This window comes from Hemiscyllium ocellatum, chromosome 16, assembly GCF_020745735.1.
Source record: "Hemiscyllium ocellatum isolate sHemOce1 chromosome 16, sHemOce1.pat.X.cur, whole genome shotgun sequence".
Taxonomy (NCBI): Eukaryota; Metazoa; Chordata; class Chondrichthyes; order Orectolobiformes; family Hemiscylliidae; genus Hemiscyllium; species Hemiscyllium ocellatum.
The window spans coordinates 42,803,024-42,875,112 of record NC_083416.1 but is presented as its reverse complement, the minus strand read 5'-3'; the positions used below and the strand labels follow the sequence as shown (position 1 = coordinate 42,875,112).

Below are 72,089 nucleotides of genomic sequence, written 5' to 3'. Positions count from 1 at the left end.
CTTATGCACTTAAATGGTAAGGTCCTTGGGAGTGGTATTGAACAAAGACCTTGGAGTGCAAGTTCATAGCTCCTTGAAAGAGTCACAGGTAGATAGGATCGTCCTTGATCCTATCCACCAAAGACATCTCCTATTCTCTCCTGGCTCTTCTTAGCTCTCTCTTTAAGTCTTTCCTACCTAACTTGTAACTCTAAAGTGCCATAACTGAGCCTTCACTTCTCATCTTTACATTAGCCACCTTCTTCCTCTTGACAAGAAATTCAACTTCTTTAGTAAACCACAGTTCCCTCGCTCGAACACTTCCTCCCTGCCGGACAGGTACATACTTATCAAGGACAAGAGGTAGCTGTTCCTTGAACAAGCTTCACACTTCTATTGTGCCTATCCCCTGCAGTTTTCTTCCCCATCATATGCATCCTAAATCTTGCTTAATCATATAATTGCCTTTCCCCAGTTATAACTCTTGCCCTGTGATATATACTTATCCTTTTCATCGCTAAAGTAAAAGGTAGCTAAATTGTGGTCACTGTCACCAATGTGCTCACCTACCTCCAAATCTAACACCCGGCCTGATTCATTACCCAATACCAAATCCAATGTGGCTTTGCCTCCTGTTGCTCTATCTGTATTTCAGAAACTCTCCTGCACACGTTGGACAAAAACTAACCCATCTAAAGTATTCAAACCAAAACTTTTCAAATAATGACTGGAAATGCTAAAGCCCCATAACAACTACACTATTACTTTCACTTCTATCAGAATCATCTTTGTCATCCTTTCCTTTACATGCCTGAAACTTTTCGGAGGCATATTAAAAAAAAATTCCCAACAGGGTGATCTCTACTTTCCTGTTTCTTACCTCAGTAGACAAGTCCTCATAAATGTCTTTTCTTCCACTATAACACTGTCCTTGACTAACAATGCCACACCTCCCCCTCTTTTACCACCTTCCCTGTTCTTAATGAAACATCTAAACCCTGGAACCTGCAACAAGCATTCCTGTCCCTGCCATAACAAAGTCCCAGGTACCAAACCATGCTGCAAAGTTCACCCACTTATTCAGGATGCTCCTGGCATTGAAGTAGACACACTTCAAACCACCTTCATGCCTGCTGGTACACTCTTGCAACCTTAAACTTTATTTATAGCCTCACTATGTTCAACCTCCTGTACAATGGAGCAACAATTCAGTTCCTGTCCCCCCTGCTGAATTAGTTTTAAACCATCCTGAAGAGCATTAGCAAATTCCACGTCTCACACCCACCCGCCGCCCCCCCCCCCCCCCACCCCCCCAAAGGATATTGGTACCCCTCTGGTTCAGGTGTAAACATCCCATTTGTAGAGGTCCCAACTACCCCAGAATGAGCTCCAATTATCCAGGAATCTGAAACCCTCCCTCCCCCTCTCCTTCACCATCCCTGATTCCAGCAATACAGAGAAGACCATCTTCCGTAATTACACCGGCACCACTCTCCACCTCTTCCTCCGCTACATTGATGACTGCATTGGCGCTACCTCATGCTCCCGTGAGGAGGTTGAGCAATTCATCAATTTCACCAACACATTCAACCCTGACCTTAAATTCATCTGGACCATCTCTGACACCTCCCTCCCCTTCCTGAACCTCTCCATCTCCATTAATGACGACCAACTTGACGCCGACATTTTTTACAAACCCACCAACTCCCATCCTACCTCCTGCAAAAATGCCATCCTGTATTCCCAATTCCTCCACCTTCACCGCATCTGCTCCCAGGACGACCAGTTCCACCACAGAACACACCAGATGGCCTCCTTCTTTAGAGACCACAATTTCTGTTCCCATGTGGTTAAAGATGCCCTCCAATGCATCTCATCCACGTCCCATACCTCTGCCCTCAGACCCCACCCCTCCAACCGTAACAAGGACAGAACCTCCTTGGTGCTCACCTTCCACCCTACCAACCTTCACATAAACCAAATCATCCAACGACATTTCTGCCACCTCCAAAACGGAACCAACCACCAGGGATATATTTCCCTCCCCATGCCTTTCCACCTTCTGCAAAGACCGTTCCCTCCGTGACTACCTGGTCAGGTTTATGCCCCCCAACAACCCACCCTTCTGTCCTGGCACTTTCCCCTGCCACCGCAGGAATTGCAAATCCTGCGCCCACACCTCCTCCCTCACCTCCATCCAAGGTCCCAAAGGAGTCTTCCACATCCATCAAAGTTTTAACTGCACATCCACCAATATCATTTATTGTATCCCAATGCGGTCTCCTCTACATTAGGGAGACTGGACGCTTCCTTGCAGAGCGCTTTAGGGAACATCTCCGGGACACCCGCACCTATCAACCTCACTACCCTGTGGTCTAACATTAACTCCTCCTCCCACTCAGCCAATGACATGGAGGTCCTGGGCCTCCTTCACTGCTGCTCCCTCACCACCCGACGCCTGGAGGAAGAACGCCTTATCTTCCGCCTCGGAACACTTCAACCCCAGGACACCAATGTGGACTTCATCAGTTTCATTTTCTCTTCCCCCACCTCATCCCAGTTCCAAACTTCCAGCTCAGCACTGTCCCCATGTCTTGTCCTACCTGGCTATCTTCCTTTCCACCTATCCACTCCACCCTCCTCTCTGGCCTATCGCCTTTCATCCCCACCCCCATTCACCTATTGTATTCTATGCTACTTTCTCCCCACCCCCACCCTCCCCTCATTTATCCCTCCACCCTTCAGGCACTGTACCACTATTCCTGATGAAGGGCTTTTGCCTGAAACGTCAATTTTCCTGCTCCTCGAAGGCTGCCTGAACTGCTGTGCTTTTCCAGCACCACTCTAATCTAGAATCTGGTTTCCAGCATCTGCAGTCCTTGTTTTTACCTAATCCTGAGAAGATCACTACAAAAGCTTCTACTATCTCTCTTCAGCTATCTCCTTCAGAACTCTAGGGTGTAGCCCATCTGATCCAGTTTATTTATCCACTTTCTTACTTTTTAGTTTTTCCAGCACCTTCTCTTTGGTGATGGCCACTATGCACATCTCAGCCCTGCCGACTCCTTTGAACTTTTGGGATATCACTCGTGTCTTCCATCATGGAGGCAAATGAAAAGTATTTATTCAATTCCTCAGCCATTTCTCTGTTCCCCATTTCTACTTCTATAGCATAATTTTCTAGTTGCCAAATGTCCACTTTTACGACTGTTGCCCTTTATACATCTAAAGAGACGCTTGCAGTATTTTTTAATATTACTAGCTAGCTTACCCTCATTTAATCTTCTCCCTTCTTATTTCTTTTGTCATTGTCTTTTGTTGGTCTTTGTAGACTTCTCAATCTCAATGCCCTTTGCCATATTATATGCTTTCTCTTTTGCTTTTATGTTGTTCCTGACTTCCCTGGTCAGTCATGGTTGCCTCATCCTCCCTTTCCTTCAGATGAAATGTTGCTGTGTCTCCCAAATTACCCCCAGAAACTGTCATTGCTATTCTACTTTCTTTCCTGTTGGGATCCTCTCCTAGTCAATTCTGGTCAACTCCTCCCTCATGCCTCTATAGTTGCCTTTATTCAACTGCAATATTGTTACATCTGATTCCACCTTATGGTCACCCTCTCCTAGGGGTTCCTTCACCTTAAGCTCCCTTCCCTCCTTGCACAACACTTAATCCAATATTGCCTGTTCCCTGGTGGGCTCCATCACAAGATGCCCCAAAAAACCATCTAGCAGACACTCCACAAATTCCTTTTTGTGATCCATTACCAACCTGATTTTCCCAGTCCACCTGCATTTCAGATCCCCCATGATCACTACAACCTTGCCTTTCTTACACGCTTTTTCTATCTCTTGGTGTATCTTATTGCCCCAAATCCTGACTACTGTTCGGAGGCCTGTAGATAACTCTTATTACAATTTTTTTTAACCTTTGTGGTTCTTCAACTCTACCCACACAGTAAGGTAAGGTGATGTAGAATCTATGTTTATTGCTATCAATTTCATTTTTTTTTAACTAACCAGGCATGGGGACTGTTTGAACTTGGCACTGAATATAAATGGCTCTGTTGCATGTGAGTTCCCCACATGTGGGAGGCACATCCTGTCTGTGTTCCCCATGGACTAAAATGGTTTCTGTGGGATCTAGGTCCATCTGCCATTTTCCACATGACATGGAGACTCCATGACTCCAAGAAAATCCAGACTAAAGTTGGTCCATTGTGAACTCAAATTATTCTCTCCATCTTGCAAATAAAATGAACAACTTACAACTTCACCCCATTAACACAGTTTCCTTTCAAATTAAAGAAATGTTCCAAAAATGACTTCAGCTTTATAAGATTGTAGCAAGATTGAAAACATCGTGCACCCTCCTTGAAGTATGTATCGATGCATATTATTCTCTGTCAGTGATTGAAGATTATTTGCTTGATGATGGATAAATATTCCATTCTGATTTAGGAATGCCACAGGATTGTTGATTTGGTGAATGAATCATGCAATCATTAATATCTTGTATTTAATTGAAATATCTCAATTACACCTTTTATTTTGTGGCTTAAGAAAGTGATTCTGTTGTGCTTTAACACAGGAATGGATAGCTTAATTATTGACTTCTGTACTATCATCTTGGATGTTGGATGGTTCCCTCCGGCATAAAAATTAACAGCAGTGGTGACCTTCACTAGATTATTCACTGAGATAGTTTGCTCTTCTTACAGGTTGCACAGACAGTGTACACCTGTGTCACTGCCTCCAAGCTTCTATGAACCACTGCTCCTCCATTAGTCTCCGGTGTGGGACATCTACTCCTTATAGCAGCTCATCCATGAACTTTTTTCCTCCTCTTCCTAACTAGAGAGTGAATTAGGGGATTTGTTTAGAAATGTACAAATGTCCTTCCTGGTCTGCTGACATCATGGTACCTCTACCATGTACACTGGGAGCAGCCATTTTATAAGCACTTCAATAAGGACAGTACATTTTTCCTACGAACTCAGAACATGGAACTGAGATTAAATGTTAAAGAACTACATAAAAACACTGCTTCTAAAAGTGGAACACAAGAATGCAGCTTGCACTGACAAAAAGGACACTGAAACCCAAATGGGGAAAAAAACAAAATTAAGTCACAACTGAAACATTGGATGAACTAACAATGGCTGCAACATTTCCTCCTCCAACTCTGGCCAAAATGAAAGATGATCTGAAGCAGAATTGGCTTTGTTTTTACTGTGCAGAACAGACAGATCGTGATAGATTTAATTAATAAGCTTGAGCAGCTAAGCACAGCACACTTGTATCACATTAGGAAGAGTCTGCTTCAACATGTATTCTATCCTAAGTCGCACTGAAAAGTACGTATTACAGAAATTTTGAAAGCTATCTATGTCATTTTGAACTCCAAATGAATGTATAAGTTCCAATATTAAAGCTCAATGTGAAAAAGTGCCTGATGATAGATATCTAATTGCATTAACATGGCTTGAAGAAACACATGAATTCAGACAAATGAAAGCTGATTTAATCAAAAATAGAATTATTTTAGTCATAAGAGATTTTATTATGACAATGCTACTCATGAGAAAAGGATCTGACTATCAAAGAAGTTGAGTATGCAGAAGCTCCCTGCTTGCAACTTAATAGCTATGGCACAGACATAAGGCTGACAACATTATGGAGAAGCAGTTCAAATGTATGCACTGTTTTTGATAAGCAGTTTGGAGATGTCCTCTTCAAAACCGCAGCCTAGACTTTCCAAACAAGAAGAAAAAAAAACAAAAGTCCAGAGCAAGGCCAATAGAAAGATTAGGGTTTAACAACAAGTGTCAAATATTTGAAGGTGATCAAATAGAATAAAGGAAAGCATGCCCAGAATGGGGAAAACTGAGAAGTGGAAACAATTTGTGTACTTATCGAAGAACCAGAACAAAAATCTTCAAAAAGATTGAGTCATTTCGAAGAGATGATGTTTGACAATTCAGACAAATGAAGAATAGGTACTAGAGTGTTCTAGGATGAAAATCCAAATGATTTACTCCATACATGACAGCAGGTTGGCTACATCAAGTCTAAAACAGGAAAATGATTGTAACTATTACAATGAGTACAGCAGAATGTTAGCACCAAACAAACAAAGTGTCAGGGGGTCACTGGTACTTCCTGCAATATTATGAACTTTGCCTCAGACATCTCTGAACTCTTCATTCAGAATAGCACCACTTGACACACCAGGGAAAGAATAGGAATACTGTAGGACAGGGAGAAATGTTGTCAGCAGAACCCATTGCCCTGTATACATTTTGCTTATCTTGCTTCCACATGTAGTTGACAAACATTGATCCATGCTACATCCCATGTAGACATGACATTAGGCATCATGCTGGAAGCTACATGTGGGGCTACATAGAGATCTTTTTAAAAAGTTGCTGGCTGGCCAGAATTTATTGCCTATTCCTCGTTGCCTTTGTGGGAAGCTGCCTTTTTAAACCTCTGGAGTCCTCCTGCTGTAGATTGATCAACAACACCATTAGGGAGGCAATTTCAGGATTTTGACGTAACAACTCAGATAAACGTGTTTAGGGCCAAAATGATTACTTTTATAGAAACATGAGAATTTATACCCAATGCAATTTCACCTATACCACCAAACTGACCTAAATAGTTTTTTTTTCCTGCTTCCTCTCTCTTCCATCAAAGTGTAGACAATAGTTTTGTAGCTGATGTAGAGGGAGCCTGCACAATGGTGGAGCCATAGCCTGGGGGTTGGTCATGCAAACCTGGGGCATTTGTGTCTGAGATCCTTTTGCCAGAACCTAGTGGACCATCATTGGCTTCAAGTTCCATAGGTCAGAGGGGGGCAAGTAAACTCTGGAGTATCCCAAGAGACTTCTAAAGGGCCTGTGTGTAGTTCTTCTACCAACTGGGTGTCACATGGCAATGCCCTGTATACTTATGAGGAAGGGACACCTGACGTGTATGCCACATTGCCTATTGACCTTTTCCCATGTTTTGGTCCAGAGGACCAATGCTGTAGCAATGGTGAGCCCGTGAGGTAGTACACTGTGGTCTTTTAATATGGTGCAGGAATCAGAGGCAACTTGCCAATCGATCAGCATTCTTCTCTCATGCAGTGTAAATGTTATTTTCCCTTTACATAGGTATTCTTGTGAATTGTCCTGATAAATATAAAATGTAAAGTTTCAACAAATGTGTTTTGTTTTATTTATCATATTTTTTTTCCAGAAGTAGACCCAAGAAGGTGTTACACCTTTTGCTGGGTTGGAACAATGAATCCTTGAAGTTTGTGTGTACAGACACGAAAAACTGAATGGTTACAGAATAAATGAAACCAATCGATGATATTCAGATTTTATGTGGTTAAATGTCACACATTCACGTCATCGCAGTCAAAATGTCACATGATCAGACCTGCAGGAATGCCAGCGACCATGTTGACAATTCTAGATTACTCCTTGGCTTAGGATTGTGCAACTAATACTCTGTTAAAAAGCTTCAAGAGGGTCTGATCCACAAAGCAAATGATTACTCGGAAATACAGTATCACAAACTAATACTGCTTTCTCTCTGCTTGTCAGAATTCAGTCTGAATGACATTGCCCTGAGGAGTCACACGATAAAGGTCGCATCAATGTGAAGCTGAAATTGACTTCTGCCAGCACAAATTGTGTAATATAATTGGTGTGCCAAACTGGCACTTGACTGGATGCTGTGAGTGGGATAGTGATCACTGATTTCTTTTGCAACATTTCATGTTTCAGAGATAATTTAATGAGACTGGTGAACAGGACAAGCATGCTGACATGTCCTCTTCAGATCAGCTCAGATATTAGAAAATGCTATAAAGCCATTCCTCCTTTCATTGTCTTGATGCTAAATTCTTTTTTTTCCACTGATCTCCTACTTCACAAAGTTAAACCTCTCCGCAAATCTTGGATTTACATTATCATTCACACTAAGATTTTTGTCACCTATCTACACTGGTTTCTGCATCCTGGCAAAATGACTCTGATTATTGTTCCTGTCAAACTGTTCTACAGTCTTCATGAGAATCCAGAGAGTATGGAAACAGGCCATTCAGTCCAACAAGTCCATACTTACTCAGAGTATCACACCCAGACCCATCCCCTGTAACTGTACATTACCTGCATAGCACACCTAACCTACACATCCCTTAACACCAGGAGCAATTTAGCATGGTCAATCCACCTAACCTGCACATCTTTGGACTGTGGGAGGAAACCTGAGCACCCGACAGAAACCAATGCAGACACAGGGCAAATGTGCAAACTCCACACAAACAATTGCCCGAGGGTGAAATTGAACCTGGGTTTCTGGTGCTGTAAGGCAGCATGCTAACCACTGAGCCACCATGCCATCCCTCTAAGCCATCATAACATTCTTTAGTGCACCTTCCTGTCTGCCTTTTTACTACTTTGATAGTCACTTCTCGAACTCACTACTCAGCACTGGACTTTTCTTACACTCAGCTATTACCCGTTGTAGTGCTCTTCTAAAATCATTCATTTTGCCAGTTCCTTTCCTGCATTCAAAAGCAAGCAGAACACTTGATTTTGAATATGCCATTGACATTGGGAACCTTGTTTTTCTCCCTTTCCTGTCTCTCATAACTTGCCAATCTTTGGAAGCTACCTCATAATGAAAATGCCCTCACAATTGATAAATTTTTTTGTAAATGGTTACTATTGTGATTTGGAAATGCTGGTGTTGGACTCGGGTGTACAAAGTTAAAAATCATTCGACACCAGGTTATAGTCCAACAGGTTTAATTGGAAGCACTGCTCCTTCAAGTGGTTGTGGAGTACACGATTGTAAGACACAATTTATAGCAAAAGTCTACAGTGTGATGTAACTGAAATTATACATTGAAAAATACTTTGATTGTTTGTTAAGTGTCTCAGCCGGCCTTGGGTTCCTGTCACACTACAGGTGACCACCATTGCACTATATGTACACACACATGCATGCACCTATACACAGACACACTCAGGCACACTCCTACAGACACACACACTCCCACAATCATGCATGCACCTCTCGCAGACTTAGACCACTTAACACTCACACTCTCTCTCTCACTCAACCCCCTACCCCCCAGCGCCCCCCCACCTACACATACACTCCCACACTCTCACCTGCACCGTCTCAGACTTAGAGCCCTTTACGCCCGCACGCACACATACATACATACATTTGTGGGGTGAATTTGTACATGCAGAGTTACATTGTATTTTGCTCAAAAACTGCATAAATCCATGTAAGACTCCATTAACTCATTTTTTAGATTAGAATCAGTCTAAACATTATGGCACAGACAACAGAACACAGGGGGCTGACACTTTCAACATCTTAACAGGCCTACACCAATTGCTACAGTTAACCTGAGAATGTAATTTTATCAAAAAAGTTTTGTGATTTACATAAAAATGAAGTGAAACTATTGTGGTCATTCTAACAGATGGCAGACTTAAACAATCAAAGTATTTTTCAATGTATAATTTCAGTTACATCACATTGTAAACTTTTGCTATAGATTGTGTCTTACAATTGTATACTCCACAACCACCCAAAGGAGCAGCGCTCCGAAAGCTAGTGCTTCCAGTTAAACCTATTGGACTATAACCTGGTGTTGGGATTTTTAACTTTGTTACTATTGTAGTTAGTCATTAAATATACCCAGACAAGGTCGTCAGTATTCTTTTAACACAAGAACACAAGTTTGTTCCAAAAAAATATATATATTATGTGTAAGTAAGTCAATTTGCAAAGATCATAATCAGTAACAAAGATTAAATCTTTTCCCCAGTAATATCCCTTTCCAGATACTCAGTCCAGGAGAAACATTAACTCTTTAAATTCCTACTTAACTGACTCCTGTCTGTTTTCCTTTCCATGCTGCTGAAACAGTTTTAAGACTTAAAGTTTAAATATCCTGGATTCCTTTTCAGATTTGATATTCAAGAGATTTCTACAAATCCCCAATCTGGAGATTCTGTAATCCTAACAAACTACCCTCCAAACTTCTCTCCTGAACTTAAACACTGATTATTCTGGTAGGAAGAAACTTGAAACGGATCCTTCTGAACTGATCTGAAACTGAACTACCAATGTCCCCAGTAATTTGCTTTTTTGTATAACATAAATTCAAACAAGTAAATATTTCATCAATTAACAAATTCATAGGATTTGACTAGGCACTTACTGAGTCACTTTCTTAGACATTATGTCTTTAGGTTACTTTTCTAAATGGCTTTGTGGACTCAAAAAAAGTTACATTTACAGATCTGAAAACAAAATCTATCTGCTTCGGTTTTCACAATCCAAATTCCCAAATGATAATAACATGTAGTACACACCTGACTTTTGTTGAGAACATTGCTGTACTTCAACAGGCTCTCCAACGCTCAACTCTAGCAATTAGTTCACAGGTTAGTCAAAGCGAAATATGGCTTCTTATTTCACATTGACTTTGTCACTCAGAACTGTTGTTACTTCTTGCTTCAACAGTATTGCTTTTGCTATTGGGAGAACAGTTTGTGTGCACTGCAAATGTATTACTTCCACACCTTCAGTAGATTATTTTTCCACTCAAGGAATGCCTTGTACAAATCTCTGCTGGACATACTGGATCTCTGACAATTTCACAGCTGCCTCTGCCTTCCCATTTGAAGGGGACTATAGGGATGACCATTCCTTTTCACTTGTGAATTTTAGGACATTTCCACTCATTACAATATGTGGAATGACAATGACTGAAGTGAGCTTTGAGGCATTCGACATTCTCACTAGCAATCATTGATATTAACTGGTCTAACTCGCAGCAGTCAGATAGCAGTCAGCAGTAACGAGATAATCAATTCCTGTAAGAGTGACAAGGTCTACTCCAAGCTTCATCAATGGTCTACCTGGGGTGCCCTATGTTTTAAGCAGCTCTTTAATCTGCTTGACTGTATTCATTAGAAGCACTGCAGTGAGTCATGTGAGCCTTCATCTCCTTGCTCTGTTTGGCCAGTGGAGCACTTCTGTTGCCTTCCTCAAATTAGACTCAATTCTTCGATTGGCTTCCAGGGATGTATTTCAGCTTTTCTTCCCCCTTTTCTCATCTTCTTATAGATTTTGGCTCTAATTAATTTGCACAATGCACCACCTTGGGCATCTACTTCATTTCTTTATGCCCCAAACTCTGTTCTAACAACAGGTGTGTCCTTGGTGCTTTCAGGCCATATTTTGACACCAACTCCTGTAGAATTTGCAGAGTTATATCTTATTGCATGGTTGGCTTGATTTGAGCAAGATACTCACCTTTCAGATGGAACCTTCCTGCTGTATTAATGAACATGCTGAGCCGCTGCATTTCATTGAATCTGGTTTAAGGCGCACTCTGGTCTTAGCATCCTCAACTTGCTTCAAGGGGAATACTGCTCTGACAGCATGTCAGCAAAGTACCTCTGTTTCCCTGCTCATTTGTTAGGTCCAGCTGATACCTCCGAATATGAACCTTTTGCAGTTCTCTAGGAGCAGATAGAAGTGGATTGAAAGTGGTGCTTTGAAGTGATTGTGGTCTGACTGTACTGACATTTTATCTCTCCCAAACAGGTATTGATTACATGCTCATGTGCAAAGACAATAGACAGGCCCTTTTTTTCTATCTGAGTGTAGTGTCGTTTGGCTGTATAAATGCCCTGGATACATATGCAAATTGTTTTTCCTGCCGCACAACAGTTGCTCAAACATTCTATATTGCTAGCACTATACTACAAGGTGACTTGCCCATTGACTTAATACTTCAACACTGGTGTTATTGTCACTAGTTGTTTGAATCTAGTGAAGGCTACTTATTCCCTGCCCCAATACAATGCATAATCTTGATAGTTAGTTTACATAGCATTTCATACTTTGATAACAAATTATACAAAAGCTTTGCCAAGTAGTTCAAAAGTCCAACAAGTCATGACACTGCTTTCAAGTCAGTTGCTTTCCACAACTCGGCTACATCTTGCTATTTGTCAAGGTCTAGGCAACGTACATGACTAGGCACCTGAGTGCAGGCATCGTCTATTGCATTTTTATCTTGTTTAGATTTAGGTTCATCTGGTGAGTTCTTTCCATTCATTTCCTGGATTCTGATGCAGTGGCTACTTCCATTATGTTTCCACATCTATAGATTAGCAGATCATCCATAACAGTAAGGAGAAAGTGAAGACTACAGATGCTGGAAAAGCACAGCAGGTTGGGCAGCATCCAAGGAGCAGGAGAGTCGAGGAATGGAATAAGCCCTGATGAAGGACTAAAAAGGCCTGAAATGTTGACTCTCCTGCTCCTCAGATGCTGCTTGACCAGCTGTGCTTTTCCAGCACCACACTTTTGGACATCCATAACAGTAAGCAATCCAAGAAGATCACTGACTATTTGTACCACCTGCATTGACACTCTTCTGGAAAAGGAGAAATAAAAAATGATATTCTCAATCATCTTAATCTCCCAAATGGCATCCAGAATATAGTTAAAAGCTGCTGCTTTCATCCAGCTTAGCTTGCCAATAACTTTTTCAAGCTAAGGGTAATGAAAGCCTTTTAAATTGGCAAGTTGCGGCAAAAATTCTTCAATGGGAGTTACCATGAGATTTCATAGTTTAACAGTAATAGAAGGAGGAGTAGGCCATTTGGCCCATCAGACCTGCTCTGTCATTCAGTAAGATCACGACTGATCAATACATCATCTTAACTCCTCCTACCTGCATTATCCCCATAACTCTTAATTCCCCTACCATGCAGTGTATGTCCAGCAGTCTCTTAAAATGTCCCTAATGACTGCTTCCACCACCACCACTGGCAACAGATTCCATGCATTCACAATTCTCTGCGTAAAGAACCTATCTCTGACATCCCCTCTACACTTTCCTCCTAATATCTTCAAACTATGACCCCTCATGCCAATAAATTCTGCCCTGGGTAAAAGTCTCTGGCTATCGACTCTATCCATTCCTCTCATTACCTTGTATACCTCGATCAGGTCACCTCTCTCCTCCTCTCCAGACAGAAAAGTCCGAGCTTAATCAACCTCTCTTCGTAAGACAAGCCTTCCAGTCCAGACAGCATCCTGGCAAACCTTGTTTGCACCCTCTCCAAAGTCTCCCTATCTTTCCTATTGTGTCCAGAACTGGACACAATATTCCAAGTGTGGTCTCACAAGGAACTTGTAGAGCTGCTGCAAAACCTCGCGGCTCTTAATCTCGATCCCCCATTAATGAAAGCCAAAACACCATATGCTTTCTTAACAACCCTATCCACTTGGATGGCAACTTTGATGGATCTATGCACTTGAATATCAAGATCCCTCTGTTCCTCCACACTGCCAAGAATCCTGTCTTTAATCCTGTATTCAGCATTCAAGTTCGACCTTCCAAAATGCATCACTTTGCATTTATCCAGGGTGAGCTCCATCTGCCATTTCTCAGCCCAGCTCTGCATCCTGTCAATGTCACGCTGCAGCCTGCAATAGCCCTCAATACTATCAATGGCACCTCTAACCTTTGTGTCATTGGCAAATTTAATAACCCGTCCTCAGCCTCCACATCCAAGTCATTTATAAAAACTAAAGAGCAGAAGCCCAAGAACAGAGCCCTGCGGGACACCACTCACCACTGACCTCCAGGCAAAGTACTTTCCATCTACAACCATTCTCTGCCTTCCATAAGCCAACCAGTTCTGAATAGAGATAGATAAATCTCCCTGTAATCCATACCTCCTGACTTTATGAATGAGCCTACCATGGGGAATCTTATCAAATGCCTTGCTGAAGTCCAGATACACCACATCCACTGCTCTACCATCGACCTGTCTCATCACCTCCTCAAAGTATTCAATAAGATTTGTGAGGCATGATCTGCCCCTCACAAAGCCATGCTGACTACCATTAATCACACTATACTTTTCCAAATAGTCAAAAACCCTATCCCTTAATTCCTTCCAAAACCTTGCTGACCACAGATGTAAGTTTGACTGGTCTGTAATTGCCAGGAATTTCCCTATTCACTTTCTTGAAAAGAGGAACAACATTCGCCTCCCTCCAAAACTTCTGGTATGTCTCCCGTTGAGAGTGAGGAAGCAAAGATCTTCGCCAGTGGCTTAGCAACCTAGGATAAATCTGGTCTGGTCCAGGGGACTTATCAATCTTAATGTTTGCCCAACCTTCCAGCACATCAACTTCATTAATCTTGATCTGTTCAAGCCTGTTTCCCAGTTCCTCAAGTTCTCATTCACAAGGTCCCTTTCCATAATGAAAACCAAAGCAAAAAACTCATTTAGGCCTTCCCCTATCTGCTCAGACTTAGATTAGATTACTTACAGTGTGGAAACAGGCCCTTTGGCCCAACAAGTCCACACCGACCCGCCGAAGCGCAATCCACCTATACCCCTACATATACCTCTTACCTAACACTACGGGCAATTTAGCATGGCCAATTCACCTGACCCGCACATCTTTGGACTGTGGGAGGAAACCGGAGCACCCGGAGGAAACCCAGGCAGACACGGGGAGAACGTGCAAACTCCACACAGTCAGTCGCCTGAGGCGGGAATTGAACCCAGGTCCCTGGCGCTGTGAGGCAGCAGTGCTAACCACACACAAGTTGGCTATGCTACCCCTGACCATCTCTACCTTCTCCCTGATCATTCTCTTATTCCTCGCGTATGAGTAAAATGCCTTTGGGTTCTCCCTAATCCTTCCTGCCAAGCCTTTTTCATGCCCCCTCCTTGCTCTCCACAGTCCATTTCTGAGCTCCTTTCTAGTAAGCCTGTAATCCTTTAAAGCTGTGCTAGATCCTTCCTTCCTCCACTTTACATAAGCTGCCGCCTTCTTTTTGAAGAGAAACTCCTCCGTTCTCATCATCCAAGGCTCCTTAATCTTACCTTTCTTGCCTGTCTCAGAGGAATAAATTTGTGCATCACTCGCAACAACTGCTCCTTAAACAAACAAGTCTCCACATGTCTGCGGTGCCCTTTCTGTGGAACAATTGTTCCCAATCTGTACTTCCCAACTCCTGTCTGATAGCGTCATAATTTCCTTCTCCACAATTAAATATCTTCCCTTGCTAACTTCTCCTTTCCGTCTTTAAGGTGATGGTAAATGTGAGGCAGTTGTTGTCACTGTCACCAAAGTGTTCTCCCACCGCGAAATCTGACACTTGTCCTGGCTCATGGCCGAGCACCAAATCCAAAATGACATCGCCCCTCGTCAGCCTACCTACATACTGAGTAAGTAAACCCTCTTGAACACACCTGACAAAAATGGCTCCATCCAAACCATCTGCACTAAAGAGGTTCCAGTTAATATTGGGGAAGTTGAAATCATCTATGACAACAACCTTGTTACATCTGCATTTTTCAAAAATCTGCCTGCCTATGAGTTCTTCAACCTCCCTACTGCTATTAGGGGGTCTGTAGAAAACCCCCCAATGAGGTGGCTGTTCCTAACTTCCACCCATACTGACTCAATAGACAAACCTTCAACAATCTTCATTTCTGTAGTTGTGACACACTCTCTGATTAGCAATGCTATATCCCCTCTTTTTCCACCCACCCTATTCTTTTTAAATATTCTAAACCCTGGAACATCTAGCAACCATTCTTGCCCCAGTGAAAACCCATGGCCACAACATCATAGTCCCAAGTACTGGTCCATGCTCTAAGTTCATCACTCTTATTTCTGACACTCCTTGCGTTAAAGTAGATACACTTTAACCAATCCCTTTGTTCCATCACATGAAGAACCTTCCCAATAGATTCACTACATTCTGTCACTGCCCCATATGTAACTACCCCAGCTCAGATATGTAGCTCTGGTTCCCACCTCCCTGCCAAACTAGGTTAATCCCTCCTGAACCACATAAGCAAATCTCCCACCCAGGACATTTGTGCCACTCCAATTCGGGTGCTACCCATTCTTCATGCATAGGCCTCAAATTCCCCAGAATTGGATGCCTTCCTTTATTTCCTTGCTTATCCAAGGTTGGCTCTTATTACCTTGTTATCCTAATTTTTGACCGGAATATCCTTTCCTTGAGCACTGTGAAAAATTTCTTTGAAAGTCCATTGTTCCCAACTATTCCACCATGTAACTTGTGTTCCCAGTCTAATTTAGCCAACTCCCTCCTCATCCCATTATAGTCTCCCTCATTTAAACATAACACCCCGGTTTTAAATGGTACTATTTCACCCTCTATTTGTATCTGAAATTCAATCATACTGTGATCACTCTTTCCAAGAGGATCCTTAACTTTACCGGTCTCATTACACGGGACTAGATCTAAGATTTCACACTCCCTTGTAGGTTCGGTAACATGCTGTTCAAGAAAGTTATCATGGCTGGGTTTGATGAATTCCACTTCAAAATTGCCTCTACCGCCTCAATTCATCCGATCAATGTGCATGTTAGAGGCCCCCATGATTACTGCCGTTCCATTCTTACATGCATCAGATATTTCTAGATTGATTGCCTGTGCCGCTGTAGCGTTACTATTGGGTGGCCTCTAGATTACTTGCACAGTGACTTCTTCCTCTTCCTATTCCTGATCTTCAGCCAAATTGATTCAACATTTTGCTCCTTAGATCAATATATTGTCTTTTCCTATCATCTTAATCTCATCCTTAATTAAGGAATGTGACCCCACTTCCCTTATCTTCCCGCCTAATTACTTGATACCCTAGGATTGTAAGATCTCCTTATTGAGATCATTTTGATCTATACATATCTCCACATGCTTTTCACAGCTACCATACTGTTCATTCAGTTTGTAGGAGTTGCCACTATCTTGATTACTCCCTTCTTTTCCAGCTCTTCTATATTATTTTTCAGGCTAGTCCTGACGGCAGCTGGAATTCTCCCCAGCAGGTGTCAAGTAGAATGCATAGTTGATATACTTCCAGATGATATTCACCAGTAAAACATCCAGCAAAGGTATCTTTGTAATCTTCCAAGATCTATTCAACAGTTAATGATGTAATGGAAATGCAAATCTTTTCTTGCAAATCTAGGGTTGCTAGTTCAGGTTTTAGACTTGCTTCAGCTGAGATTAGTGGATTTTGCCTAACGTCGTCCCCTCGCATTTGGCTCTCAGCTTAATTCACCCTCTTGGTTTGAGTATTGTTCCATCAATAGCCTCAATCTTATTTTTGATGGTTTTGTTTGTGAGTTGACAGGTTGAGCCACTTCACCGAGGCCTGCAACACTCATGATGCAGCAGTGTCTATCTGATACTTTATGTTCTCTTAATGTTCTCCTTCTGCTATCATTGCTTGAACAGTCACAGACCATTTTTCACCTTTAGACATGATGATATCAATCTGTTGCATAGTTTAAAGTGAATCATCATCTAATATCTCTCCAGAAGCCATATTTATAGGCTTGTTTTGCTTCTTTCCAGCTAAACACTTCTGAGCAATGTAATGCAGCTTCTTGTATTTAGAGCACTGATTTCTCCATGCTAGCCAGACTACCTTTTACTTTTGTGTGTTACTGTTCAAAATACTTATATCTTATCCGCTGACCTTGGTTATTCTGCTGGATTTTCTGTAGAAATGTCTTCCTTTCTTTCAGTCTGTTGTTCTCATTAACCTGAAATTGTTAAAAATGTGTTTCATATCTCCTTTCAATTCTACAGCAACATGGAATGGAAAATGTATGACTATTTTGATTCACCCAAAACTGCAGAATATTGTTTTGTTTCTTTACTTTCTCCTTGCTGTTTCTTTCAATAACTTTCTCTGTTGCAGCTCTGAAGATCCAAATATTTTCAGCTATACCACTTTGACACCATAATACAAGTGAAGTGCATCTGTGTCGACTACACACAAAGGCAACTATGGTAGAGATAGTCAGGTGGCCACAGCCAACTAGTGTACTGTACTAAATACAATTTTAATTCTCTAAAGGTCTTGTAATACATATGTTGGTAGATATTCAACTATGATGGGACCGCAGACTGTATAAAGCCAGACAGTTCAACACAAGACCAGAAGACCAAAATATTTGGAGCAGAAGTAGGCTATTTGGTCCATCAACACTGCTCTGCTACTCCAACAAGGTCATGGCTGATCTGATAATCCTAAACTCCACTTTCCTGCCTTTACCCTATAAATCATTCCCTCACTGATTAAAAATCTATGTCTTGAATATTCTTAACACCCAAACAGCTGTGGTAAAGATACAGACCCTCCAAGAAAGCAATGATCACTGGACAAAATGTAAGACAGCAAGGTGATGTTAGGACAGTGCAACTAGTGCAATTCTGTAAGAGCCTGTCTGGATCCCACAAATACTTAGTAAAATATATAGAGCCTCAACCTTAACCGTAATGGGGACACGGATAAGGCTTGGAGTTTGCTTTGAGTATAAATGTGCTATATACAGTTCCCATAATAGACAATTATCAGGAAAGGTTTCAGTACAATGACAGAAATATTTCACACATTCCTGGTCAAGAATTCCGTTAACAAAACTAATCAGATCCTAGTTGCACGGTGGCTAGTAGCCCTAAGGAAATTCAGAGCATTTCACAATGAAAAGACAATGCACTAAATCATTCTGACAGGCCTGTCAAAACTATCTTAGCAATAAACTGAGACAAATGTAGTGAAGAAAGCTGTTCTCACAACAGGAACACATTTACTAGTGGACAGAATGGTGTTCAATAAAGAAAATCTACTTTTTAAAATAAGGTCAAAAAATATGGAACCAAGCAAATAGGTCAAAATCTGGTACAGTATATGCATAATACCTTCAAAGTCAAAAGTGATATTTCTCAACAATAATACCAAGTAGTTTTGCACAAAACTCATTCGGATGCAAGGGAGACCTGGGCAGGATAACTTTTTGCTTCAGGTCAGGTCTCGCCGTTGGGGACTAATGCTAGTCCCAACTACAGACAATATCAGAAGTAATACGTCAATATTGCTGTTTGATAAATCACTGGTGAGAAGGCCACTCATCATTCAATGAGGTGGTTCCCCCATACTGAAAGTCCAGTTGTTGCAAATTCCAATTTGAGGCATCATCTCAGCATATGGTTGTAACATAAAATTAGCCACACAACAAGTGCTCTTGCGGTGCAGTGGTAGTGTCCCTACCCCTAGACTAGAAGGCTCCAGGTTCAAGTGCCGGAGGTGTGTAATAACATTGCTGAAAAGGTTGATGAGAAAAATAGGTATTTTTTTAAGTTAAAATGGGCCGTACCTGCCAAACCACTGAAATGGAAGGGAGATATTTGCTGGGTGACTGGTGGCCACAGCTACAGTTAGGTAAGAGATCCTGGAATATGGACCCATCTCCCATACCCAAGGTCTGCCTCCATATTGGCACCTCAAAACAGCTGTTGCAGTTTGGACACAGCACAGATCCTGCAGTTAAAAGTGGAAAATTCCACTTGGCCTCTAATCAATTACCTTCATTGACTTTCACAAATTGGCAGCTGCCATGCCTCTCCAACTCTGGGAAATGGTTGACAGTGTGGACCACAGCAAGGAACCAGCTGCCAATCAAAGCATCCAGAAATTTCACATCACTCAACCTCCATTTCCGACCTTGTATTAGTTCCAACAGAATTCATAATTTGGGTCTCAATTAAATCCCACCAGCTGAAATCTTGTCCATTCTAAGAAAGAAAGTGACAGAAATATAACCTGAATGGTGGAGAGAGTGTCAGATGCCAGGCTGTGTTGACGGACTCACCATCTCCTGGGCAGAGGATGAGATCAAGTAGAGGAGATGAAAGCACTGTTGACATTCCAGATCTGTTGATCTCATAACTGAAATGAAATATTTATTTTGATTTCTTTTGACTCCTGTCCACTTTGTTGCTGGTTGACCTGGCAGAAAACTTTGTTCAGTTCCAGCTCAGACTACATAGTAATAATTGCAGTAATGATTACAAAGCTCAGGACTCAATATAAAACTGCTTTTAAAAAAAACTCAGCAGCTTTGGGTGGGTGGTTAGTTCGATAACTAAGCATTGAGGCAAGATAGCTTGCAACAGCACTAAAATGGGGCAAATTAACATCACTTCAGGTTGTAGTATCGAATGTCCAGAATACCTTTTGTGTATATCAGATCGGAGTGAAATTTTAACTCTTTTCTAACTCCATTTGGAAATGAGCTCAAATTGAGGTGTTACAGTCTGTCATTGGTGATTGCCAGGCTTCAACAAATCACAGTTCTACCGAAGCTTTGTGTTTACTTGTCAACTGCTTATTTGATACACATATTGATCTTTTAATACCAGCTATATTGACCTTGGCATTGGAAAGTTCTATTTTAAGTACTGTCCCTCTCTTGTACAAAACTCTCCCAATGTCTCCTCACTTGACCCCTGTTCCTTTGAAAACTACTGTCAAATCACTGACCTTTTTCCCCTATGAATTCTTTGAAGGGTGTATACTTCCCAACTCCATTTACTTCCCTGTTTAAGTTCTCTAACCTGGCATTCACTCCTGTTAACATACCAGACCATAGAGCTGCTCTCTCATTAAAGAGAGATGACGGGTGATGGTTTAACCTGAGGGCCACCACATCTCAGGCAAAGAAAGAAGTAGAGAAGGAGCCTTCTTCATGGTAACCTCAGCCGCTGCAGGAATTAAATCCACTCTGTTGGCATCTCTGTATTGCAAACCAGCCATCCAGCTAACTAAGCTAAGTAACACCCACCACCTCTCCTCTTGCAAGACTAATCAGTCACAGATACCCTGGTGGACGCTGCCTCGTCCAACTCAATCTCTCTAGTCTTTGAAATAGTTGACCAAATCAGTCCTCCTTCAATGGCTTTAACTTGTTATCCAGGGAAGTGGGGTTGCCCATGTCCAGTTCCAGTATTATCAATTCAAACATAACCAGTGCATCACCTGCAATAGGTTCTTATCCCACCCCTGTGCCAGACCTCTGCAGTTCACCAAGGATATATTTTTGGACCCCTCCTTTATTTCATCTTTATTACCATCCAGTAGAAATCTCCTTCAGTTAAAAAAGACTAAGGTTATTGCCTGCAGCCATGGCAGATGGTGAAATTCAAAAGATGGTCTAATGGCAACATGTAAGCAATGTCGATGGCCCTTCAAAAGTAAAACATGGTTCAGTAGTGAACTTTAGGAAGGAAATCTGACATTCTTACCCAGTCTGGCCCACATGTCACTCCAGTCCCACAGCAATGTGGTTGACTCCTAACTGCCCTCTGGACAATTTGGGATGGGTAATAAATGCTTACCTAGACAATGATGCCCTCTTCCCAAATACTTTTAAAATCTCCTCACTGGCAACCTCATCCAACTTGGCCCTGAACATAGTTTCTGAATCTATATCCTCTCCATCACAAACAGCATCCACTTTCACCATCATAAAATCACTCCTGGCTGCCCCAGTTCAGCATATCTGTAGTTAAATCCTCTACTCATGGCTTCCAAACTCAATGTTTTTTTACACCAATCAGCTTGTGGGATTAAGTTGTGAGGGTGAAATGGGTAAAATATCTGAATGTATCATGAAACTGTCTTTGGTCTTCCAGGATTTACAAGTATACAACAAGTAATAGTCAGCCAACCCATTTAGAGGAGGTGGGTTGACATTTTCAATATGGTGATGGTGCTGGACGTCTTTGATTTAATCTTTTCTGCAGGCTTTCCCAGGCCTTGTTTCAGCTGAATGTTGAAGCAATGTGCCACTATCAGATTCCCTCCAGCAAAAGATCCTGAGGATATGTAGACTTTCCAGTTACAGGATCAGACAGGCTCCTCCATCCCCATTACCTCTGTTCCTAGTCCTTATTGCTAGGATCTACCTGGTCCTACAGCCTGCTCAGACATCTTCTGTGCCTATTGGAAATTAATCTTTATCTATCAGGCTGACTGATTGGGAATCAGTTAAAACTCCACAATTTCTGGGGGGAAAAAAAGAATTTCAGAACATCCCATCTGAAACTCTTCTTCACCGATGTAACTCATTCCAGTAAATAATCCAGTCACCTATTCTTCTGGCCACCATATCCTCCACCTTCTAAGAATTTTGGGTATGCCTTAATTGATTTGGGTCTTACAATTAAAGTTAGAGTTATAAACAGAGTTTGAAAGAGCCAATCTAAAGTTTACTGATACTGATTTATTGTAAGATCCATTCAAGGTAAAATTACATTGCATAAGTCTGACTCATTAAATTTATCAAAACAAACACAAAAGAAATAATATTCAATAAACACAGTGGTTTTTCAGTCAGTCAGTCCACTTCAGTACATCATTGCACAGCACTGGTGGACTGGTGACAGGGCTGTTGTTCTTTTCTGTTAACTGAAGTTCTCCTTTCTTTCTTTTACATTGAACCATTAAAGTTCCACACCTTTATTAGTCCTTGCCAGCCAGTACCCATTGTGACTGATCAACTCATTTATAATTAGCTTATCAGTGCATAAATAGTTCATGGTCAATCTTGGATTGGCTAAATAGCGGAGACTCAATTCCTGATTGGATCCAAGCGATTTTAAGCGAAATTTCTTTAAAGGTCAACCAACTCTTCACCAACCTTTGAACAGAAAATCTAACTCTTGAGAACTACATAAATCATTAAATAAAAGCTTTCTTAGCATCTCTATTTCTCCATAGAACAAGAACTTATTCCGGCATTTTCTTTACTCTCATCCCTCTTTTCCGAAGTTCACCAGTTTCTAAGTCATATAAAATCTTGATCTCCATTCCATAATGCACATGGTAACAAAAGCTCTATTGCAATTCATTTTAACTTTAACTGCAAATCACCTCACTCAACTATCACAGGCACATGTTCAATTTCCAACCCATACAATTAAAATAAATTCTACATGTTTACTTGTTCTTTACCTGAAATAACATTTTCTAAGTAATAGCCCAATCATACTAACCCGTGGAAGGGACACAGATAGTCCACAGATATGGTCTCCACTCCAGCTGGATCTTCTTTTTTGTTTTCAAATTAGGTCCGTTTTATTAAGGATTCCATTTCAGCTGGACAGGCCATTGCCTGTTACCAAGGGAACCCATACTCAACAACTAATTAGTCGTTGCCATGATCTTTGTAGGGGTTATCTGAAACACTATATTTAAAAGAGAAATGCAAGTTATACTGCAGGAGAAAAAGATTTACTGATTGGTTGGCAAGATGATTGATCCAGTAGTTTCCATGGAAGATGCAACGGAGAACAGTGATACCTAATGATATATTGAAACTTTTTTAAAAAGCTGACTCTTTGAAGAATTGCTAATTTTGACCTTATCTCCATCACTGTTCTTGAAACTTATTCTCTCATCTGTTCATAATACAACCCGCATGCCGACCTGAACTTCAACAACGCTTACCCAAAATGTGGGAGTACTCACCAGCACCCACTACAATGTGCTCCAATATTTCATGTGGCTCAGGGTAGTATTATATTTCCTAATGCTCCTGTGAAGCACTTTTGCTTGTTTTATTACATTAAATGGGCTATATAAGTTACACCAGCAACAATTGTGCCTGCACCCCCCCCGCCCCCAAACTTCTATTTGACTGAAAAATGCATAATACCTGATGATGCTCTTTCAGTTTGTAGATGGAAAGGGTGTGTGTCTAAACAGATGTAACTTCTAGCAACTGTCAGTGAGTCACATTGGTACAATTCAGCAACATTCTTCTCATCCCTTTGAAATACAGTATTCTTGTGTCTCTCCTGATGTGTTTCAACAGCATTTCTCTTTTCTTCAACAATACTCAAATTCTGCACTACCCAAGTGACTAGATTATGTTCTATTAAACCTTATACTGACACTAATGATCGTAGATAAATTGAAAATTCCATTACCCTCAGGTATTGGCTTTGTTGATCTAGCTGTGTCAAATTCTATCCATTTGATTCACAAATACAAGCACACACAAATTAAATGAAAAGCAGATATTGTGCAAAATAAATAATGTTCATTTATATAGCACCTTTTGTAATTTCAGGACATCCCAAAGCATTTTAGTTAATTAAGTCCTTTTGTAATACTTAAAGTAATGTTGCCTGAAGTAACGTATAACAAAATGCATGTATATAAAACTTTTTAACGTAGTAAAGAACATCTTATAAGGAGAATTAAAGAGACACATATGTTTAGGGAGGAATTTCCTTAGTTTAGAGCTCATGTAGTTGATGGTACATTTGCCAATGATACAGTAATCAAAATCAGAAATGCAAAAGAGGCTAGAATTAGGGGAGCTATCAGCAGGTTCTAGGAATTACAGCAATATGGAGGAATAAGGAAAATAAGGATGAAAATATTGAAGTACAAGTGTGGCCAGACCACAAACCAACTAAGTCAGTGAGCACAGACATGATAGGTGAGAATGTAGAGTTAGAATATCCCCCAATGAAATTCAATTTGAGGGAAGTCAAAAGAGTATTGTGTTTATCAGATCAGTTGCTTCAAGATCACTTACCAACTTTTATTTAGGAATGTGGTAATTATGTTGTTATTCATCTTCCACAACCAAGAATAAAGCTATTTTTGTGGAATAAGGAAATGACAAAAAGTAAAGGCACTGTATATTGACTTGACCTTTCTGTAATAGAAGCCCTTATTACAAATTTGTAAATAGGCGTTTAATTGCAAACCATAGTGACATGAGACATTTACAGAACTGCAAACAATATTTAATGCTTCAGGAAAGCATAACTATGGGAAAAAACATGTCAGACCCTATCACCCTGGTAATGTTGTTTGCCAGAGCTGTAACAATCCTAACAAGATCACTGCCAGACAGAAAGTAGCAGCCATTTTTATGCATACAGTATTCATACTAAACTCAATGGCTATTTGCTTTTATTACAGTATTTGATGATCACTCCTTATATTGCATTCACTAATTCAGCACTGAATTTAAAACAATATGAAAACAAAAATGAGAAACCTAAATTTTACAGTACTTAGTTTATTTGTATACAGAATTGCTACAGACGAGACACCATATTGCTGATGCATATAATTTGTTCCATTTCCTTTTGCTGTTTTTGCTTTAAACATACCAAACAAATCTTAAGACCAGTTTACAACACTGAAATTAATTACATAACTAGGAAAAAAAACTATATCCATATATTTTGTGTGTTTCTTTGCAAATCATTTGCATTGCTATCTCTCACAATATCTGGAAGGCATTTTTCTGAATTAACATAAAAAAAATCAGTGCTCAAGATGAAACAAAACAGCCAAGGGCCCTTAAACAGTGATTATTTTGAAGTAGTTTGAATCCTTTCCATAAAGCTATATATTCTTGCACATTATCATGATTCACCCTGAACCAATATTGATTCAATGAAAAATATGTACATACTTAGAATTGTGACTTTACAACAATCATTTTATTTCTCTCTTCATAGTCTTTTGAGGACTTTAAAGACTTCATTGTGATTCCTGGGAAACAAAACACATTTCACCATATTTTGGTATCCAATATATTATTCAATAAGTATAACTAAATAAAAAACAAAGTATACATTTTAGACATGGCACAGTAATCATATTGGGATCATCACAGGTTGTTTCTAGACCCTGGCTCTTGTCAGTACTAATTTTACCAGTTCAGCTGAGCAGTCATTTGTAATGGGTGTCAGACAGAGATCTGTTTTTATTTTAAACATACCAAATAAAGATGACTGATGTCATCCATTGAGACTTCTTGTGGGTACAATTTTTCTTGGGAGATGGATCAAAACAGGCAATTTTCCACTCTGCCCAATTTTGTAATCCCTGTGTTATTGGCTATTTTGTGCTAACTTCCAAAAGGATTCTCTTAATCCACCAACCTCACCAGTGTTTCAAATAGGCGATGTTTACTGATATCAGTGCATTTTAATAAAGGAATTTTTGGCTCCAGTTCTTAAACAGCACAATTGCGTGCATTAATGGGTGTGTTTACAGCATGCACACTTGTTCACACTTCTGGTTTACATTGCTTGGCTTCCACCTGACTGAAATATCAACTGTCCTGTATAAGAGAGAGAACAGTGCATGACTGAATAGTCACATGTCCAGAGTTCTCCCACAAGAATTAGTCATTTCAATGTCAAGGAAGTAAGGAGGGGAATCTCTCTCTAAACTTTGCAACTGAGGTAAATTGATTTACAAAGTCCTCAGGATTTATTGCACTGAATCTACACTCCACTTGTTAAATCCACATTGTTGATGAGTCAGATTGGACCCCGACTCTGGATTTACACATAAATTAGACAGCTGCTTGAAGCTTAAAACAGATCACTTAGATCATACACTAGGTGTGTGAACACACCCTAAATCAGCTATTTTACTTAAAATTATGTTTTGCATCTGTATTTTATTACATACATTTATGTGAAGAGGACTAGCAATACAGTAAAGATTCAGTGCTCAATTTGATGGGGTGCAATTAAGTTGAGTATTCTTCTTGCCAAGGTAGGCATAATTTGTTTCAAAGTACTGTAGTTCTTTCCCCTTTCAATGTAAGTTGTATAAATATAAATACAATTCTCTCTGTTTACCTTTCAACAAAATACAAATTAATGAACAAAATAAAATTTATCTGAAAGGTATTTGCTTGCTGACAAACATTTGACTATTCCTCTCAAGTATAGCTCCTTGATTCCTTATTCATCTTTAAAAGGTTTCTGTAATATACTGTGTCATTAAAATGATATCTTTTGTAATTCAACAGCAATTACGTTTGGAAGATTTCACAAACAAGGGGGTCCAATGATTCTCCATGCCGAGATATTATTAGGGCACTGATTTTCTTTGGCAGGCAATTAAACCAAGGGTCTTACGTGTATCATTGTATTAGAAGCAACATAAAGTTTGCTAGCTTATGAAAAGCTAACCTCCCTAAAAAGCATTTCCAGAAATCAGTCTGCTCATCATTAAAGGATGCCAAGTGCCACATGCAAGATTATGAGCTGCAAATTGAAATTTGACACACACAAAAGAAACAACACTAATATTCTACACAAAACAGCCAAAAACAGCCAAATCATTACGAAATGCACCATGCAATAGGTGTGAAGCTGGTGATTTTACATGAAAACCAGTGGCTTAATGGCCACCGCAGAAGTGACGCTATTTCAGCAATTTACAAAAATGTTTATAAACAAAATTATGAAAATTATATTCTAACGTCTACTTAAATGTCCAAGACTACAATGTCAAGAGTGCCATGATACAACGATCAACTCAATGACAGCTGGGGAAATATGCATTAAAATATTGAATAAAGGTAGGTTGGAAAAGGCATGTAATTTAACCATTGTGCTATGTCTAGAACAGTGTGTTCAGTTAACTAGTCTTAAAAGATATCTGTAAAATTAACTTTCTAAACACTCCTAGCACTTTCCAATATACGCAACAGACATCAACATCAAACAAATAAAATCTGATTGTCCATACTGTGCCCATTTTGTCTTGGTACTGCATTTTACAGATTTGTTGTAATAGCACTGACACATTGTACAATGACTAAAGATATTCATTCTTACAACATAAAATTCACCTCCATAAAAATTGGAATGAAAGTTGCAGAAAGAGAGTTTTGGTTCTAAGAAAACACAGGGTGCGTCCATTTACTTCAGCCAACAATGTTTGCCTGAGACAATACAAGCAAGCAGACACATTGCACTTAATGACACAACTCTGGGAATTGCGTGCTCACATCTACTGGAACCATCGAAATGCTGCTCCTGAAGGAAGAATCACTTTCTGAAAACAGAAGAAAAGGGAAAGTTTTATTGTACTTAACAGTTACTACTGAGCAGTTGTTATATTAAGAGTCTGCATGCAATATCCCCAGCATAGTAAAGTAAGATTCTGTTATGTTTAATACCAGGATGAGTGTTTTTTTTAACAAAATTAGACTTAATTATACTATTTAGGATAACCACTCAGATTTTACAAGAGGTACATAGGAACCCATACCCTATAATGGGCAGCAAACCTTTTGTGTCATTTCTGCTATTGTCAAATAAATAGAACTTTCCTCAGCATCACATTTTCCACCTATATTCTGAAAAACAGACTGTACCAATCATTTTCTTATATCTGCACTAGAAAGAATATGCTACTTCAGCACATTTGGTGCAGCATATTTTGATTTGAGTTGTGATTTTTTTTTAAATCTAGATTTAAATATATGCGTCTAGTCATAAGGTAATACAGGGTTTAGTGGCCTTCTATCCAATTAAAGCCACAAAGCCTCGACTTGTCCCGAGTTGTTCATCAGTGCACTGTGAAGATCAGCTTCGACTTGCCTGTTACTAATGTCACAAGTATGAAACCAGATAGCGAAGCAGTCCTTCATCTAACTTGCATTCCTTTTTTCTGAGTTCCAACTGTTAAAATGATTGTTTGCTAAAAGAAAGGATGTTAACATCCACCAAAAAAAAGTACTGTGGCATACATTTTTTTCTATTTTGAGTCTTCCAGTCTAGTTCCCTATTTTCTTTCTGGCAGAAATCCGTATCTATATATCAGAGCGAGGCATGAAAATTGAAGATAGGAGCCCTGCACCCTGTCATTACAATACTACTTCGTATAAGAGCTTAGTCGGTGGGTGTCTGCAGTAGAGGGAGCAATCACAGTTGAGCTCACCAACCTTCTCCAAAGCTAATAATTATACATCCACACTTGAATCTGAAGACGCTAGTAAGAATCCAGGCTAATTTTCCTTTCTTCATTCTAGGAATGCCACCTAACCACAGTAGAATAGTTAACTCATCACAGTACGACACAAAACAGCTTTTCTTTTTAAATATGTAGTTTCAACTGTAGTTGATTTCAGGTGTAATAATCCTTGTTAGTTGCTATCTATACATATCCAACAAAAGATTTACTAATAGGACATCCAGAAGTTTGAAATAAATTGTTCAACTGTCAAACATAATTGCAATCTATGGTGAAGCTGTAAAATGATAAATTCATACAGGAATTAAAATGAATTATAAAAACAATGAATAATCTGCTTCTTTTCTTCTGATGGGATTTTCTTCAAATTGTAATGGTAGTTATGCAACAAAAAATATGTACTCACCCAAGTAATAATCTGTCAAGGTGATCCCTCGATAGGGGACAAAACTACACTGGTGAAGGCATTTATATTCTGTGAGGAACATTAAATTCTAGGACTAAGTTGTTCCAAGTCCATAATGTTTGTCAAACAATACTGTTTAAAATCACATTAAAACACTATGCTGGACATCAATGTGTGAAGCTGATATCACTTTGGTCATGGACAAAGCCAGAACCTTGGCAGTCCAGCCTTCAATTGCCTTACGAGGAAGCTTGCTCTTTAGGCAACAGCAGAGTAATGGATATCAATTGTTATCTGTAAACTGTGTGTTGAAATAGATTGGCCTATTTCTTCCTCCCTGCTGATGATGAATTGATTCATAGAGGTGAGTCCAGATTATCAATAAGCAAGAGAATTAAATATGCATTGATATCAGACTGTACTTGTGCTTTGATTGTAACATTAGACTCATTTTCTGAAATGCTGCATTCTGCATCTATTAAATGCACATTTAAAAGTTGAACGTTTAGTCAAACATATCCAATGTATCATAAAAATATTGTATTATTAATTCATTCATGCTGCAGCATTCTCACCATAAATAAAACAGTTGATCTAATTGGAAACTGCATGGAAACCATTCACCATTTATTAAGAAGAGCCTTCATCATCACTTTTACCACTAGCTTCTAGAAACACCTCTTATGGAAATGCTATTCAAAGTCAGAAAAGTTAGCCACAAAGGAAAACTCTTTAAGTACAGGTCGTCTTCCTATAATGCACATTTCGTCAATGCAATTTGACTGTAATGTGATTGGTGACTTGGGGAACGATTTTTATAAAGTATGAGCTCCCATTGGCTTTTACATGATTACCTGGTTACCTTCAGTCAACTTCAGGACATTTACTTCAGGTCAAGCAAAGAGGTTGGATGACATGGCAATTTTTTTCTGACTTTATTGTTAATGTTTTCAAGGATGTTGTTAGAAATTATTGCAGGAAAAAAGATTTGGATTTCAAGATTCTCATCATTCTGGACAATGCACCAAGCCATCCTCCCACCATTGCTGAGCTTTCTGAAAACATCAAAGTGCTATTTCTACCAATGAAAATAACCTCTCTGATTCAACCCACAGACCAGGGTACAATAGCAGTTTTTAAAGCTTATTATTTCAGGCGCATATTGGGAAGCGGATTGCAGCTGCCGAGGAGGATAATCTGGATAGCGTTCTTCAATTTTGGAAGAGCTTTAACATTATTGTGGAGGCCTGGGGTGACGTCAGTAAGGACTGCTCGCACGCAGTTTGGTGAAAACTTCTCCAAGATTTTCTTTATGATTTCAAAGGCGTTGAAATATCAGAGGAGCTTCGAGCAATCAAAGAACATTGTGTCGCTCTTGCAAAGCAAGTTGGGATTTGAAGAAGCAGAGACTGATCTACAACAATTTCTTGCTGCAGGGGAAATTGAAGTTCGAGATGAAGAAGAAAAGGTCCAGGTTACACACCACAAGAACTTTCCACTTCTCTTTTGTCTTCTGTCTGAGGGAAGATGAGAAGTAGTTGCAGCTCTTAGAAGACAATGACTACAATGCCAAACGCAGCAGGACAGTAATTTGTGGCATAAAGTTTTATCAGGCACCCTACAAACAACTTTTTCATGAAAGAAGAAAAATGGCAAATCAGCAAAAAAAAATGCCTATTTTAAGCCAACCCTCAAGAAACAGTCTGAGGACAATAAACCAAAGTCATCCACTTCTGGACGAAATATTCTCTTTCATCATAACCGTGCACCCAGCACTGCACCTGAAAGTGGCGATGATGCTGATGATGACCCTCAGCCTCTGTCTTAATTCAGTACTGTAACTCAGCAACTCAGAAACCCCTTGAAGTTAAATTTATGGCATTATTTCATAAAAATGTACAATTTTACCTTTTACTTAGTCTGTGCTATCAGTTGTATCAGGCTAACTACAATTTTTATTCTAATTTTTACTAATATTTGTGGTCGTTTGCTCCAACCCTGTTTTTTCAATTGTGCCATTTCCTATAACACGAGGTCACACAAGAACACATCTACTGCAGCAGACTGTATCTGATGTTTACGTATTGCTGCATAAACTTCTACATTTTCCCTTCTAATTGTAAAAGATATTAAAGATACAGTTAACAATGTAATAACATTTCTGGGGCATGGTGTGCCACACCATGAATAACATTATATCTCCAATGTAATGAAATAAAATATAATTTCATTTAAGCCTTATCATAATAAATTTCACAGAACATAAATTTCAGGATGCTAAAGATATCAGCTGGCAAGCAATACCCATTAAAAATGTTTTCTTCACAATTTTCCCCTTCCCATTTTGAAAGAGATGAGTCCAAAGGGTTCCACAAGAGCAGACTTCTCTTTGCCCTTAGCAACTTGTCCAAGTGACTATTATTTCTGCATGTATTTTAACAGTGAATGCTAATCGAATATTCAATCATGAGATGTACCAACGCAGATCTTAATCTTACTTAAAATCCAGCCACATACAATCCCAGAGGTTTGAGTTCCTACATCTAAGCAAGGCTGTTGCAGTTACCAGCAGCACATTCACAAGCCAATTCAGCACAGATTAGGGATGGTTTTCAGTTTCCTTGTCTCAGGTGCTCCATTGCCCCAGACAGAGCCTGACAATGTTGTTTTTAACATAAGGTAAACTGGCCCCAAGCAAATGTTCAAACAAAACTACTACAATTAAGACAATTAGAAATAAACTTATTAAGACCAGAATTCAATTCTATTTACAGTTTGCGGGATGCAAAATTAGACATTGAAGGTATGCTTTGTGAAAATGAGTAAATTTCTAAGAACGCACAATGTAATCTACATTTTAAACAGTGATATATGAAATAATGTTTTCTTACAATAGTACATGATAGTATTCTGAAAGTATTTAAACTCGGTCATTAATAAAATTCAATTGCTTCTCATGACAATTATTTTATTTTCAATGACATATTTAACAACAATTGAGTTTTATTTCTGAAGAAGTTACATCAGACTCGAAACATTAACTCTGCTCCTGTCTCCACAAATACTGCCAGACTAGCTGAATTTTTTTCAGCCCTCACTGTTTATTTCAAATCTCCAGAATTGACTTTTTTTTTTGCTTTTAATAAAGTTTCATCCTCCTCTAACATATATACCGTTAGGTTCAACAGTATAAGTTTTGGAGACAATTATTAGCCTTTTTTTTACTGCCATAATAGAAGCACTATAATATTTCAGTTTGAAACAAGGAAGTGCTCGATTGTGAAACATAGTAATTTCTGAATGCAGAGTACTGAGTAATTATTATAGGATTTCCCAAAGATATAATCTATATATACTGATTAGCATCTTTCCATAGATCAGAGGAATTTTTCAGTCTATTAGTCCAATATCAAAATTACATTTAAAGACCTTTTTTTGTTTTAAAACTCTGATTGAGCATGGCAAAATTATGTGATTCTACAACTCCCACTAAATTTCTACCAATAGTGATAAGGGCCTGGATGTTTTCTCAGTGTAATTTACCCTTGGTTAATCAAAACAGTGCAAAAGATTGCAGAATATCAAGCACAGTTGCATTTGTGTAAACAGCTTCTGCAACATTTTTCATCAGTCTAAAAATCATTGCATCAGAAGCCAACCTTGTCCTCAAAACTGGCCATGCTTTTAACCTGAATTTATCAAGATTGCTACTATCTGCTAAAAAATATCAGTTTCCAAAGTTTCAAGGAGGTTCTGGAAATTAAACTTTTAAGCTTCTGAATAGAAATCCACCTTTTAAAATTGACAAGGTACTGATTACTGTAGACATTATTGCGAACAAATTATTCTGTATATTTGAAACCGTTACCAGGTATTTAAAATTGGATTAGTTAAAAGTTATGACTAAACATAGATGAAAAATTATGAGTATTTGTGATTAGCATATATCCATCTGTCTTAAATCAACTTAAACCAAGTTACCACTCAAATAATGAAACAATGGTTTTAAAGCAACTTTTTAAAAATAAAACTAAATACTTCCCCATTGTGCTGTTTCATGGTAAATTTTACATTTGGGTGAAATGCAAATAGATTTGATTAGAAACTGGAGAAGAAATTTTCAAAAGTAACACACTGTCGGGCATAATCTGTATCCAAATTAATGACCAAAACAAAGCAGAAATTCTACCCATACATACAATTATTGAATTGCAGTCAACACAGATATCAGTGAAAAATATGAAGAATTTTCCTCAACAGTGGTTAGCACTGCTGCCTCACAGTCCCAAGGACCCAGGTTTGATTCCAACCTCGGGCAACTGTGTGGAGTTTGCACATTCTCCCTGAGTCTATGTGGGTTTCCTCTGGGTGTTCTGGTTTCCTACCACAGTCCAAAGATGTGTAGGTTAGGTGAATTGGCCATGCTAAATTGCCCATTGTGTTAGGGGCATTAGTCAGGGGTAAATAACAGCAGGGGAATGGGTCTGGGTGGGTTACTCTTCAGAGGGTCTGTATGGACTTGTTGGGCCAAATGGCCTGTTTCCATACTGTAGGGAGTCTAATCTAATCTCAAAAAAATTGCTGGAATTAAAACATTAATAAAGATTTACTTGTAATCCAAAACAGTGTTAAAACCAACATTTATGTTTATATGAGTAAACATTAAAGCATTTACAGATATTTTTACACTCTGATTTGCCACAATGCTATATTACATCGCCAATTAAATGCATGGACACACATCTAATAATTATCTCCCACATCCTTAACACTTAGGCACTTCTCCCCCATTTTTTCCTTTTCTGGAAGTGCCACTGCATTTAATATCACTATAAGTGAACATACTGAGCTCTCTAATTGGGAGAAATTTAAACAATCCTTGTGCTACTCATGCATAGTGCTGCATGTCACTGCTCCAAAGTATTCTGCCAATATTAGCAAACAATATTAGCAAAATCCAACATATCATGTACTTTAATTTCTTAGTAAGATCACCTTACTCCCTAAGCTATGCTATCAAAAATATGCTATAATACCTACAAAACAGTGAATTAGTAATTCATAATACTTATTACTTTATTACAGCATTAACTGAAATACTATTATTGTATCTGAATATTATCACTCATTGGGGACAACAATCTTTTTCATTCATATACTTCATTAGCAACATCATCATTTAGAAACTTGGAGAGATTTTGCAGAAGGTGGACTTCATCTTGTGTCTTATCCTTCCAAGTTGCACAGGCTGTGGGATTGATAGGTACTGCAGAAGAAGGTATAGAAAGTTGCTGCAGTGCATCCATTGGATGATTTATGCCACATAATTTATGCACATTATGCATGAGGGTGCAGGGAATGAAAAACTAAGGTGATGGATTGGGTGATCAAACAAGCTGCTTTGTCTTGGATAGTGCTGAGCTTTATACTTGGGAGCTGTAATCACCTAGGCAAGTGGAACATATTCCATCACTCTCCTAACTAGTGACTCTGAGGAAGATTTTGTGAGTTAGGAGGTAAGTTAGTTCCTGCAGAATGCCAAGACTCAGACTTATTTTTGTAACTACAGTACTCATATTGCTCATCCTGTAAAGTTTCTAGTCAACGATGACCCTTAGTATACTGCTGACTGTTGAATTCCTAATGTCAAACCATTGAATGTAAAGAGCAAGTTGACTCTCCCTTGAAGATGGTCATTGCTTGGTATTTGCACAGCACCAATGTTAGTTGCCATTTATCATTGTTATTCAGGTATTATTTCATGCTAGCATGGACTGCTTCTTATTGTCTGTGGTGTTCTGAATGGAACTGAACACCACGCTGATATTAGGAAATACATCTGATCTAATGATGGAAAGCCATTGATTAAGGTTATGAAATTGCCTGGCATAGAACATTGCTGCAATAAAGTTTCAAAGTAATTTTCACAGATTGAGAAGACTAGCTTCTAACAACTTCAACTATCTTCTTTTATATTGAGGATGACTCTAACCAGTGGAGTTTTACTCTAATTTCCATTGAATTCAATTTTACTAAAGTTCATTGGGACCATACTTAACCAAATGCTGCCTTGACACCAGGGGAAATGACTCTTATATCGCCATTGAAAATCAGCTCTTCTGTCCAGTTTGGACTAAAATTGAAATTAGACCAGGATTGAGTTGACTTGACAGAAACCAAACTAAGTATTCTTTTAATAAAGGTCAACAATCTTTTCCATCACTTTGCTGATAGCTGAGAATAGGCAGATGAGATGGTAATTAGTCGAGTTAGGTTAATCTAATCTTGCTTTTGCAAACAGATAGAAGTTAGCTAATTTTTTTTTGTCATTAGGTAGATACCGATGTCAAACAGTACTGGAAGAGCTTGGCTAGAGGCATAGCTAGCTGTGGGACTATTACATTGAGCCAGAAAATCATTAAGGCCAATAGTAATTGAAATATCACAGTGCCCCCTGTGCTGTCTCTAGCTGTCCTGTGGTATGAAATGAATTATTGAAAAACAACTTTTGACAATGGTGGGATTCGAATGAATTGGGAAAGTTGGATCATCCATTCAGCATTTCTGGCTAAAGATGAATACAAACTTCGCAGTTTCATTTATTGCATTGCTGTGTTAGGCCTTGGCATCATAATGAGTGTGAATATTCATACAATCTCCACTTTCTGTTCATTATTTAATCATTCAGTGCCAATTCATGACTAGGTGTGGCAGAATTGCAAAGCTTTGCTCTGATCTACTGATCTGATGGTTGTGCAATCACTTAACTAAGAAAAAGCATGCTGCTTCTATAGCTTAACACTTACGTAATGCTGTGCAACAGCTTCGCTCGATTTGAACCTCAACTTTAAGAATACTGAGTGCCTTCTCTGTCATACCCTTCTATACTCATTGTTGAATGAAGGTTCGTCTCCTTGCTTGCCAGTACTGCTGAAGTAAGGGATACCCTGGGCTATAAGCTTAGAAATTGTTGTGAAGCATAATTGCCTTATGGTCAATAGTTCTGTTTCATATCTATTCTATTTAGTATAATGATAGTGTCAAACAACACAATGAAGACTGCCTTCAGTGTGAAAATGGAACTTGGACTCAACAAGGATTGCATAGTGGTCACTCCTGTCAATACTATAATGGATAGATGCATCTGCAACATGTAGATCAATGAGGACAAGATTAAGTCAATTTTCTTCCCTTGTTCTGGTTCTCACCAATTGCCACAGATCCAATTTTTGCCCTCACAACTTAGCCAGCTTGGTCAGTAGCACCACTGAGCCACCCTTGATGATGGACTTTGACATCCTTGTTACTCTACTTCTTTCCTGTCATCAGCACTTCTTCAAAGTTGTTGGCAACATAGTGGAACATTGATTCAATCGGTGAGGGACAGAAATAGGTGGTAATCAGCAGTTTGCCTTGTCCACTTTTGATATGATACATTGGAAATTCATAAGGCACACAGCTACACTGGGGACTCCCCACCCTCACTATTGTGTACCATTGGGCCATCAGTTGTGGTGAGTCTGTAGTGCTAATAGGACAGGATAGACCTAGTGATCAGAGGAATCTGAGACATTGTCTGAAAGTTACGTCATTCTGAGTATGACTATGCCAGACTGTTAAGGTAAAAACAATGACTGCAGATGCTGGAAACTAGATTCTAGATTAGAGTGGTGCTGCAAAAGCACAGCAGGTCAGGCAGCATCCGAGGAGCAGGAAAATCAACGTTTCGGGCAAAAGCCCTTCATCAGGAATAGAGGCAGAGTACCTGCAGGGTGGAGAGATAAATGAGAGGAGGGTGGGGGTGGGGAGAAAGTAGCATAGAGTACAATAGGTGAATGGGGGTGGGGATGGAGGTAATAGGTCAGGGAGGCAGGTGGAGTGGATAGGTGGAAAGGAAGATAGGCAGGTTGGACAAGTCCTGGGGACAGTGCTGAGCTGGAAGTTTGGAACTGGGGTGAGGTGGGGGAAGGGGAAATGAGGAAACTGGTGAAATCCATATTGATGCCCTGGGGTTGAAGTGTTCCGAGGAGGAAGATGAGGCGTTCTTCCTCCGGCCGTCGGGTGGTGAGGGAGCAGCAGTGAAGGAGGCCCAGGACCTCCATGTCATCGGCTGAGTGTGAGGGGGAATTGAAATGTTGGGCCACAGGGCGATGTGGTTGACTGGTGCGGGTGTCCCAGAGATGTTCCCTAAAGCACTCTGCTAGGAGGCGTCCAGTCTCCCCAATGTAGAGGAGACCGCATCGGGAGTAATGGATACAATAAAATGATATTGGTGGATGTGCAGGTAAAACTTGATGGATGTGGAAGGCTCCTTTGGGACCTTGGATGGAGGTGAGGGAGGAGGTGTGGGCACAGGTTTTGCAATTCCTGCGGTGGCAGGGGAAGGTGCCAGGACGGGAGGGTGGGTTGTTGGAGGGCATGAACCTGACCAGGTAGTCACGGAGGGAATGGTCTTTGAGGAAGGAGGAAAGGGGTGGGGAGGGAAATATACCCCTGGTGGTGGGGTCCGTTTGGAGGGGGTGGAAATGTTGTCGGATGATTTGGTTTAGGCGAAGATTGGTAGGGTGGAAGGTGAGCACCGGGGGGGTTCTGTCCTTGTTACGGTTGGAGGGGTGGGATCTGATGGCGGAGGTACAGGATGTGGAAAAGATGCACTGGAGGGCAGCTTTAACCATGTGGTAAGGGAAATTGCGATCTCTAAAGCAGGAACCATCTGGTGTGTTTTGTGGTGGAACTGGTCCTCCTAGGAGCAGATATGGCAGAGGCAGAGGAATTGGGAATACAGGATGGCATTTTTGCAGGAGGTAGGGTGGGAAGAGGTGTAATCCAGGTAGCTGTGGGAGTCGGTGGGTTCGTAAAAAATGTCGGCATCAAATCGGTCATCATTATTGGATTATGGAAAGGTCCAGGAAGTGGAGGGAGGTGTCAGAGATGATCCAGGTAAAGTTCAGGTCAGGGTGGAATGTATTGGTGAAGTTGATGAATTACTCAGCCTCCTTGTGGGAGCACGATGTGGCATCAATGCAGTCATCAATGGAGCGGAGGAACAGGTGGGGAGTGGTGCCGGTATAACTACGAAACATGGACTGTTCTACGTAGCCAACACAGAGACAGGCATAGCTGGGGCCCATACATGTACCCATGGCTACCCCTTTAGTTTGGAGGAAGTGGGAGGATTCGAAGGAGAAATTGTTAAGGGTAAGGACCAGTTCAGCCAAATGAATAAGAGTGTCAGTGGAAGGATACTGTTGGGGACGTCAGGAGAGGAAAAAAACAGAGGGCTGGAGGCCCTGGTCAAGGTGGATGGAGGTGTAGAGGGATTGGATGTCCATGGTGAAGTTGAGGTGTTGGGAGCCGGGGACACAGAAGCCTTGGAGGAGGTAGAGGGCATGGGTGGCGTCTCGAACTTATGTGGGGAGTTCTTGGTCTGGGGGGATAGGACAGTATCAATGTAGGTAGAGAGGAGTTCAGTGGGGCAGTAGCATGCTGAGACAATGGGTCGGCCAGGATGGTCAGGCTTGTGGATCTTGGGAAGGAGGTAGAAATGGGCAGTGCGTAGTTCCCGGACTATGAGATCGGAAGCTGTGGGTAGGAGATCTCCTGAGGTGATGAGGTTCTGTATGGCCTGGGAGATGATGGTTTGGTGCTGGGGGGTGAGGTCATGGTCGAGGGGATGGTAGGAGGAGATGTCTGCGAGTTGGGTCTGGCTTCAGCGGTATAGAGGTCAGTGCGCCAAACTACCACTGCACCCCCTTTATCTGCTGATTTGATGGTGAGGTTGGGATTGGAGCAGAGGGATTGGAGGGCTGCGCGTTGTGAGGGTGAGAGGTTGGAGTGGGGGAGGGGGTAGACAGGTTGAAGCGGTTAATGTCCCGGCGGCAGTTGGAAATGAAGAGGTCGAGGGCAGGTAATAGACCAGCACGGGGTGTCCAGGTGGATGCAGTGTGTTGGAGCCGGGTGAAGGGGTTCTCGGAAGGTGGGAGGGAGTCCTGATTGTACAAGTAAGCTCGGAGGCGGAGGCAGCTGAAGAGGTGTTCGACGTCACGGTGTGCATTAAATTCATCGATGCGTGGGCAGAGAGGGATGAAAGTGAGTCCTTTTCTGAGGACTGATCGTTCCTCCTCAGTGAGGGGGAGGTCTGGAGGGATGGTGAAAACCCGGCAGGGCTGGGAGCTGGGACCCTTTTCCAGCATCACTCTAATCCAGACTGTTAAGGAAATCCGGCAGCACCTTTGGAGAAAGCAACACAATGTATAGCCAAAATCTTCTGTTCTCTGAATCACTGGACACCGGACTGATGATGAAAGATGCACATCAAGACCTTGTAGAAGGTTTCTTAGTGTGAACTTACAAGGAAATTACCTGCAAAGCTTAAACTTCTGACAAGCAATTGCCCCTCTGCCCAGGGCCCTATGTGAATGTCTCTGATTCTAAGATTACTATAATGACCTGGATGGTTGCCCAGAAAATACTAGACAGCCTAAAACTTGGAAGTCAATTTGGTATCATTCCGCCGGCATAATTGGAGGTGGAGGGTGATCACATGAAGCAAGTGGCCAGGTTACCATTTTTCCACTGATCCTTGACATTTATGACACGTAGTCGGCAATGCATTAGGCAGCCCACCCACCCACCCACCCCTAGCCCTGCTGAAAAAAATTGAATGACAATTAGCGGTATTTGACAAGTTCATTCTGCATCTGTTGTTTTAACATATGCAGTTGGGAGGTGAAAGGAAAGTGCCAACTTTCAGTCCTCGAGATAAGGGTGACTCACTTTCATCCACACCTTTATTTTTTGGAAGGAAGCGCGGTTTAATTGTCCATCCAGGGCATCTCGGACCAGAAATGGTAGCACTCCTTTATGCTTCCCCCTCTAAAACTAGACCCATTGCAGCTCACTTGAGTCTCCAATCCCATTCCACTTAAAATGCTCAAACGTTCCTTCAAGACCATGAGATACCTTGTTCCTTCTCAGGTTCCGCCAGTATTCCCAGCAGCAATGTTGTGATGGGCCAAATAGCCTTCATCGCCATGACACTGCTATGACTCAGTGTTTCTTTAAATATTTGTTCATAGAATGTGGCATTGCTGGAAAGACCAGTATTTATGATCTTTGAGAAGATGGTGGTGCACTGCCTTCTTGAACTCTAACATTCAAAGTGGTGTAGATACAGCCAAAGTGCTGTTAGAGAGGGAGCTCCAGGATGTTGACCCAGTGACATAGAAGGAACAGCAATTTAGTTCCAAATCAGGTTGGGTGTGGGTTAAAGAGAAATTCTCAGGTGGTGGTATTTCCATATATCAGCTAACTTTGACCTGTTAAGTGGTATAAAGTCAAAGGTTAGAAGGGTTGGTGAATTGCTGCAGTTTATCTTCTAGATGATACACACTGTTGCCACAATCCATAATGGTAGTGAATGGTGAATATGTTTCTTTGATGCAGGTCGTGTCAATTTTATTAAGTGTGGTTGGAGCTGCACTCATTAAGGAAAATGGTGAATATTCCATCATACTCCTGACTTGCGTTTTGTGAATGGTTGACACTTCAAAACGTGTCAAGAAATGAGTTACTGCAGATTTCACAGGCTCTGACCTGCTCTTGTAGCCACAGTTTCTGGTCAATGGTAACCACTTAAATGTTGATAGTGGGTGATTCAGTGATTATAACACCATTAAACATCAGTTGGGGGGGAGGGGAAAGAGTGGGGAGAATGGTTGGACTCTTTCTTGTTGGAGAAGATCATTGGCTGGCATTTCTATGATGTAAATTTTATCTGCCAATAATCAGTGTAAGCTGGACGTTATCCATATCTTACTTCATTTCAATACAGACTGCTTCAGTACCTGAGGAGTCACGAATGGTGCTGGACATCATGCAATCATCAGCCAACATTCCCACTTTATGATGGAGGGAAGGTTATTGATGAAGCTGCTAAAGATGAATGGACCTAGGACATTACCCTGAGGAACTCCTGTCGTGATGCCCTGGGACTAACAACTACACTTATTTCCTTTGTGTTAAGTATAGCTCTACCCAGCAGAGAGCTTTCTTCTGATTCCCACTGACATCAGTTTCACTAAGTCTCTTTGATACCACAATTGCTTAAATGCTGCCTTGATGTCAACAGCAGCCACCTTCATTTCCCCTCTTGAGCTCAGCTTTGTTAATGTTTGAGATCAGGAATGGAACAACAGGTTAATGTTGACCGCGTGCCACCTGACAGCATTGTCGACGACCTCTTCCATTGTTTTGCTGCTGATTGAGTGTAAATTGATTGTGGCAACTGGCTGCGTTGCATTTGTCTTGCCTTTTATGGACAGGTCAAACCTGGGCAACTCTTCGCATTGTTGGCTAGATGCCAGTGTTGTAACTGCACTGGAACAGCTTAGTTAAGGACATGGCTAGCTCTGGAGCACAGGTTGTTGATACTACTGCTGGAATATTTTATGTATTCATTATTCACAACTCTCTAGAATAGGGTTTATGATCCCCAAGATGCAAATGTTCCACTCTCAGACAATGAAGGTTGACCCTCTTGGCAGAAGATCACTGTGGGGCAGCTGGATTCCCTATTGGCTCCCAGCCAGCAGGCTTTTAGCTCAAGTGGGTGGAGTCATCCAATCATCCACAATAAAATCCATGTCCTAGTCAAACACCTAGGTAACGCCATAACCGACACCCAGTCAATACCCTCCGCCTCTCAATAATCCAAACACCTTCCCACTGCCATTGATCACACCCTCCTTAACCTCACATCCATCCATGTGACAGCCTGACTACAGTCCCTCACTGAACTGTATGTTCATGGATAGTTCTTTCTAACTGGATCGAACTATCTTGTGAAGATCTGACTAACACCAGTCCGCTCACTTGACTAGGCCATACCATCTCCATACCCTGACTAACCATCCAACCTGACCCGAATATCCCCAACCGAACTCCCCAATTCACTAATGTCCTCATCCTTCTAATTTCATACCTAATTCACCCACCTATCCAACCTATCCACCTCACACGCCTATCCTATCTACCCTCCCATCATCCACTTACCAAACATTCATTCATCCATTAAGTAAAAGACTGGGCCTTTAAATATTAGTTGCAATAGAAGAGTCATTGCTGTAAAAAGAGGGAGCCACTCTTTCCCCAATTCCACTCAACGTGGACAGACTTCCTGAGAGCTGCATGGTGTAGTCCTTAACAAATTGACAATATAGACAGCCACTGCTCAGCAGATTCAGGTCAATAAAACAGCTCTTCAATCTTCCATCACAAAACATCTCCCATTAATTCTGCTTCTCTCTCTCCACGTGTTTCTGATATGAGTATTTTTAGCATGTTCTGTGTTTATGTTAGATTTCCAACAGGCATCTGAAATATTTTGCTTTTGTCTGTCAAGTTGCTGCCTGATCTATAGGTCAGATCTCTTAATTTTGGTGCAAGTTCCCATGTATCAGTGAGGAAGTCTTCCTAGTGTCTATTGGGCAAAGTGCACCTTTTCTATCTCCAAATCAGATGCCTGTGTATAAGGTGATTGGTCTGTCCTTTTGTTATGTTTTATCATTAGCCATTTGCATAACTGTGTGGCTTCTGATGTCATACCAGAATACAGGTCAGAGTCTGCTACAGTGCTGTGGATCTGGAGTCACATATAGGGCAACCAGGTAAGGAAGGCACAATTCCTTTTGTAAAAGCTTGTTATTAGATCAGATGACTCTGAGCAGTAGTGAAAACTGTGCCATTTCCACACCTATCCCAACTTTCAGTTCCACTGACTACAATCCTGTTGGAGGTATCAGCATAGATGTTAGGCATCAGTTGTTATATTCTGTTGTCAAAAAGTTATAATTCTTTACTTATGATCAGAATCCAAATGAAAGTATGCCATTAGAAGATACCGACCAAACACCTAAGTTTCCAATGGAAAAGTCAAACATAAACTTGAATGACAAAAATGCAAAGGTACAGAAACCTATGCAATGTGAGTCATTGTAAACCTTGAAGACAGAGATTAATAAGCCAGCTAACATTTTTAAAATTACTCCCGTCCATACCATTTTTTTTTGTAATCGTAAATACATTTCCCCAACATATTACATGTCTCTTCTGTTCTTGGAACGACTCTTTTCCACTGTTAGTAACAGAATTACACATATCAAATTAATCTTTAGTTACACACTTGTAAATACAAAAAAAAATTAAAACATGGTATGTTCATTGAAAAGAAAATTATTAATTATCTTTTTGTTTTATAATGTAGTAGCAACAAGGCAAACCAGGGCAGGACTTATACAGTTAATGGTAAGGTCCTGGGGAGCGATGCCAAACAGAGACCTAGGGGTGCAGGTACCGGTGCATAGTTCCTTGAAAGTGGAATCACAGGTAGACAAGATGGTGAAGGCGGCTTTTGGCACACTTGCCTTCATCAGTCAGCGTATTGAGAATAGGAGTTGGGATGTCATGTTGTGGCTGTACAGGACATTGGTGAGGCTACCTTTACAAGACGACATTCAATTTTGGTCTCCCCCCACTGCAGAGCAAAGATGTTGTGAAATTTGAAAGGGTTCAGAAAAAGATCTACAAGTATGTTGCCAGGATGAGAGAATATTGGAAGAGGCTGAATAGGTTGGGGCCATTTTCCTGGAACATTGGAGGATGCGGGATGACCTTATAGAAGTTTTAAATCATGAGGGGCATCGATTGGGTCAAGCCAAGGTCGTTTTCCCCTAAGAGGAGGAGAGTCCAAATCTAGAGGGTACAGGTTTAAAAGATGAGAGTGGAAAGATTTTAAAGGGACCTGGGTGAGGCAACTTTTTCATGAAGAGGGTGGTACGTGTATGAAGCAAACTGCAGAGGAAATGATGGAGGTTGATATCATTACAACAAGTAAAAGGTATCTGGATGGGTATATGAATAGGAAGGGTTTAGAGGGACATGGCCTAAATGCTAGCAAATGGGACTAATCATATTAGGATATTTGGTTGGCATGGACAACTTGCACTGAAGGATCTATTTCCATGCTGTATAACGCTATAACAAACCAACAAGTGGTGTCGCACTAAAACCCAAATCTATAAAAGATCAAATATTTACAACATTCAGGGGTTATTTTTAATAATATCTTGTGTGACTGTGGATCAATAATTGCTAATTAAGGTCCAGACTGCAGATTTTTTTTTTAAAAAGGGTGGTTTTACAACAATTGAGAATCAATTCTAGAAACAGAACATATTGTCATTTGCGCAAACGCAGAAACATTGAAATTTTTGCTGAAGCAGAATTTGTGCTCCCGAAAGGGAAATTCTATAGAATAAATATTATTATATAATTAACAGAGATATCATCAATGCATTGATGACTATGTGAATCATTCAAGCACCACCATTTAATGCAGCACTTCATTTTAATAAAATTATTTCTCCTTATAACTGAATGCAGTTTGAATGGTTTCACCCAGTTTTTTTTTAAACATGGGGGAAAAGAAAATAACTTAATCAAAAATCATTTTTGAGTTACCCTTACCTCCAACGCCGCTGTTGGCTTTTTTTTAAGTTCCTCACATTTTCGCAGTTTGCAAATTTGGTGGCCGGTTTTGCGATTTCTACAGCTACTGCATTCCTCACAATTTAATCTTCTTCTGCAGGGCTCACACATGCCACATCTCTTTCTCTTCTTTTTCCCAGAATGAATGGCTGAAGCAAGGTCATTCTGCAATGGATATTCTACCAGACCGGCCATTTGAAGTGCACTGTCTGCCATGAATATCCCAGCAGGAGTCATAATAAAAACACCAGGATTCAAGGGAATTCCACCCATGAAGGGTAGATCAACAGGACTGCTGATTGCTTCGGCAGCAGATACCACCTCCATGTCAGAAATCCCAGCTTCTCGCTCACTAGAGAGGAAAATGTGCTCAGGTTCTACCTGCTTTTGAAGGTCTGAAGAAGCAATGTGCACTTCATTCTGTATTTCTGATGAGCTTTCCAGTGACCTGTCAGATTTGTCTAGCAAGTGAGAGACTCTTTTGTGCTTTGAGGTAGTACTGTTTGGAACAACTGTTGATTCTTTTCCATGTACTAAGATACTTCCATTCTGCAACTGCCCAATCATTGAGCTAGTACTGCCAAATGTAGAAAAGCGAGTTGATGTGCGAGGTTTCTTTAGAACTTTGCTTAATGGCTCATTTATTATACCACTTCTGCTCCTTTTTTCCAATTCAGCAGTAAGTTCATCATCCTTAGAGTTGTCTTTTTCCAAAGGATCTATGGTCTGAGAGATCTGTTGCTCAGTAAGTTTGCCGGCATTAGACATCATTAAAGATTTGGAAGTATTTTGAAAACCAAAATTATGAAGTATCTATGTGAAGCAGCTCTCGGTTACCAAATTCACCTTGAAAAATGTTGCAAATCTTCACTAACTGAACAGCTGATTCGAGAACCTCTGTGAACCTTCTGCAGTTAACCAAAGGACGAGGAGGCTCTTTAAATAAAGGAAATAAAAAATAGTTATCCTTGGCCTTACCTTTACAGCAAATCTTAAAAAAAACTTTACTAATGTGTCATCTTACTTGTTAGATAAAACAAGACATTACAAAAATAATTTTCCAAATGTTTCATAATTTTCAAATGATATGCAAAGAGATTGCAGAATTTCACGACCATTTTTAACATCCGATAAATTCATATATTTCAGAACTCCTGACACATTTATTCATTTAAATTTTCATAACTTTGCAACAAATGCTGTATGAAATTAGTTTAAAAAATTAAATTACAAATAACTGTGCTACAAACTAAATTTCAAAATCAAAAATTTAAGAAAAGTTTCTGTGAAGATATTCAACTACTATCTCCATTTGTTACCTCAAAGCAGCTACTGTAGCACTCACTCGACAGTTCAGTATTTCATGCTGGAGACACTCGTGAACTCTTGTCAATAGCTACTTGTTTTACTTGAGTGCAGATTTCATAAGTACATCTAATCTGAGATCACCAATATCTAATCTGAGGGGCTTAGAGAGTCAGGGGGAAATACATTCCTGAAGAAGGGATCATTCCCGGAACGTCGACTCTCCTGCTCCTTGGATGCTGCCTGACCTGCTGCGCTTTTCCAGCAACACATTTTCAGCTCTGGTCTCCAGCATCTGCAATCCTCACTTTCTCCCAGGGGGAAATACATTCAATTCTTCAGTCATGAATTCTCAATTTCAGCCATGTTGCTATTTGAGTTACAGGGCACAGTCTAGTTTCTCCCCACAACACGTGCAATGGAGGCAAATGAAAACTGCATTTTGGAAGTACTTTTTGTTTAACCAGCAACATGTTCACAAATGCATTGATGCTGGCCTTGGACAGGTCATCTATTTCTGGCTATAGCTTTGTATGAGCCAGTGACAACAGGAGAAATGGAAGGAAACCAGTTCCAAACAAAAATAAATCATTAATTTTTTTTTGATTAGGACATCCCCAGACCTTAGCATAGAAAAAGAAAACAGATGGCAGTGAAATCCAACTTTGGCCAGTGGAACACCACAGCTGGTAATGCATTCCTTGTCCATTACACAGTCCGAGTTGGCTTTAATGGAAAGCAAAATGGTCATAATGTATAATGAATACCTGAATTTGGTAACCAATTTGCAGCTCTCCTTAATTCAATTTCTACCTCTTTCTTGTTGTGAACTGCTATTTTTCAAAGTAACTAGAGACTACTTTCTCTTGATGGACAAACTATTGTCTCACAAAACTAATTTTAGCTTTGGGATTACTTGGTTAGTTTGGAATGCAGAGAGATACCAACAACATGGTTCAATTCCTGTAAGAGCTGAGGTCACCATGAGGGTCCCACCTTCTCAACCTCACCTCTTGCTTGGGGCATGGTGACCTTCAGGTTAAAGTCACTGCCAATCATTTTTTTTCTCATGAAAAAGCAGCCTCTGGGACTATGACGACATTCACTTATTTAGCTTTAGTACCACATGAATTGACTAGTTTTTCAGCAGGGATGACAATTCTGCATTACTGTGTCCACAACATACAGAATTACAATACATTAGTAGATCAGTGTTTATTATCACACATTCACACTTTATCTTTTTAGTAACTGAATGAGAAGAATCATTCCTTTTGCTTAAGGGAGGAAAAGATAATTGATTAAAGAAAATTCTGAAAAAGTGCTTGCTGTAATCCCGTATTCTTCAGCACGCTTCACACTGCCAAATCTTAATTTATTTCTGGATTCAGCTTTCAGATTAATTTCTAAATTCTCTCCTATACTCATTTCACTTTCAGGACTTTTCAAAAACCCATTTCTTTAACTCATTTTTCAGTCACTTCTAATATTTCCTTCCCTCTACACTTCAACTTGCATTTCTTTTTATGATTATGTTTCTGTGAAGTACCTTGTGTGGTTGCTTCTGCTAAAGACATTGCAAAAACCATATTCTTATTGACAAAGCATGGAGAAAAATTAAACAAGGATGCAACTACTTTGATCTCCGTTACAATAATAGCTGGAATTGAAAGCCAATCTCATTAATAGCAACCATGAAACCACTGCCTATTGTTGTAAAGACTTATCTGGTTCATTACTGTCCTTTATGATATGCAATTTGCTATCCTTACCTGGTCTGACCTATATGTGACTCCAGATCCACAGTAATGGTGCTGACTGTTAAATGTCCTCCAAAATGGCTTACCAAGCCACTCAGTTCAAGGATAATTAGGGGTGGGCAATAAATGCTGGTCTTGCCAGTGACACACACACACATCCAATGAAATCAGTCAACATGGAATCCTGATCAGTACAGGAACTACATGAAAGTTAATAAATTTGGACAAGATGTCATATTTCAATTTTCATGTGATATGTTAGAATTTTGAATTTTTCTCCAGTGGAACAGGGTTTTGAAAAAAACTAGGGTAGCTTTTTAGCAAGGTTGACAATTCTGCATTACTGTATTGAAATCTACAGCATAATATCAGTCAACCAGTGTCTATTTAAAAGGCCTAACAAACATTCACATCATATGTTTAGTAACTGAATGAGAATAATCATTCATTTTGCTTGAGATGAGTTTTATTTTGTTTAAGCATAGAGTAAGTAACAAACAAATGGTTACTCAAAATAATCCCAAGTGTCACTGGTAACTTCCATGGAGTAGGACAGCTTCTAAAACGCTGGCAGCTGCATTATTTTTTTAAACTTTCAATCTTTCCCATGGGAAGTCTTCATTAAAATTATTATTCTTTCTCCTGAAAATTCATCTGAAGATTGACAAATTTGTAATATGCTAACATATTCAAACAACCTGTCCATGATTTGAATAAAAACAATGTATTCTCTCTTCAGATGAAAAACGTCTTTTTAAGATTCATTTACTGCCTTGATAGAGAGTTTTCTGATGACTGGAACTTTTTATTTGATGGTTAAACTACCGTTTGGTTAATGTAATGAATATATTAAAATATGAGGCTGTGGCTCTACAGTTAGGGTGTAAAGCTTGTATAAACAAATTCAAACATTTAGCAGTTACATAAGAAGTCACTGCACTTTTAAAATTTGCTTCTTGATGATTGCACAATTTCAAAATTTATTTCTCTGCACATCAGTAATGCTTGAATGTTCTATTCTGTTCAAATAAAAAGCACTAAATAGCCAAGATAATGTCACTAAAAAGAAAGGTTTTAGAACCCACATTGATAGGAAAGTAACTGAATAGTGATTGAAACTACTGCCATCAAATGATGTGCTGGTTTTCCTTCACCAGCATGTTTCACCCATGCAGTGGGAGGGTGGTCCCCAGAACATTCCTAATCTGGCAATAATTGCAGTTATGCTCATCTGAAAGCTCATTCAGGACAGTTTTCAGATGTTGATAACAGCTGTCTGCTCGGGCAGACTACGTAAATGAAGCCAGACAGACAGTGGGGAGTCAGTTATAGCAAGCTCTGAGAATCAGGTGAAAGCTGGAATGGTAGAAAGGCAGATTTAGTATTGGCACAGTGCAGGAAGAGTCATCAGAAAGAACTTGGGCAGTGCATGAGATTGCTGCTGTGCTGGAACCACGGTGGCATAAGAGGAGGGGACAAGGCTTTCAAACATAACTGAGAGGTCACCCAGACAAAATGATAACAGCAGCTGCCAAATAGATGTGCCACTCTGACTTTGATAAAAAGCAACATCCTCCTGGGCATCATGCAAGTAGATAAGAATGACAGGGGATAGGATGGCAAAGGGGACCATTCCTCAGCATCAGATAGGATGTTGAAGACAGAGATACATGCAGAAAACCAAAACAAAAACACAGCACTGCAGGACACTTCAACACTCCAGGCAGATAGTCACAGAAATGTGTTCCCTTATTGTGGAAAACCTCACACCTAACAGCACTGTTTGCTTTGCATTGGAAGCTGCCATCAGTCACTGTGGCCAGTAACCTCATCTGGTCTGGCTCCTTCCGAGGATCAGCTGCAGATCTCATAAATGCCCGTTTGTCTTGAGAAATCTGAGCAGTACATACAATTCCAGACAACTGGACCTCAAAACCAAATCGGTCAATGCGTTCTGTTTCCATTGCTGAATTCCCCCAGATGCAGAACTGTATCAATTGCACCAAAGTAACCATTAAGACACTATCTGAATGTCCAATGAGATTCATTAATGGAAGGTCTTCTACTCTCTCAATGTTGAAGCGGTCTGTGACCACAACAAGAGCTTCCTGTATCTGAGTGCTCACCTTTCTGACTGCAGCCATGATCACTTCACTCAATGGCAGCCCAAGGTGCTCTAGTTCTTTATTCAACCCCAAAAACACAACTGATAGATTTAGGAGATATCTGTTAAAGAGATGATTACTCACCCCTCTTTGAGAACTCAAAACAGAGATATCAAAAGTCATCATCTCAAAAGCATTAACCAGTAGGCCATATGGATTCTAAAGCTATGGTCTCAGTACCTGGACTGGTCAGATGGTACCTGACAGTACGCTCCTGTAAAGCCCTCATGTATAGTGGTGATTTGCTGAGCTCCTCAAACATAGCTCTCCAGATTGAAGACACTGAAACATTCAAAGGACACAGCTCATTGATGGAAGGATGAGGAGAAGGAAGAAATTCCCTGACTCACAGGAAAGTAAACAAGGTTTGAGAGTGATATCAGGACAACATTGGCATTCAGGATCATCTGATCCAGGCACATTTCAGCCGAGACCCCTCCAACTCAAACATTGGATGGAACTCACTTTAAGATGCCTATGAGAACATATGTGCAAGAAACTTTAATTCCTACCAACAATGATTAAAACACATCTGTCCAGAAGTTTCAATGTCACTATTCACAGACCCTTATCCCTCCTTCAATGTAACATCATTAATAAAAGGCTCACACACATCTGGTTCATGTGTCAACATTTACACATTGTTCAAAAAGGCAAACACTGCACAATAACCCACTTGATGCTCTGCAATATATACTGGTCTTTGCTTTCAGCACCTTCTCTGCAGTGTTCCCAGTTTTGCACTAGATCTGATGGGATCATCTGGCTCACTGTTTTTTTCAATTGGCTGAAACACATGTGGCAGTCATTCCCAATGTGGACCTCACAGTGTGGAAGGAGGATTTGAATGAATGCACTTCTACTGTGTGCTGCACTGACATGACTGCAGAGAGAAGTGGATACTCCATCAATCAGAGGACCCAAGGGGGCCATTGATGATTGTGCCCCATGAGGATAGCGCTCTCATCCTCCTCAGTGACAGCCTCAGCTCTTGGCTAGCACTCCAGACTATCACAGAAGAGCACCAGCTGAGGTACAAGTGGCATTTCCTCCAAGTATCTCTCCACCAGTAGAACCACAGACCAATCAGAGCCTCAGCATGGCATACGAACATCAATGCACAGTTCCTGCATGCACTGCAAATGCTGCCACACATGGTTTCCCCTTGAAATTGGTCACTCTTTCCATGAAGAGTTAATACAATCAAATCCCATTGGCCACAATGGCACACATAAGCTGGATGGATTCCTCAACACTGAGTCCATATCTGCTCACTGCCACTGGGATGTCTAACCTGTAGGAGTACCTCTCTTACAGCTAATCTAACTGTAGCATCCTTTCCAACTCCCTGTGTCATGCATCTGCATTCAGATGACCAGAGCTTTGTTTGTCCTCAATCCTCCAAAGGGGGCACTGCCCATTGCTGCCACTTTTACCTTTTCCTGCTCATTCATGAAGTGCTTACTCATCACCCAGCGCCATGTTATGTAATCACATATAAGGACTTCCAAAGAGCCAGAATCTGCACAGGTGGAGGGTGCACTTTTGAGATGCGTTAGTGCTAAGACTGAGCTCTACTCTGGCATTGGCTGTCCCAGACTTGGTGAAGGAGTCTGCTGTGGCACCTCAGGTCAGAACCTACGGGAGACACAAGAAACCATGAGAGCTAGCCTTCAAGAACAGAAGCTCTGCAAAGTGCATATTTCCCAATACATACTGTCAGGTGGACAAATGATACAATGCACCACTTAATGAATGCATTGGAATCTGTAATGAGGAAACCCCTTCTCACCTTCCCCAACTTGTTCTTCGCCAGCAGCCCTAGCATCTCCATTGTTCCCTTTTCCAGTTGGCAGCCAGGGAATATTTCTGCCCACCTGGGCCCACTCATGGATATTATGTGCCAATTTTCTCCTATAAGAACAAAAGAGAAAAAGATAAGGCATTGCTGGCCTCTCTGGCCAATGCCAACAGCTCATACAGATGAGAACTTGTAAATATCAATGCTGGTAGGATCTCAGCAGCATGATGGTTCTGAGCTTTGTTTATATGGTAAGGGCTCTTGCACATACCTCCCATGTTCAGGAGCTGCATTAGATCTCAGGCTCCTGACTGTCTACAGGAGGGTGTCTGCAAAGTTTGTCCTGAATGTTCAGTGCCAGAACGAATAAAGATATTGAACCTCTTCCTGCAACTGATTCAGTTCCTGTGCACCACACATGGGCTGCTAACTGCGACAGCTGCCTCCATCCGGCCTGCTGGGTCTAAGAGGGCTAATCTCCTCCTACCACCTGCTGCTCCTTCACAGAAGAGATCACATAGGTCTGAAAACATAGAAAATAGGAGCAGTCCTTCGTGCCTGCTCAGCCATTCGGTATGGTATTGGCTGGTCATCCAACTTGGTACCCTTTCCTTGTTTTCTCCTCAATAATCTTGGATCTTTTTAGCCCAAAGAACTATCAATAGTTCCTCTATAACATGTGTTTCATCAGCACAAATTAGCTATAACGTGATACATAAACTGTGGACGTTGTTTGTATAATGCAAACTTTCTGAACGGATATACTGGGTGTTCCACAGCAATCTTCCACAGCGTGATTTCAGGCGTGGTTTCGCATAGCATGATTTTATATAGCAGGAGATTGCAGAGGAACATAACTGTCACATTATAGCAGAATGACCTGTATCCCTAACCCCTTCTGGAAAACATAATATTTTGGCCTCAACCACCTTCTGTGGCAGAGAATTCTACAAGTTCACCACTCTCTGGGTGAAGAAATATTTCATTCTCTCAGTCCTAATTAGCTTACAAAAGTATCGTTAAACTATGACCCCTGGTTCTGGACTCCCTGGTCATCAGGACCACACGTCCTGTGCTTACCCTGTCTAGTTCTGTTAGAATTTTAGACGTAGCTATGAGATCACAACTTCCTATAAATACAGGCCTAACTGATTCAGTCTCTCTTCCTATGTCAGTCCTGCTATCCCAGGAACTGGTCTATTGCACTCCCTCCACAGTTAGAACATTTTTTCCTCAGAGAAACAGGCCAAAACTGCACAGTGTTCCAGGTGTAGTTTCACGAAGACCCTGTGCAAGACATGCCAGCTCCTGTAGCTGAATTCTCTTGCTATGAAAGCCAACATATCAACTACCTTCTTCACTGCCTGCCACATCTGCAACGTTACTTTCAGCAACTGGTGTACAAAGACACCCAGGTTACATGGCACCTCCCACTTTCCCAATCTATTGCCATTCTGATAATTATCTGCCTTCCTGTATTTGCTATTGAAGTGGATAATCTCATATTTATCTGCAATAGACTTCATCTGTCATGCATTTACCCATTTAGTCATTTTTTCCAAATCACACTGAAGCATCTCTGCATCCTCCTAACAGTTCACCCTCCCACCTTGTATTGTGTCATTTACAAAGTTAAGGGTTGTTACATTTAGTTCTTTCATCTAAATCATTACTGTATATTGTGAGTTATTGGGATCTAATCACTAATTCCTGCAGTACCTCACTAGTCACTGCCTGCCACTCGGAATAATACCTGTTTATTTCCACTCTGTTTCCTCTTTGCCATTAGTTCTCTATCCATTCAGTACACAACCCCCAGTCCCATGTGCTTTAATTTTACATGCTAATGTCTAATGTGGGTTCTTATCAAAAGCCTTCTAAAAGCTCTGAGAAGTCATATCCTCTGGTTTCTCCTTATCAAGTCCATTAGTTACATCCTTGAAAAATTCCAGCACATTTGTCAAACATGATTTCCCTTTCATAAGTCCATGCTGAGCCTGTCCAATCCTGTCACCGTATTCCAAGAAGTCTGCTATCAAATCTTTTATAATGAAGTCTAATATTGTCCCCACTACTGATATCAGATTAACTAGTCCAAAAACTTTGTTTTCCCTCTACCTCCTCCTTTTAAACAGTGGGGTTACATTAACCACTGCGTGATCCATGAAAACTGTTCCAAACTCTAGAGAATCTTGTGGATGACCACGGATGCAATCTATATCCACAAAGTGAGGACTAGTTCTAACGTGGGCTCCAGGTATCCATCAGTGCCGCCCCATTTTAACCCATCAAATAATGGATTGAAATGGCAGCCACAAGGATAGCTGCTGCAGTGGGTTTAAATAAGGATAGCACTCTTTCAAACTCACTCACACTTCCTGTAGTCACTCACAGGCCACTATTCCCACTCTCTGTGAAAATCAGAGGTTTTCGCTATCTCCACCCAGAGACTGGATCAGGTCCAGGTCAGGAAACAGTATGATCATGCTGAAAGGAAAATCCTGCCTCCATTTGTTTTATTCTTCTTATATGCATAAAGCAACATTCTAATTTTCTGATTAATTGAGCATTAGGTGAGAAAGTTTTGAGCCTTGATAATAATTGTTCCACTTGCCGATTAAGTTGGACCAGAACAATATTTATTTTCTATTCACTTGCATACGTATTTCTCTGCTGTGTTCTGGGATTTGCCAGTTCAAATCATGGTGGATTTTTCCTTTTTGTTAACACAGCCAATACTCAATTTTCTCTTTAACAGTTCTCTACTGAAGAAGAACAAGCACCAACCTGAATACCAAAGATGTTATTAGCTCCGCCCAAACACTTTAAGGACATATTTTCCTCCTTAAAATAAACTATTTTGTGAGTCTTACTGTGAAGTTGGCATGGTTGAGTAAAAGGAATGATTTTCTTCACAAGCTCTACATACAAACCACTCCATAGTCTCAGTCGGTTAAAGGAGTAAATTGTCTTAAAAAACAGCATTGGTTGAACTAGCGAATCTGTATCTGATTGGTTACAGGAGGAATCACAATTCAGTTAAGGAGATTAAAGTCAGCAATCAAGAGCAGAAATCTTGCTATCATTTTTCTCTAGTTAAGCATGTGAATGTGGGCATTGATTGAAGTTGGATTCAGGTCTTCTGTAGATATCCCATGATGGAACATTCCCTGCAACAACTATAACCTAGGTTTACAAATGAAAACTCTGCACAGATCTACAGAATCACTCATAGCAGAAATTAATGTCTTTAAAAGAGGAAAAGAGGAATAAATTGTCTACTGTGCTAACAGTATTAACAATGGATAAACGGATAGCATACATAACCTGGACAGCTAATTAGGTATCTACCAACATCGGGAATAGGTTTTTTTTTCTGTAATGTTTAATTACTTCAGTCAGGACAAACAAACAAAGCAAAACTAAGCATATTCTGCAAACAGTCTTGTGCCTGTCATGTACTCAATGCACATAATTTTATTTTCTGACTTCAGACAACACATTAAATACATATAAAACAAGTCATGTCATGAGACAAGAAGTGAAAATGCAATAGTCAATGACTCATACAGATTGGACCAGTGAAAAGAAAATTATGAAAAAATCTCTGAGCTGTCTCCCAAGTCTTGACTGAAGGACAAAGGCAACTCATTGAAGAAAATGATTTAACGAATGTAGCCCTTTTTCCTCAGATGTAAATTGGTCTTACAATTTCCCAACATCCTATTGATTAAAGGAATTATCTGGCAAGATTTGATTTCCGTGTTTAATGCAGAAAATCTAGAACTGAATCAAAGTGTAAAGTTATGACAAAAGCAAAAAGACACAATGTTTGAAGTTTGAAATAAGAACAGAAAATGCTCAAATAGTCAGACAATCTGGCAGTATTTGTAGAGGGAGAAACTGAAATAATGGATGTAACTGTCTGCAGCTTTTAGAAGGACAGGTAAGGGAATTTAATTGGTAAGTAAGTAAAAGTTGGGGCAAAGTTTTGCTGTTAAGTTTTCAACAACTTTTAGGCTGGTCAGCTTTCCTGATCTTCAAAATTGGGTTGCTGTTTTTCATTTATTAACATGTCATTAATACATTGGCAGCCACCTGGGATTACATTTAAGATTGTAATTTTGTCAGGCAAAAATGGAACATATGTGGTAACAGGCCTGACTAATATGATCACATGGGCCTGGTGGGGTAGACTTCTCTCCCCAAGCTGTAGTGAAGACAAACATCCTCAGCAACTTGGCTCCTTCAGAACCAAGGCACTTCTTTACATAAGCACACACAATGTAGGGGGTGAAGACTCACTGAGGAAACAAGTCTGCTGAAGCAAGGGAGCTACACTGGATGGTACTCTTTCACCTGACCAGGGTAGGCAAGCAGGGTGAAGTCAAAAAGGAACTCAAATAAAAACACCACCTTAGCATTTCACTACAAGTTTGAATGGACTATCAGGTGTACACCCTCTCCGGATTGTGTAAAAATACGAGTTACATACTTACTGATCTCCTCATGTAAAAAGAACAAATGATTCATATATTTAACTAAAATGTTTCCTTGCCTACAAGCTGCACCTATGCTTTATTTTAAACAGTTATTTTACCAGTGTATAAGTATTTTAATGTTGCAATAATCATACTTCAGGTCATGTTTTGCTATTTCAACATGTTTATTTCTGTAATAGTATCTTTTCAATTCACAATATTTATAATTACATATTAATTAACAAGTACTAATTACCAAAAAATATCTGACATATACTTTTGACTGGAAATCATTACCTGCAGGTGACTATGTTTATGTTGTAAACACAAAGTCAGTATTATATAAATAACTCTAAGCTTAAAAATAACAGCCTAGGATTTTCAATTTCTTCCTCACTTACGAGTTCTATGAATAAACAAAAATGTTGACAGTTTTAAGAGAAACTTTATCTGTGGCACTTAGAATATTGATACATTTCTGAACAGATAGATTGCACTGTTAAAATATACTAATTTTAACAAAATAGTGTTAACAAAGTCATTGTCGTCAATAAGAAAAGGGCAACATGCATGTGATAAATAAATGAGAAAATACTGTATTATTGGCATACTGTTGATAATTCCTAGATTTAATGATTGGAAAAACTGTTTTCTCTTCTATCTTCAAACATTTTCTAAGTAACAGTTACAGACATTTAAGGGAATCAAGAGTGAACACTTTTAAAATATTTTTTACCAATAAAAATTCTACTTTTACCAAAACACTTAATTTAACAAATTAATAATATTCCTAACAAATTACAACAATCATTAGGTATTTGAGAAACACAATCAAAATTAATTTCAAATTGTGTCTGTATTTCAAAGTGATCTTCAGTACTTAATAAATGAATAACAGTTCAAATAAAGGCAAGGAGAAAAAAAAGCTGTTATAATGCTTCTTCTGACGGTGCATTGGGTTTCATACTGAAACTGCTACCACAGTCAAGGAGGGGCGACTGCATCTAGCAAGGGAAGATGACTATTAGGGAAGTGTACTACTTAAATCATTAGACATGTACCTCTTTCACTAGAGACATTCTTTATTTTCATTCAGATACTTGATCATACACTTTCCAAAAATGCTTCACAATACAGCTATTTGTCTTCAGCAATATTATCTGCTTGATATCTCTGCCTAAACATATTCCTTGTTTCTTTAAAGATACTCATTTGAAAGGGCCAAAAGTGGAGCCACTAATGTTAAGTGGTAATTAAGTATCCTTGTCATGTAAGGCCCATAATAAATCTCTAGAAATAGGAAAAAAGCCTCATCCAGTATTAGCACTGAACTGCCAGAATCATTAGCCCTGAGTCCTGTGAAAAACCATGAGAGAGAAGAGTCCTCCTTACGTTCCTTCTGCTGCAGACCGAACTAATCAGTGGTGGAGGTCAGTGAAGGCTGAATCACAGCTATTGGGAGAGGTGTCTGTGCAGTCACAGTAAACTGAAGTGCATATAAAGGACAGATGGTATGTAAAATCAATGCAAACTAAAAGATTGCAGCAATATATTTTATTTACAAGTATAATTAATTAGACACTATAAATGTGATCTTAATTGATATGAACTAAATACATGTATGGACTTTTCATCTCCCAGTATAAAAAAAGCTTAAGATTACATTACCTGTTTCCAACTGACCAAACAAAACCTTTTATCTTAAAATTAAACTTACAACCCAAAAATCGAATGAACACCCATTCTGGCTAGCCATTCCTTGGAACATTGCTCTGTACTAAATCCTTACATTTCAAAAGCAGGTTCCACTAATCACACTATATGTAGTTATTCAACAAGCATATGCTGCTGTTCTGTAGTAGGCATAAGGTTCTCCAGATAACTAAAGACCAAACATTGATGCATAGTTTTGAGATGAGTTCTAAAGACTATTATTACTGTTACTGAAATGAACAGGGCATAATCAATTGTCATGGCAGTAACACAGTTGCTTAAAGACAATGGGAATATCTTTTAGTTTTGATGGTGGAGGTCAAACTCTTTTTGATTGAAATCGATGGAAGGGAAAATTGGGAATTGCACATATGAAATATTTGATCCACTATTGCCAGGCTTCATTCCCCTCTGCAGAGCAAAATATATCCCTGGTGTTGCTTTGGTTTTTTTTGCCATGTATTCTTTGCCTTTACATGCGAAGGAATTACTCATGTGAGCCAAAATTAACACTTCCAGATGCAAAAATCTGAACTGCAATATCTTTTATTAGGATACAACAACATTCATTACAAGTTGTTCCCAATTTTCTTCCTTTCTGAAGGCAATGGCTCATGTTGAGGAGCACATGGGCCCCAAGTGTCTTCCAAAACCTCAGCTACATAAATACTCTTCACCTACCACTAGATATTTATAAGCCAACTATCACTGGATAAAGGATACCATCAAGTGTGCTTCTATTCCCTCTTGGTATTATCGAATGTTTTACGAAGTACGTAACTATATGGCAGTTAAAGAAGGAGGATTCTCCTTTTTCTCTCTTTTTTTCTCCTTCCCAGAGGACAACAATGACACTCCTACTGGGCCAACTGATAACAACTAAGCAGACCAGCATTCCAGTCATACCTTTCTTGTCTGCTCAGTGGACTATGAGGCATAAATACTTTCTCACGCACTGAAGACTGTCATAAATCAGTACTTTATAACATGTTCCCTTTTTAAATGTTGCACTATGTAATAACTCATGGTAAATTTTCAACACATGTATGATACCTGGCACGACTTAAAACAGTTATATTTAATGTCCTAATTGGCCCTATGGTAATCTAGGTAACTCACCAAAATATGTATTAACATCATCATGTAGGATCTCAATTTTGACTTTTGTATTTAACTTTTTTTTTGCTTTATGAAACCAGGAAAAATAAGTGTTTTTTTTGCACCTAATTACTTGGTAAAACCCTGCATTTTACCAACTGTTCGCACCGACCAAGTGTTCCAATGTACCGTGATATCCACCTCATTATCTTGCAGATCTTAACATGTTGCCAATTGTTCGCACTTAACAACTGCTCCATACAGTCGTGATTCAAGGACCCAAAAAAAAGCCACTAAGACCGGTCAGAAATTCTACCCATTTCTGTTTCCAAGAATGAGGTGTTATATAAAATATTGCTCAGCAGTATGGTATAAATATCCATTGCATTCTGATTCCCTTTTCCTTATTCCAAAATTTACTTCAAGCGTTTCATGCTATCTAACTTCACATGATCGCTGCTATAACACTCGGGAGTACTCGATCCACATAAAGGTTGTCCATTAAAAAGGAAGCGATAACATTTTGCATAACCACTAGGCAAGCTCTGCTTTGATCCCGCGCACTGCTCATGTTCAGCAAACTACCGGCTAATTTATTTATCCCGTTGAACTGAACCACAGCAGCATTCCAACAACTAGTTTCAGAAAGACATGGTGATTCTGGCGAAGAAAATAAAACGAGCACGGAGACTCCCCCCCCCCCCCCCCCGTTGACAAAACCCGCAACTTCTTGATTAATATAGATTTGAAAGGATAGCCTGGCTTAACAGAAGGTGGAGCTGGAAAACACTGCCCTCGATAAACTCTACGGGGGTAGAAAATAAAAGACAAAAAAAGAGACCAAGTGAAAAAGAAGCAGATGCAAACATTGTTTTTTAAAAATCTGTAAACACACCTTCGTCAAACTAAACCAGTTACAAGCTTAGCAGAGTGCACATTTTCACATCAAATACTTTCTCTTTTTTTGCTTAATTTCCAACAATGAGCTGAAACCCGTATGTTTACAGCGACCACCGCCACGATACAACGAATATCCGCTAGAAAACAACTACTTTCCTTCCCCACCGGCCATCCAAAAAAATTGCATTTTTTTTGGCCTCTGATCCACCACAGCGCACTAAGATTTCAGCAATGATAACATCTGCATATTTGCAAACACAGGCCCCTTTTTTTTATTTCCCCCGCACCTACCAAAGGCAGATCCAACAGAGGGAGGGATGTGCTGAAGCAGCCAGTGTCTAACAGCTGCAGCACTGAGGATCAAACAAACCCAGAGACCCAGGTCACAGTCACACTTCAAAGCAGCAACAACAATCCCGTGCAAAACTCTGCAACAAGGTAACGGTCTTGCAAAAACTCACTCAATAACACAAAGTGAGAGGACTACAACCTTCCGATTCCTGCAAGCCTTCCTCTACATCCCAGATCGCTCTGGAAGTACATGCAAATACATTTCATAGATTTTTGGAGCTTGCCACAAAAACCGAAGTGGATCTCCGTGAACCGAAGACCCAACCTTTTGAACTGAAACGTAATCCAACGCAGCCAGTGAGAACAATATTACTTCATTCGAACCGCGCCTCCAAACATGTCATTCCGTTTTGCAGAATCGCTCAAATGTCTAAACAAAAAAAAAACTAGCGGGAGAAGTTTGTCCAGAAATGAGTTTCCCCTCCCGTTTTTAAGAAACACCGTCTTTGGGAACATTTCATTCCATCAATCTGTTCAGCAGGGAAGGCCAGTGAAGCATTCCCAGTGTGTGGAAAGCGTGGCTCGGAGTTCAGGAGAACATCTGAAGCGCTTCTGATCCTGAATGCAGATTACCAGTCCGTCTTTTCGATGTGCTTCTCCTCGCATTTGGCACGCTGCCAAGTGAAGTGTGTGGAAACGACACTGCCAGAGCGGCAGAGATTTTCTTTAATTTCATTTCTCCCCATCCTGGCGAGCCGGAGACACGCTGACATTGGTTGGAAACTGGAGCAGCTCGTCAGGGACAATCAATGAGCATCGATCGGGCAGAGCCTCTGCAATGAGCAAACAGCACATCAACACACAGCCACCACACACTGACTGCCTTCATCTTTCGTTTCACAGTCGGGCTGTCGAAGCCTTTTTTCCCCCTCACACAGACGCGCTCTGCATTCTCACTTCAGGCAGTCTCCATATTTTCCGTGATGAAGTCCAGTTGCACACAGTTTATTTTAAGATATCACCTCATGCCCCGTTATTACAGGGGGCTTTATTGTTAATGACAATATCTGAATGAACAGTCGATTCGGAATTTACAATCACGTGCATGGAGGAGAATTAGGCACGGTCATCCTGCTAATGTGGGCACATTGATTCAACAAAGCTTGAACAGTATTGTTAATATTACAAGTAATGGCAGGAAACCATGAGCTAAAGTTTTACCCACTTCATTTTACTTGAAGAAAATAATTCGTTAACATTTTTTTTAAAAAATGATTCTCATATTTTGTTGAGGGTTTTGGTAAGGTCACCATGGTCATTGATTTTCCCATGACATTCTGGATAACCGCTCTGTGTTCTGGATAATCATTGTTTCAAGGTATCAGTAAATGTAATATATAACCAGGCTGAATGAGGCTTCTTGAATATTGCTGTTGGGTGATTTGACCTGCTGAAGGGCTTTTTGTCACTCAATTAAGATATTACAGTTTTCCATACCAATGGAATTCTCTTCCATAATTTTAAGTTCAAAAGAAAATTAATGTAGTGCTTTGTTTTCCCTTTGCAATCATTTGGGCAAATGAATACTTAGTGGGGTTAGGGCGTTGGATAGTTGTTTTCTAATCTCAGAGAATATGAGGGATATGTAGGAGCACTGGTTAACAAAATATATTTGTTTAATCCTTGTTGCTAACATAAAAATCGAAGTATTTAGCCTGATACAAATTAAGAGTTTACAAAGTAGTTAGTTACTAATGCCATGTGTTCTTTATGCAGAATATGGCAAAATGCACTTTGGAAATGTTTCCTGCACAAAGTACCTATATACTTTATGAGAAACCCACTTTATTTATGCCACAGGAATATGTTTATCCTGCTCACTGGAAAGCACTTCAAATGCTCAGCAAGTACAAAAATTGACACAGCATGGAAGTTCCATTCCATTATGTTGGATCGTTGTTCTATGAGTGGATTTGTTTTGTACTTAATATTTATATTTCTCATTCATTTTATGCTCTTTGCTGTTTAGTTATTTCCACCACATTATGAAACGCACAATTTCCTATAGTTAAGCACCATTGGCTGGCATTGCAAATTTTCCTTCCAATTTGAAGATGTATTTGCCCATTTTGGACAAGTTGGAGGGAAAGGTATGCACATATGACATGACAGGCAAATGTGTTTTCAATTTAGATATTCGCTTAAGACTCGTCTTTATACCTCCAGAGTTTTGACATCCTGGAATAAATAGGGGTTATGTCACAGTAGATGTGTACTGAGGCAAAGAATTGTCCCTGTTTATGGTCAAAGACATTACTTATCGAAACTGCTGCTGAACTTTACTTGTTCATTCTGTAAATCACTCGTGGATAAAGGTTACTATCTATAGTTCCGAAAATAAAAGTGGACTGAACGTTCATGTCACTCTAAGGCAGCATCGCAAAATCTCTGCAAAATCTTCAGGGTTGCAGTGCACAGTTGAGTCATTCAGGTACAAAATACCTTAGTGGATAGTTACATTTGGTGAAATTGTGAATATGCTGAGAAAGTAGTTTCAATTCAGCAAATCAAGCTGGGCTGGCAGGTTGCTTGCACGTGATCTCCTTGAGAGAGAAAACTTACCTATTAATGTATGGTAACTGGTTGATTAGAATAATATTTCAATTTTGTTTTAACAAAATATCCTCAAGTTTTGAAGGCTTCCCAAGATACTGAAGACAAGATGAGAGCACTGGCAAGTAGTGTATTGGGGCCAATCAATCTCAAAAATATAACACTATATGCATAGACTCACAGCTGTGTTCTTACTATATAGTAGGAAAATCTTCATCCAATTAAGGAATTTGCAGGTCTTCATGAACACAGTGCAGCAATATGCTTGATTAGATGCTCTACAGAGACCTGGCATGGATTCAATGGACTGAATAGGCTCCTTCTGGTGTTGTGTGGTATGAACTTAATTAATGGGGCAAGATGATACCAGAATTTTGATAGAGCAAGCCATTGGCACTCTGAAGTAAAAGTTTAGATTCTTGGAATGAACTGAGGGTATACCATAAAGTGACTCAAGTGTCCAAATTGATTGTTATGCTTGCTGTAAATGAGGTCTTGCCATGACATTGGTAGAAAAAGCCACAAGCAGAATCAGCCTAAGACAGCAGCCAACAGAGGCAGGAGGAAAGGTAAGTGGCAGAGTGAGAGTGGGGAAACAACAAAAGTGGTGGAGGAGGGGACCAGGCAGGGGTTGCGGACTCCTCTATAGTTGGACAGTTGTCTCCAAACTTATTGAAAAGTCACTGCTGATGCTGACCTACCAACTTGAGGGCAAGTCTTTGACCTCAAAAGCTCTGAGGTCAACAGCTGCTAAAGCCCTTAAGCTAATTCTCTGTCCAAAAGACTTCACCTTTTAATTCCCCTTGCTCCTCTCAGTTGTACTTTACCAGCTGCAACACACAAAGTGCTCCTCCCTTCCCAGTTAAAGATAATCAAACAGTGTGATGAGGTATGTTACTGATACTATCTATTTGGCTTATCTCCTCCTTCAGTAAAGTTGTTATATTACAGTTTCTATTTGTAAGTTACGAAATGAATGAGCAAATGAATAAAGAAGTAAAGAATAAAAACAGAAGGAAGGTAATTACCATAATTGTGAAGGATCATTCCAGTCTTTTGGTCCCCCCTCGTGCCTTCATACCCTATATTACCAGCAGTTTTCCTCACAAAGGAGACAGAGACTTTAACTTTAATATATTACCTACTTGTACATTCACTGTTGCTGCTTATAGCCATCTGCATGCAGATAGAGTTATGCATCTGTTGGTATGAAAAAATGTATGATCCATTTGCCTATATCAGCACCCACCTTCTACATCTTATGCAAGTGCAAATATGTGGCATTCAGATGACCTGTGTGGGCAGAATTCTTGCCAGATTTTGTGGACCACCTATTGCTTTTTCAGATGCAGTCAAAGGCTGTTGAGTGGAATTCTACAAGTATGCTTGTATTTGCCTACAGATCAGTGAAACGTTTCACAATGGCAATGTAATTTGGTCCCCTTTGTTCACATTTCTGAATAACAGCTTCTGGGGTAACTTGTTTGCACGTATATAAATTTTGTTCTTTGACAATCTTCCTTTCTGGCAATGAAAGTTGACTTATGGAATGTTTGGCATGTCACCAGAATATTAATTCAACGTTCCTTCTCTATCACAATGAGTAGAATCAGAATTGAGTTTCCCTGATGGCTAACAGGCTGATGATGCTGCCAGTTACAGCAGTGCATACTAGGAAATTTAATATTTCATCCCTGATTTCATTCAGGTCAATAGCTTGAGTCTTACAATTGACCTTTGTGAACTTGGATTAAGAAAAAAATCAGATCACGATAGAAAATAATAGGAAGTGCATATATGTGAGCATAACATGAGAACAGAATCATACTTTGATTAAAAATATTCCTTGATCAAATTGGCTGTGGTTACTGATTGTCAAGTATCTAATGAATGGCTACTTTGGTAAGGTTCTAGACAGCTCATCTGCATTGAGCTGACTTCCGATATGAGTTTTCAGAGAACTGCTCCTCAGTTTGGTCCTCTGTAGACTAGTTAGCCTATAATTTATATTAGATGGTATAAATATAAAACTGTTTTAAAATCTGGCAGCAGGAAAACAAACGGGATGGGCTGGTGGAGTTAAATGTATAGAAGGCAAATTGTCAGCTTTATGTGGTTGGGATGAAAGCAAGGGATTAGGATTGAGGTACATTGAAGGCAGATCAAGCTCACCAACAACAAGCAGTGGGAGCCTATTTTTAATTCATTAACATTTCACATGTGCTCATGAAAACATAATATCACCAGATTACATGGCAACTTTGCAAGTAACTCTCCAGTGAACCAAAAACATGTGTTTTCAGATTCATGATTTAAAGGTGGTGGACAGCAAGTGAAATCGTTTGCCTGGTGGATTTGGATTGAGTAGGAGCTGCTTTTCTTTCATGGGAAGCTTCGTTGGACTCTGGGAGAGGAGATATTGATGCATTGACATTGGCTTTTGGCAGTGAAAGCGGATTGGGGTTTGGTTTATTGGTAGTGGGCAGATGGGTCATGGCAAATCAGTTGAGGCCGAACCATTACATGTTTTTATATTAGATATGGTCAGATTCGGTTCTTGGGGTAAAGGGATAAAAGGATATGATGAGAAGGTTGGAACAGGATACTAAGTTGAATGATTACTCTTGATCATATTGAATGGCAGGGCAAGCCATATAGCCTATTCCTGCTTCTATATTGTATGTTTCAATGTTTTCTACAGAAGATGAATATCTACAGATGGGAAGTAAAACATGATTGGCAGGATTGAGATCCAGGCGAAAATGAGGACTGCAGATACTGGAGATCAGAGTCAAGATTAGAGTGGTGCTGAAAAAGCACAGGCAGCAACCAAGGAGCAGGAAAATCAACATTTCGGACAAAAGCCCTTTATCAGGAATGAGGATTAAGATCTAGGTTACTCGTGAGTTTCTGAGAGTCAGGGATAGCAGAGGGTAGATCAACGATGATGGAAGTTTATTGATAAAGGATGGCACATCAAGGAAATGGGAAGGAAAGCAAGGCCAATTTGCTGGACACCAATAGGTAATGTTGAAGGCAACTCTCCGGTGAACTAAAGGGGCTGGTAAGAAACATGAGGGTCAATAAAGAGGCTGTTGTAATGAAATTCAAGATTGATGGAGGGAAGGTCAAAAGTATGTAAAGGAGGGTGCAGACTGATGGCTTCAGCTCCAGAGTCAATGTGGGAATGCCCAGAGACATAGCAGTGACAACATCAAGATGGCTCTGAAGTACAGGCAAACAGTGGATGTGTAGGGACCAGGGTGTAGTTGATGAAAAGTATAAGGCTCTCCAAAGGACGAAATGTCTCAGATCAGGAGGGGCACATGTTGACTGTGCTTGCCAGACCTTTGTCTATGTGCACAATTTCCTTTATGCAATCAGGAGTCAGCTACTGAGCATTGCAATTTTATTGAATATACCAGAGACGGAAATAACTGCAAATGTCAAGGAGGCTATGTGGTTCAGAATGTCAAGTGATAATGCTACTCACCTTTCTCAGCTGCTTCAGGAGGACCCACCTCTCAGTGGACTGGGAGATAATCTGATGGCAGTATTTTTAAAAGTCACTGCAGTGGTAAATTTCTAAATCACTGGATCACTCCAAGGTTCCACTGGGAACATGGGCACCTCACAGTCAGCCACTCTCAAATGCACCAGGAAGGTCACCAAAGTCTATTAGAGGAGTCAATAATTTTGTGTGTTTCATCACAGATCCTGAGAGCCAGACAACCAAAGCTGAGAGTTTTTCTATCATTGCTGGACCTCCACAGCTATAGGGGGCATTTATTTTCCTAAATTCTGGGCTAACAACCCTCTGGCATCATCTATCAGCCTTCATAAATTGAAAAGGCTTTTAATCTACTCAAAGTGGAGTGGGTATATGAGCACACTAAATAAATCCTTCAGGTGTGTACTGACTTTCCAGGAAGCTGTCAATCACTCTTAGATCCTCAGTCACTCACAGATATCAGAATTTGTTCCCCTTCAGCAATTTCTAAAGATGAGATTCGACAGCCTGAGCTGGAATTCTCAGAAGGAGTGCTGTAGTATCTGCCATGAGAGTTTCCATTGTGATCTGCTCTACCCTACACAACCCCAACCCCCCAGCAAAGCATTGAGGAATTTCCAGGGAGGGAGCTGGAGGAGCTCAAGGCCTCCATAAATGTAAAAGAAGGGGAAAAGCCTGATGTTGCTGTGAGAATAGATGGTTTGGTGAAATCTGGAGATGCCAGGGAGTGGGATGATGTGCAAAACAGACCCATAACCCCCGAATCAAGAGTGAAACCCTTGAACCAGCTTTTGATTTCCTCCTCAATGTCACAGTGGAAGTGCCAGAAATTTTGGCACACTCTTTCCACACCAACCTACAATCACATGACTGCTGGTCCTTATACATTTAGCACAGCAAATCATTTCAAAAAACTCAACAGGAACATTATCAGAAAAAATGTTGATACCAAATCAGGTAGGGATTACCCAGAAAAAATGAACATATGTTTGGTTATCGAGGCAGGTGTTAAGCAACAATCTAAAGAAGGAAAATAAGATTGAGGTTTGGGGTGTGCGGATGTTTCGCAGGTTGGGACTGAGACAACTGAAGGAATGGACACTGATGCTGGGTCAAAGGAAGCTGGAGAAAACTAGCACAAAAAGAAACAAGAATTGGAGATACACAGACCTCTTGGAAGGCAGTGGCAAGAGTATAAATTACAGTGGAGAAACATGCTGGATGTATTTAAACATAAGAATGAGAATTTTAAATATACAGTATTTAAAAAAATTGAATGGCAGTATAGGTCATTGACCACAAGGGTAATTGTGAACAGAAACCGCTGAAACTTCAGAAGTGCAGGCTGTGTCTTGGATGAGCACATATTTTTGGAAGGTACAAGATAAGAACCTAGTCATGAAAGCATTTGAATAATTTTTAAAGGTAACAAAGACAAAGATGAGGACCTCTGTGGTAGATAAGTTAAAGTGATGATAGCAGGTTATAACATGCGTAGATAATGCAGATCTTGGTGATGGAGAAGGCTATGTGTTCAGACATTCTGCTCAAAATAGATATTGAGTTTCTGAATGGAGTAGTCTGACTCAGACTCAGGATGTTTTAAGTGAGGGAAATGTAACAGGTGACCAAGGAGTGGAGTTTATCGCAGAATCTGAACAGAATAGCTTTGGTCTTCTCATATTTAACTGGAGAAAATTTCTGCCACCCCAAATACCAGATAATGGACAACCAGTGTGGCAAATCATAGATAGCGGACATCCCAATCAGAATGTGGTAAGGTAGAAGTGGATGCCACTAGCCCATTGTTTTATTGATTTAAACCTTCCCACTCTTAAGGAAGAAAGGAATTGGTTACATATTTGAATTGTTTTTCAAATGTTGCTTGACAGACTATGGGGCAAAATACATTGTGCCCACCAGGTGATACCAATGTAGAATTACTCTATCAGGTTGTAATGGTTTCCATGTGAAAACTGAAGTGGTAAGAATAATAGGCAGACAGCCTTTTGTAGGTGGTCACCAGCTGCTCCTTCTGCTGCCAACAGATAGAATCAGCAGGGTTTCCACTCCAGTCTAGAAATGTGCTGAAATAAAGGCTGAAAGTTCTGGTCTTCTCTCAGCAGTTAGGACCCATCTCATTCTGCATGAAAGAATTTAAATGAGTAAGTGTATGCTTCTATTAAAGAGTTTTGCAGATGTGTAAGGCAGCTGAGAAGGAGAAGCGGAGGTGGTAATATGTACAAGAAGTGCTTTCACTGTGAAATATGAAAGCAATCAACAAATGATTGACTTTTTTTGTGGTAACTACCAGGCACAGACAGAATTCTGGCTGTGCTTGTTGTACATGCAGCAGCAACAGGCAAGTATGTGATTCAATGAGGAGAGAAGCTGCAACATTCCATTGAGGTGGAGGCGTACACCAGAGTTCTGCACCTTTTGGTTCTGCCTGATATTACAACTGGGAAAGCCGATGAATTTGAGGCAGGATTAACGTATATGTTAGAGAATTGAAGAGGATCATTTTGGTGGTCAATGTGAAAATGGAGGACTTGATATTATTAGTTGTCATGAAAACCAATCCTATACTGATGTCATGAATGGTTAAAGTATATATTATGAGAAGTCGGCACCTGAAGATTACGTGAAAAAGCAGCTGTCAACAACATATTGTAAAGGAAATTGCCTGCATTTATATGGCACCTTACATAGCCTCACAACATCCCAAAGTGCTTTACGGTCAATGAAGTATTTATGAACCATAGTCATTGCTGTAGTGCAGGAAACACAATACCAACATGGGCACAGTACGCTCCCACAAACAGCTATGTGATAATGATCAGACAGTCAGCTTTTTAAAGTTGATTGAACATAACTATTGACCAGTGATAATTCTCAGGCTCTTCTCTGAAATAGTCCCTTTTATGATCACCTGAGAGGGCAAACAGGGCTTCAGCTTATCACTTTGTTGAAAGATGGCTCTTCTGACATTGGCACTACTGCATTCCCTCAATACTGCAAATAGGATGTGCTGAAGACCTGGAGAGAGTCTTGAACTCACAACTATCCATTTCAGAGGTCTGAGTATATTACCAGCTCGATGGCTGAATCTACAATGATCTACAATGGTTCGAATAGAACCAGGTCTATCTCAGTGATGGATTGTTTTCAGACAATATTACGTTTAAGAGATTATGATGATAAGCTCATAATTATCGCAGATTTCAAATAACAGCTATGCCAACAAAAAATATTAATACATGGAAAGCTTAAAGAGATATAAAATTTACATAGAAAAAGTGATAAAACCTTTCCTTTTGGGGCCATGGGGATTTGTATTCTTCCATCCATCAAATTTCGGTTGCAAACATGTGCTTCGGTAATTTTTGATGAAACAGTGAACTTTTCACAGGAGTGTTTGGCTGACTATGATTAACATAATTTCATTCCGATCAAAGAGAAAATATTAGGAACATTCCTGTAGCAATTAAATTCTCTTGCATCTGGAAAGGCTAACAAGGCACTTGATCAGTATAATTTGGCTCCTTAGAACCCACTTTTCCACGTGCTGTGGGTGACTGTAGAACTCTGAAATGCTGTTTGCAGCACCCATGTGCACTCTTGGAAAGGACTATAGTGGATCAATATTAATGTAGTCATCATTGAGCACACATAGAAATCTGACAGAAGTAAGCAGGATAAGCAGATGGCTTGGCATGGCAGACTTTCAGCCTGGCATGGATAACTCTTGGCCTGGCATGGTGATCTCTCAGCCCGATGTGGTGGTCTCTCAGCCCAGTGTGGCAATCTCTCAGCCAAGCATTGTAGTTTTTCAGTGGTATGTAGTAGCCTTTCAACTCAGCGTGGCCTCAGCATGGACTTCCAGTCTCCAGGTGATTCCTTGATGTGCAGTCCCTCCATGGCTAAGCATTTAAGAAAGGCTGCAAAGTTTGCACTTTCAGCTTTATTTTGTTATTTTCAACTTAAAACTAAGAAGGTCTGCAATGTGTAATTTTTAATCATGCTTTGTATGTTTTCCACTATAGTATAATAACTGCAATGGTTAACATTTAACTTTGTTCTTTCTTCCTACCCTGTTCTTAAGGTTCTGTACCTAGTACTTTTACCTAAGATGGGGCCTTGTATGGCAACATTGTACACTTTTCACTGTACTCCTGTACTTTTGTACTTGAGTACACATGACAAGATCAGGTATATTCTAGAACGCTATGGGAAGCTAGGGAAGTAATTGCTGGCCCCCTTGCTGAGATATTTGTACCATCGACAGTCACAGGTGAGGTGGCGGAAGACTGGAGGTTGGCTGACGTGGTGTCACTACTGAAGAAAGACGTTAAGGACAAGCCAGGGTGATAGGCTGGAGAGCGGGTGGGGGGCAGAGAGGTCGGGAAGAAAATTGCAGGTCAAGAGGGTGGTGCTGAATCCAGTGGTTGGGACTGAGATAAGGTGGGAGGAGGGGAAATGAGGAAGCTGGAGAAATCTACATTCATCCCGTGTGGTTGGAGGGTTCCTTGGCGAAAGATGAGGCACTCTTCCTCCAGGTGTCGTGTAGTCAGGGTCTGGCAAAGGAGGAGGCCAAGGACCTGCTTGTCCTTGGCTGGGTGGGAGGGGGAGTTAAAGTGTTCAGCCACGGGACGGTTGAGTTGGTTGGTGTGGGTGTTCCCTGAAACGTTCTGTAAGTAGGCGGCCTGTCTCCCCAATGTAGAGGAGACCACATCGGGTGCAACGGATACAGTAAATGATGTGTGTGGAGGTGCAGGTGAATTTGCAATGGATATGGAAAGATCCATTGGGGCCCTGGAGGGAAGTGAGGGGGGTGGTGTGGGTGCAGGTTTTGCATTTCTTGCGGTTGCAGGGGAAGGTGCTGGGAGTGGAGGTGGGATTGGTGGGGGGTGTGGATCTGACGAGGAAGTCGCAGAGGGAGTGGTCTCTCTGGAATGCTGATAGGGGTGGGGAGGGAAATACATCCCTGGTGGTGGGGTCTGTTTGGAGGTGGCGGAAATGAAGGTGGATGATATGATATTTCCGGAGGTTGGTGGGGTGGAAGGTGAGGACCAGTGGGGTTCTGTTCTGGTGGCGATTGGAGGGGCGGGGTTCAAGGGCGGAGGTGTGGGGAGTAGAGGAGATGCGGTGGAGAGCATCATCGACCATGCCGGAGGGGAAATTGCTGTCTTTGAAGAACGAGGCCATTTGGGTTGTTCGGTAGTGGAATTGGTCCTCCTGGGAGCAGATGTGCTAGAGGCGAAGGAATTGGGAATACGGGATGGCGTTTTTACAGGGGGCAGGGTGGGAGGAGGTGTAATCTAGGTAGCTGTGGGAGTTGGTCGGTTTGTAGTGAATGGCTGTGTTGAGTAGGTCATCCGAGATAGAAATGGAGAGGTCTAGGAAGGGGAAGGAGGAGTCTGAGACGGTCCAGGTAAATTTGAGGTCGGGGTGAAAGGTGTTAGTAAAGTGGATGAACTGTTCAACCTCCTCGTGGGAGCACGAGGTAGCGCCGATACAGTCATCGATGTAGCGGAGGAAAAGGTGAGGGGAGGTATGAAGAATTCATACACTGAACAAATGCTTTTTCCTAGCCATATGGAACTGCAGTCAGCCCTGCCCCAGCTTAGGACAACACTCTCCTAGACCTGCAAAGAACCTTTGCTGTTCTTCATCCTCAGAAGAATTCATACACTGAACAAACGCTTTTTCCTAGCCATATCGAACCAGACATTTACTACAAACCAACCGACTCCCACAGCTACCTAGATTACACCTCCTCCCACCCTGCCCCCTGTAAAAACACCATCCCATA

General features: G+C 40.4%; 1 protein-coding gene across 9 annotated transcripts; it reads right to left on the bottom strand.

The window, feature by feature from the left end:
- Positions 1–24,948: 24,948 nt before the first annotated feature.
- Positions 24,949–61,061, bottom strand: LOC132823390 (CXXC-type zinc finger protein 5-like). 9 transcript variants are annotated; one of them, XM_060837160.1, is made up of 6 exons: positions 60,321–60,451; positions 51,659–51,780; positions 51,303–51,504; positions 50,047–50,148; positions 44,616–45,572; positions 24,949–27,763 (listed from the first exon to the last, which is right to left on the bottom strand). In XM_060837160.1, the coding sequence occupies exons 5-6, from the start codon at positions 45,405–45,407 to the stop codon at positions 27,719–27,721; spliced, it is 837 nt and encodes a 278-aa protein (XP_060693143.1). In that variant the 5' UTR covers positions 45,408–45,572; positions 50,047–50,148; positions 51,303–51,504; positions 51,659–51,780; positions 60,321–60,451; the 3' UTR covers positions 24,949–27,718. The 9 variants fall into 9 exon arrangements, with proteins under 9 accessions (XP_060693143.1, XP_060693146.1, XP_060693142.1 ...); XM_060837163.1 differs by lacking the exons at positions 50,047–50,148; positions 60,321–60,451 and adding an exon at positions 60,476–61,061; XM_060837159.1 differs by lacking the exon at positions 50,047–50,148.
- Positions 61,062–72,089: the final 11,028 nt, after the last annotated feature.

Coding starts and splice junctions, on each gene's coding strand:
- LOC132823390 (XM_060837163.1), bottom strand. CDS start 45,407: ATGATGTCTAATGCCGGCAAACTTACTGAGCAACAGATCTCTCAGACC. Junction 27,764..44,615: donor AGCCAACAGCGGCGTTGGAG/GTAAGGGTAACT, acceptor TTCTGTTTTCAG/AAAGTGATTCTTCCTTCAGG.